The 72,089-nt window shown below is 43.1% G+C and overlaps 1 protein-coding gene across 2 annotated transcripts; it reads right to left on the reverse strand.

Moving 5' to 3' along the window:
- Window positions 1-669: 669 nt before the first annotated feature.
- On the reverse strand, window positions 670-37,349 carry GPNMB (glycoprotein nmb). Of its 2 annotated transcripts, none has more exons than XM_003270397.4 (11): window positions 37,069-37,349; window positions 29,979-30,131; window positions 29,125-29,268; window positions 24,725-24,898; window positions 14,841-14,999; window positions 14,206-14,523; window positions 8,357-8,455; window positions 6,983-7,085; window positions 4,791-4,999; window positions 1,375-1,468; window positions 670-930 (listed from the first exon to the last, which is right to left on the reverse strand). In XM_003270397.4, the coding sequence occupies exons 1-11, from the start codon at window positions 37,136-37,138 to the stop codon at window positions 771-773; spliced, it is 1,683 nt and encodes a 560-aa protein (XP_003270445.1). In that variant the 5' UTR covers window positions 37,139-37,349; the 3' UTR covers window positions 670-770. The 2 variants fall into 2 exon arrangements, with proteins under 2 accessions (XP_003270445.1, XP_003270446.1); XM_003270398.4 differs by having other exon boundaries at window positions 8,357-8,491.
- Between the last annotated feature and the right edge of the window lie 34,740 nt (window positions 37,350-72,089).

The raw sequence follows: 72,089 nt of genomic DNA on the forward strand, positions 1-72,089 counted from the left end.
GAGGCTGAGACAGGAGAATGGCATGAACTCGGGAGGCGGAGCTTGCAGTGAGCCGAGATTGCGCCACTGCACTCCAGCCTGGGCAACAGAGCGAGACTCTGTCTCAAAAAAAAAAAAAAAAAAAAAAGCACTAACTAAATGTCCGTGGAATAAATGAATATATGAATATCATTCATTCACTCAGCCAAGCAAAGCAGGTTGTCACCAAAATACTCCCACCCATTTATGAGAGCAGTATTTTTTCTGAGTCTAACAAGTGTGCACATCATACCGAAGGCTTGGGCCTGTTATTGTTCCATCAGGAGCTCATGAGTGTGTATTGAAGTGGGATTCAGTTAGCTTGGAACATGATCTTAGAAACTGGACTACTTTGGTTTTATGCATATAGTTACATGGAAAGCTGAAAGTATCCCGCCTCTCTTTGCAGTTAACCTGGGTTAGGTTCTAATCAATAGTAGCTTCTCTCCTTACTCTTGGGACACAGTGTTTCTATCCTACTAGCTACCTAAGACTTTATAAGTGAAACATAAAAAGTAATCAAAGGAAGCCTTGCTAAGTTGCTTTTATCGGTTTCACAACATGGCTGAAGCTGCCTGCAGTATAATCCCTCTCCACATCTCTAAAATGACATTTAACCTATAAAAAATTCAACTTCCCCAAACCATGATATCTATTTTACAATAATCTTTAGGAAAAAAAGGTTAATAGCCACTCCAGCACATCTCACATCAATGGCACTGAAAAGTGAGCTTCAGAAACAAGGTCGAAATTTAAGAAACTCCTTTAAATTCTTGGTTTTTGAGTAGCGGATCCTTTTCCTGTTTCCCCGGGAAGAACACGGCTTTTGCACGGTTGAGAAAGACACTCAGGCCTTTGCTTCTGACCACATTCCCAGGGCTATTTTCTATTGGTTTGTATTCCTTGTGTTTTCTGAAAACAATCTGTTGGTTAGTTATTTTTAAAAGATCTTCAGTTGAAATACACTACTTTCTACAATCTTCATGCCAGGTATAAAAGGATTCATTCCATTTAACATGATCAACAGTTTGCAAGACACTGGTGTCTTATGAAAGTACATTTATTTACTCTTGTTCATGCAAGAAATGTGCCTGCTTACTATAATTTGAGAATCATGTTAAAATTAAGTTGACATAATTTTGTAAAGTTACTGAGACCTGGTAGCATTTTTTAGGATTATAAACAAACCACAGCAAGATTAACAGGCCAGTTTGGTATTCATCATTCAATAGAATATTTTCCTCCCCCACACAAAATGTTTAAAAGCAAAAAAGGGGAAAATGACTATTTACACAGAGATATATTCACTTTTGACAATAAACTATAGTGATAAAAGCATAGGAACCAAAAACTTACTTGTACATCAAGAGGGAGATCACAGTGACAAATATGGCCAAGCAGCCAACGGAGATCAGGGCACTATTTGCCATCCTTAAAGGGGAGGCTGGGTCTTAAAACAGAAGCAAGAGCATATTAGTTATGTCTTTCACCTAGAGGACATGCCACTTATAATGCCATTAAATAAATGAGGAAGGGAGCCGTCACAGAAGATATATGGCTCCCTCTGGGCTTTCAGTAATCTTTTCTATTAAATAATACATAGTCTTTGGGTCAGCTTATCTTCTATTTAGAGAATGAGTCAGCATGTCTGGAACACTGTGGTTAAGGGCTCGGGGGAGAGATGTCACGTCCTGGAGACAGCTGCTCAGGTCTTGGGTGACCCAGCAGCGCCACCGTGGGGAAGGGCTCCTGTGATCAGGCGGCCGTGCCTCCAGCTTCCTCTCTCACCACTTACCTTCTAGCTGTGATAAACATCCTGAAAGTTGGCCATACTCCCTGTGCTCTTTCAGACCTCCGTGCCCCCTTACAGGAGTGCCCTTCCCCGGCTCATGCCTGTAATACCAGCACTTTGGGAGGCTGAGGCAACACAGTGAGATCCCATCTCTACAAAAATTTAAAAAATTAGTCTGGCATGGTGGCGCATGCCTGGGCTGCCAGCTACTCAGGAGGCAGAAGTGGGAGGATTGCTGGAGCCTGGGAGGTCGAGGCTGCAGTGAGCCATGATTGCCCTATTGCACTCCAGCCTGGGTGACAGAACAAGGCCCTGCCTCAAAAAAAAAAAAAAAAATCACCACCTTTAGTTTTCCATGTAACATCTGTCACTGCTCACAGAAGTAGGGACTTCTTTGTCTTGGTTTCTACTCTATCTAGAACTGTATCTTCTGCCTAGAACTGTGCTGAGCATGGAGTAGATGCTCAGGGATATTTGTTGAAAGAATTGCAGGTGCTTCAAGAATATCCATTGAATCAATACATAAAAGTCACTTCAGCTAAAAGTCTATAGGTTTGCCTTTAAAGGAAGGATCTATTTCTGAAATTCTGCCTTTGAAACCCAAGCTATTAAGCTACAATCCCCACTAAATTAAAAACTTTCCTTCTGAGCTCTCATTTTCTCTCTCTCTCTCTCTCTCTCTCTCTCTCTCTCTCTCTCTCTCTCTTTCAGACAGGGTTTTGCTGTGCTGCCCAGGCTGCACTTCTGGGCTCAAGGGATCCTCCCACCCCAGCCTCCTGAGTAGCTGGGACTACAGGTATGTTCCACTGTGCCTGGCATTCTGAGCTTTCTTTATTTGGCTTTTGAAAATGACTCAGGTCCCACCTAAAGTTATCACTCACTACAAGAATAATTAAAGGAAAGCAAATGTCTAAACATCTAATTCACATAAGAGATCAGTGGTTTGCCAGTGCAGAGGAAGCTTAATAGAATGAATTAAGACTCTAAAGGTAATTCTAAACAAACTTTGAGCTGTGGCAGCACTGGAGGAATAACATTAGCAGCTTCTGATGGTGACTTTAAAGTCCATGGCCACTCGGATGCAGAGGTTTTGGCTCCCTTCTCCAGTCCCCACCCTCCCCGGCTCTCCACCCAGGCCCTGATCCACCTTCCTGGGCCGGAAGCAGGGCACCCTTGCATCGTTGGTTTTGCTTTTAAATCTGCACCTTGGATATCACCAACAATAAGCCCTCACACAAATAATTAGATGTATGATTATTTTCCTTTAATGCGATTAAATCTCTTCTTTTAATGGGATTAAAACAGCCGTTTATATTATTAATGATAAAAATTTTTTTTAGTTTTTTTATTGTGTTTGTTTGTTTGAGATGGAGTCTCACTCTGTTGGCCAGGCTGGAGTGCAGCATCTTCATCTCAGCTCACTGCAACTTCTGCCTCCCGGGTTCAAATGATTCTCCTACCTCAGCCTCCCAAGTAGCTGGGACTACAGGCACCCGCCACCATGGCTGGCTAATTTTTGTATTTTTAGTAGAGATGGGGTTTCGCTATGTTGGCCAGGCTGGTCTGGAACTCCTGACCTCAAGTGATCTGCCTGCCTTGGCCTCCCAAAGTGCTGGGATTACAGGCGTGAGCCACTGCGCCCGGCAGGAAATATATGTTTTTATTTGTTTGTTTGTTTTTGTGGCTGGAAATACATGTTTAAAAACATATTACCTAATGAGATAGGCTTCAAGTTCAAAGGAGTTATAAGTGAATGAGCTACTAGATTGTACCTGACAATTCTCAAATTAAGGAGTGAAGTAAGTGCTTTAATGCAGGGATCCCCCACCCCCAGACCGACGGCCAGTACCGGTCGGGGTCCTCAGCCTGTTAGAAACTGGGCCGCACAGCAGGAGGTGAGCAGCCAACGACTGAGCATTATCGCCCAAGCTCTGCCTCCTGTCAGCTCAGTGGCAGCATTACATTTTCATAGGAGTGCAAACCCTACTGTGAACTGCACATGCGAGGGAGCTAGGTTGCAAGCTCCTTATGAGACTCTAACTAATGCCTGATGATCTGAGGTAGAACAGTTTCATCCCGAAACCATCCCCCACCATCCCCGCTACATGGAAAAACTGTCTTCCACAAAACAGGTCCCTGAGATCAGAAAGGTTGGGGACTGCTGCTGTAATATGTACACAGCTTAATCTTTCCCTTTCATCCTACCACGTAGCACTTCTTCTAAGCCACAAGTAATATCTTACAACAAAGTTGATTATCAGTGACAGTCAGCTAGGGCCATTAGGGTAGAGCCCTAATTTGGAGGTTGGGGGAAGTTGGATGCCACCAGTAAATGCAAATTTCTAAATGAAATTCCTTTGTCTTCTTTGTTAACATTGTACCTTTCCAAGCAATCAGAGGGAAGAGAGTAGTTTTTCTGGTGAAGATGTGAGGAATAATAAGTTGGTTTGTTACTGTGTTCTGTAATGCTCGGTGGAGTTTGGGAAGGGAAAGAGAGGATGCATGGTAAGTTAGGAGGGACCGAGGAGAACAGCTTGTGTCTCATTTCTCTTCCAGGCTTCATATCTTTGTTCAGGTGGATTTTCATGAAAATGTGGTATCAGCCTCTCCTTTGCTGTTGTTTCATTGGAGAACATTGCTATTTTTTGATATTGGCCTTTACACTTTCTCCTTGAAATACAAATCTATTCAAGCATGCAGTGATCATATCCCATTGTTACTGGTCCATGATCACAGCTGATTTTTTTTCATCAAAAGGCTTTTCTTTGGCCATTATTTCACCGGATGTCTCATCACTTCGCTAAGTAGATTTGCTGTTGGATTGTAATGCCAGTCCTCAGATCCTTATTAATAAGAGTTCAATGAATTTTGTACTGAAATAAAATTAAACATTGAAAACAAAGGCCTAAATAGCTTTAGTATGGGATACACACTTTACCTGCAGTATGAAATGCTCATATGGCCATAAAACAAACCTCACCTCTGTCAGGAACAGAAATTAGGGTGCTCGTGAGAGCCAGGCTTGTGTCATCCCCCAGGGTGAGGTTCACACAGTATGTCCCAGACCCATTGAAGGTTCGTCTTACAGTCAGCAGACACATCTCATCCACATCCACAGGGCTGCAGACTGTGTCCTGGGTGATCTCGCAGGTGGGGTCGGAAATGATGGTACAGACCTCTGTGGGAATGCTGTGACAGGGGAGGTGGGTGAGGGCGCACAGGGCACAGAGAGGGGGAGAGAGGAAGGTCAGATCCATTTTACAAAGGGAAAGTGATTACATTTCTATGAAATTGAATTCCACCTCATTGTTACTCAAACTATAAGATGCTGAACTGTTAATCTTATAATTTGCTCTTAAGCAAGCCTGTGTGCTGAGCTATGCGTTTCTCTGCATCCTCAGGAAAGTGAGGCCCTGGGGTGGAGGAGAAAAAAAAGATCTCCCCCAGGGGAAGGGGCTGATGGAAACCACATGAAGCCCAGCTCACTCCCTCTACATTCTTTCTACATCCTTAGAATGTTCGAAGGTGCAGATAGCTTGGGTGTTAGGCAGACATATTATTAAATGCCATAGTTGGCCCTGCCTAGGTTCCTGTAGAAGTGTAACAGCAACAGCAGCAGCTGTTTTTGCAGGACTTATGATGTGCTGGACACTGAGTTTTATTTATTTATTTATCTTTCCTCAGAGACCTTTGTTCTGAGTGAGTTTTAGATATATGACATGATATTGCTTATTCCTCTCAATACAATAGCTTTCTTTCTTTCTTTTTTTTTTTTTTTTTTTTTTTTTGAGACAGAGTTTTGCTCTTGTTGCCCAGGCTGGAGTGCAATGGCGTGATCTCGGCTCACTGCAACTTCCGCCTCCTGGGTTCAAGAGATTCTCCTGCTTCAGCCTCCCGAGTAGCTGGGGTTACAGGCACCTGTCACCACTCCTGGCTAATTTTTGTATTTTTAGTAGAGACGGGGTTTCACCATGTTGGCCAGGCTGGTCTTGAACTCCTGACCTCAGGTGATCAACCGCCTCGGCCTCCCAAAGTGCTGAAATTACAGGCGTGAGCCACAGCACCCAGCCTCTCTCAATAGCTTTTTGAAGAAAGTAACATTACCCCAGTTTAAAAGATGACAAAGCAGCTCAGGGAGAGAGATTAATGAGTCCAGGTCATACAAGCAGCCAGGGGTGGAGCTGGGACTTGAACAGAAGAGGTTTGACTCATCTGTCCTTGATGCTGGGCTACCTGCCATTGCTGTCCTGACCACTATCTCATGGCAGCCTTCTTGGATGGAGAGACCAGGCTCTGATGCTGGGCTCATGGGGCGGGGCCTGGGATGGGGACTGTCCCTCTTCTCACCAGCCAGGCCTCTTGCAGCAGCTTCACTCCCTGGGTCAGCTTTCACTCCATTTTCTGCCACCCTCACCCTCATTCTGGTCCTCTCCCCAAGGTGGAGAGCTTCTTAGCTCTTCTCTTCTACCAAATAAGGCCACATCTTCATATCACCTCATTCTCCTGATTAATTTATGTATTTACATACATATACATTTTAATCACGTAATTTATATATTATATGCAAATGATTTGCTAATGTATATTTAGTTAATCGATATAGTATTTATATATTCATTCATTTATATTTAGTTTATTACATATGGTCATGACCAAATCATAGGAAACCAAATTATATAATGCATTGGAAAGAGCTTTGTAAATTCTAAAGAGAGAGGATTATCAGGCGTTGCTATTAATGTTAGCATAGACAACTTCCTGGGAGCTTAAGAGCGCTCCTGTGAGCTGCACTCTGCTGGCTACCAGCATCCCATTGGTAGGCAAGTTTTGTGATCACTGGTGGCCTCAGTTGCCTCATCTGTAAAATGGGGAGGCTCATAGGATTGTTGTGAGGATTCAATATGAGAACAGGTATAAGGTGTTAAAAAATTCAGTTAAGTGTTCAAACAGTTATCATAATTATTATTCAACTTAATTGTTAAAGGTTTCTCAATTGCTCAACTGTAGCAAAACATGTGTGTGCTTGATAGCACCTCCTAGGGCCCTTCCTGTCTAGGGTTACCAGTAAATAGGAATTCAAATCAACTTAAAAAGAGTAACTGGTGGTCAATGCCTTTGTTCAGACTTGAGGTCCTCACTTGACCATGACTCTGTTGGAGATAATATACTCACCTCCCTTGGCAGGTCACAACAAAGTCTATTAGGGAGCTGTCAGGCCATGGCACCGGCATCAGGACATCTGTCATCTGGATGATGTTAACCTCCAAGATTCCCTCTAACAAAATAACCCCCAGAGAAAAACACATCAAAATACAACAGAAATCAAACAAAGCCAAACAATCACTCTGGTATAGATTGAATGTTTGTGTCCCTCCGAAATTCATATGTTGAAACCCCCAAGGTGATAGCATTAGGAGCCGGGGCCTTTGGGAGGTGGTTAGGTTATGAGGGTGAAGCCTTCATGTGTGGGATTAATGCCCTTATGAAAGTGACCCCAGAGAGCCCTTTTGCCTCTTCCACCACATGAGGACACAGCAAGAAGACTGCCACCTGCCATCTATGAACCAGGAAGCGAGCCCTCACCAGCCACCGAATGTGCTGGTACCTTGAACTTGGACTTCCCAGCCTCTAGAACTACGAGAAATAAATTCCTGCTGTTGGTTTATAAGCCACCCAGTCTATGGAATTCTGTTATAGAAGCCTGAATGGACTAAGGTACAGCTCTTAATACATCAGAAAGTGAAAAAAATTAAAAAAGGAAGACAGCCCTCTTGCCATACAGAAACACATCAGATCTGGCAATCTACCCCCATAGCTTAGGATACATATCCATGCAGCATTTCCAAAGTCAAAATGAACTGTTTTTCAGTCCAACCTAGATTTTTGTTTCTAGAGCCTTTGTGTGCATCAGAAAGTAGCACTCCATCTTGGAAGGTGTTTCAGGAAAAGGTAATCCTGGGTAGACGCAGCCCCAGGCTCAGGCCTTGGCCAGCTTCTCAAGTGGCTTGGACTCAGGGGACACTGCTTGGGCTTCCACCTCCATCCTCACTCCCAGAAGCGGTGAGCACAGGTTGGGCTTCAGTTCCCCTCTGTCTTCTCTTTTGTATGCCTTAGGGCTGTGCCCAAATGCACAGCCATGTGTGGTGGCCTGCTCTTTCCCCTTTTCACATACAAGTCTGACTTTGTGAAAATTAACTAGGGGAAGACAGTGGAAGTTGTAGGAACTCGATGCTAGCCTTCCTTTACCCTACATACCCCATTCAGATGGCTGGGCTGCAGAGGCGGGATACAGGCCCAGGGCAGGCTCATTAGCATGTGGCCTTCACAGAAGGCTTGTTTCCACCAGGATGTGGAAGGAAGGCCGGGGAGGCAGGTGGGAATCTAGAAATGAGTAGGGTCTTTGCTCTTGCATGTGTGGTGTCATCTTAGATAAGCAGAGGGGTGCCCTTACCACCTACCTCCACCCCTTCAGAGTTAGCAAAGAGAGTGGGTGACCCTAGGTGGAGTCTAGCATCCTTCCTCACCGGTCTTCATCTTCAGCCTTACCTACAATTGTGATGGTGGCTTGAAAGTGGCCATATCTGTTAATCTGGCAGTTTTCATCAGGAATCTTACTCAGCTCCAGAGGGTTGTCACCAGCAGGTCCTGGGGTGTTTGAATCATAAGATTTTAGAGTAGTTGCTATGAACATAAAAGATACACGTGATATAATAAAAAATCTAAACATTTGCCATTTGCTTTTTAGAAAAATATCAGGAACGCTATACTATGAAATTACTATAGAAATTTGAACTAAATGTGTCATAATTTACACAGATGTGAGAGCTATAAGGTATTATAATTGCTAAATTATGTAAGGAAGCATAATCCCACATTTTGTGTGAACACAAGAAGCAAATAAGAGGTTGAAACTGGCCGAGTGCCGTGGCTCACGCCTGTAATCCCAGCACTTTGGGAGGCCAAGGTGGGTAGATCATGAGGTCAGGAGATCGAGACCATCCTGACTAACACGGTGAAACCCCGCCTCTACTAAAAAATACAAAAAATTAGCCAGGCATGGTGGCGGGCGCCTGTAGTCCCAGCTACTCAGGAGGCTGAAGCAGGAGAATGGCATGAACCTGGGAGGCAGAGCTTGCAGTGAGCCAAGATGGCACCACTGTACTCCAGCCTGGGCGACAGAGTGAGACTCCACCTCAAAAAAAAAAAAAAGGTTGAAACTGTATTAAAATGTGTGATACAATGGTCATGAAGAAATAAACCTGGCCATACTAGATGAAGTTATATTTTAATTTTGGAAACAGGTATTCTGGGCTCAAATTCCAGCTTCCTTTGTTTTTAGCTGTTTGAGACCATAGGCGCATCATTTAATCTGTTTTTGCCTCTATTTGCTCATCTGTAAAATAAGAACAATATTTGCTATCCTCTGGGGTCTGAACTACGAAACTTAAATGAGATAAAGTATATAAAACCTGCTGCTCATCACTGCTGCAGAGGGAGTACTTAATAAATCACAGTTTCTTTCTTCCAATAATATGGGAAAAGATCATTCTTTCCCTGTTTGGATGTCTCACAGCTCCAAAGCTTAAATTCTAAAAGTCTTACTGTGATGATCAGAGATGTGAGGAAGGAAAGGAGGGAATACAAGACATTTTTGAAAAATAAGCCTCGAATATAATTAGAGCAAAGAATCTAATGCCCTATTAGTTACAATTTAACAGGCTCTAATTAAGACATCGCTGCTCCTTTAGCAAGATAAAAAGTCTAGAAAGAAAATAATGATACTGAAAATACAATCTTCTTTTTAATTTCAAAAGGCATGTCAAGTAGACTCAGTCTTGGGGAAGGACATCAAAGCCTCATAAGAGGTGCATCTCGAACTTAGTGACATGTGAGTGAAGCCAGCTGGGAGATTTCTCCAGGGCTTCTCAGAACTGTCAGCAGGTGAACATCCCTGTGATTTTCCTGTGCCCAGAGCAGGCTTCTCAGAGCAGTTCTCAGAACAGGTCCAGAAATGACTGCTCCATGGCACACACTTTGGGAAATGCTGCTCAGGTAAAGCCCAGAAAGGCCTGGACACTGTGTTAGATCGAATGCAGTGGTTTACCAGCAGGAAGGGCTGTGGCAGCCTCTTGGGAATGTCCCTTGAGTTTCATATTAGTCCTCTGGAAATGACAAGACAGTTGTACTCTCTGTCCTGAGATTCAGATGATCTACTCTATAGCAATAGGATTGTTTGTGCAGGGCATTCGAGTTCAGTAGCTCTTCTTCAGAAAACCATAAAATTTCTTCTTTTGAAAGTTCTTGACAGGCAGAATTTAGTTGTCAAGTTAGAGCACGGAATCACGACCCTGCATATTTTAAAATAAAACTTCTCTTGTTCTGCATATACTTTAGTGCTAAAAATGAAATAAAGCTTATTTTCTTAAAAAATGACCAAATAATAAAAGTCAGTGATTCTACCTTAGATAGAATGCTTTTAAAATGCATATGGAGGTCGGGCATGGTGGCTCACACCTGTAATCCCAGCACTTTGGGAGGCTGAGGTAGGCGGATCACTTGAGGTCAGGAGTTCGAGACCAACCTGGGCAACATGGTGGAATCTAGTCTCCATTAAAAATAAAGAAAAATTATCTGGGCATGGTGGTTCGCATGCCTGTAGTCCTGGCTACTAGGGAGGCTGAAGCAGGAGAATTACTTGAACCCGGAAGGCAGAGGTTGCAGTGAGCTGAGATTGCACCACTGCACTCCAGCCTGGGCAACAGAGCAAGACTCTGTCTCAAAAAAATAAAAAATAAAAAAGCATATGGAGCTTCGCAAACATTGTGTCTATAAAGTCAAGGTATGATTCAAGGGCTAATGGAGAGAAGTGCACACCTTAAAAGACAGATGAGAAAGAAGGTCAACTTCATCCTTAATTCAGTATTTATGTCCCTGTTGCCCAGAGAATGGTGTGAGAGCTCTTGATTCTCTGGGAAAGATCTCTATGATATGATGTTATTTTATATACAGAGAGAGTATTACAGTAATTAGCATTGGTCTTACAAAAGGTTTTTTTTTTTTTTTTCAGATTTGTTCACAAGTCTGAAAAACAAATAATAGCACTGTTAGCTAAGGGAAGAGAATTCTGTGACTTAAAAATAGCACACATGCATCTGCCCTCGGATTTAAACCCATCTACCTGGGCCACCTCTTCAACTGGCTTCTGCCTCACTCCTGCATTTGCATTTGATTTCTATTTTCGGCTGTGTATTATTAAGAAGCCACTTACCAAAGCAGAGAGAACATATCTTTTAGGCCAAACAATAATATAATACTCGGTCATCCAAGCCCTTTAATATGGCCTGTACAGCTGGAAATGCTCCCTAGAAGAGACCCCTTTTAGAAACGTCCCTCCTCGCTCTCCCTAAGAGATATGCTGGTTTAAGGCATTTTGGGGTTGATTATGATGATCTAACATCTTTAGATAAAGCCAGGCAGCTTTCCTTCACAATAAAACTTAACTAACTTGTAGGGGTTGCTAGTTTATATCTTTTTTTTTTTTTTTTTTTGAGACAAAGTTTCTCTCTTGTCGCCCAGGCTGGAGTGCAATGGCGCGATCTCGGCTCACTGCAATCTCCACCTCCCAGGTTCAAGCGATTCTTCTGCCTCAGCCTCCCGAGTAGCTGGGATTACAGACACTCTCCACCATACCCGGCTAATTTTTATATTTTCAGTAGAGACAGGATTTCACCATGTTGACCAGGCTGGTCTCGAACTCCTGACCTCAGGTGATCCACTTGCCTCGGCCTCCCGAAGTGCTGAAATTACAGGCGTGAGCCACCACGCCCGGCCCACTAGTTTATATCTTATGGTCTCACCTAGGGAGAAATTACAACAGAAATTTTAAATAGCTTTTCATTGGCTTCAAATATATTTTTAAAACATACTATGATATAAATAGTTTATAACCAAAACAAGCTACCTTAATAAAAATGCAATTCAAAGTAGACTAACATTAAACAACCTAACATTAAGTCTTTTACCATTCTGGAACTTAAATATTAAAGGCATCTGTAATTTACTTTGAATTTTATACCTGGTCCTCTTATTTGTAAGGAAGATCATTAATACTTGTAGATAAAAAAATTGCTTCTCCTAAAGGATTACTAGAATGAAGCTGTATATTTAAAGTTGTTCAGTACAGTTATAATTGTAGTTGCAATTAGGATTAATCTAATCATCCATCAATAAGAGAATGGTGGGCCGGGCATGGTGCCTCACGCCTATAATCCCAGCACTTTGGAAGGCTGGGGTGGGTAGATCACCTGTGCTCAGGAGTTGGAGACGAGCCTGGGCAACACGGCAAAACCCCATCTCTACTAAAAAATAAAAAAATTAGCTGGGTGTGGTTGTGCATGCCTGTAGTCCCAGCCACTTGGGAGGCTGAGGCAGGAGGATCACTTGAGTCCAGGAGGTGGAGGTTGCAGCGAGCCGAGACTGTGCTACTGCACTCCAGCCTGGGTGTTAGAGCAAGACCCTGTCTCAAAAAGAAAAAAAAAAAAAAAAAGAGAGAATGGTGAAATAAATGACAGTAGATACACTGTGAGGCAGCCACTGGATAAAGTGAGATAGATTTACATGTATTAACAATGGAAAGATGTCTATAATGTTTGTTAAATTAGAAAAAGAACAAATTGTAAAACAATATGAATAGCCCTCTTGTGTAAATGAACCCATTTACACAACCAAGACAACAAACCTTATGTGTATATATAGTATATGTTTATAAATGCATAGAAAAAGATCTGGAAAGAAATCATCCCAGTTATTAACAGGGTTTAACTCTTGGGAGGAGAGTCTGAGTGGGGACTTTTGCTTTTTATTCTAGAGATCTATATTGTTTTAATTTTTACTAAGGAACATGCATAAACTTTGCAATTTAAAACATTTTTGAGATAATCAAAATCAGTGATAACTTGTGTTGTCTTGATTTAGATATGCTTGATTTAACAAGCTCTCATTTTATTACTAATATCTTATTGTAAAATTTTATAATTTATAACAAACAGGATTTTGTAAAAACAAGAAAAGAAACCCCAGACGTCATGATGGACCGTCGTGGGCTTGGTCCATGGCGCCCTCTTGTGACCAGTGAGAGGATGTCAGCCTATTGCTATCCCCGGGATCCTGGGGTGCTGAGTGCAACTGGCCCAGTGGGGAAAGGGTGGTGATGGCATGGGGTAGCGTGGGGAATCAGAAGGAAGCCAGTGCTACCCAAAGTGAACTCTTAAGGACTCCTTGAATGTCCCCAGACTATTAATACAGGGTGGTATTGAATTAATCATGCCTTATATGCAGCACAGTTTTATTTTTATTTATTTTTGTCTTTTTTAAAAATTATACTTTAAGTTCTAGGGTACATGTGCACAACGTGCAGGTTTGTTACATATGTATACATGTGCCATACATATGTTACATATGTATACATGACTCATTAACTCGTCATTTACAATAGGTATTTCTCTTAATGCCATCCCACCTCTCTCCCGCTACCCCCCGAAAGGTCCTGGTGTGTGATGTTCCCTGCCCTGTGTCCAAGTGTTCTCATTGTTCAATTCCCACCTATGAATGAGAACATGCGGTGTTTGGTTTTCCGTCCTTGTGATAGTTTGCTCAGAATGATGGTTTCCAGCTTCATCCATGTCCCTACAAAGAACATGAACTCATCCTTTTTTGTGACTGCATAGTATTCTATGGTGTATATGTGCCACATTTTCTTAATCCATTCTATCATTGATGGACATTTGGGTTCATTCCAAGTCTTTGCTCTTGGGAATAGTGCCGCAATAAACATACGATGCAGCACAATTTTAATGTCAGGAGTCACTGCAGCTTGCTAACCCAGACATACTCTCAAGCTGCATTCTTTCTTGGACCATTTGGAAATTGCTTTCAAGTACAGCTGTGTTTTCATGGACACTGGGTGGGTGTGGGAAGGGTAGGGAAAGAAATTACTGGGGAAGAGGAAGGAACATAGAAATGGCCTGATCGTTTACAAGGAGCCAGTGTGCCTTCTCATAGCCATAAAAAATGGGAGATAAACAAAAATGTGACAGGTTAGAAGAGGGGAGAGTGTGTACACATAGCAGGGGCCAGTGCAAATGAGGAGGGTCAAAGAGCTTTCTACAAGTCACTGAATTCTATTTGCAAAGTGACTTTAAATACATTCTTCCTTCTTCTGTGTTCTATAGGTGTAAAATGGTGATAAATTTGCTTCAAAAAATCAACAGGTAGAAAATGGAATCACCGCAGAGTCCTTACAATATCCCCTTAAGGAGGGATTTAATAATATGACCTATGTGAATATTTTGTTAGCCATTAAGGAGCCCCCCTCAAAGATCATTGCGAAACCTTACCTAAAGAAGGGGTGGGTTTTGGAGGTCTGGGTGGTGGTGGCGGTGGCGGACAAGGTCCTGGTGCTGCCGCTTTCACAGTGAGGTTAAGGCTGAAGGTTCCATTGAGCACATACGTGTGATTCACAGTATGATTGGTGGAAACAAACAGGCCAGTATTATCCCCGAAGCTCCACTTGTAGTTAATCGTAGAATAATTGAGGAAGTGGCTAGGATCATGAATCAGGACATCAAACATAATGGGGAGATCTTTGAGGAAGGTTTCATCGGATGAATTTCGATCATTCTTCTGGGACATAGTCACAAATACAGGAATCTGATCTAAAAGATACATCCCCCAAAGAAAGAAAGAATGCATGACTGCTTGATTGTAAGTGGAGGGCTTCGACGATGGTTTTAGGTTAAAATATTAAAATGAGGGATAATCTAGCATTATTTTCCTTTTCACATGCAAGTTTTCTGGGGTTTCCCCAAGCTATTCTGGAAAACAGACGAACTACAACTAATTAAATATACAAGCTTAGGTGGGCCAGATGAATCGTAACCCAATGCCGAACACTTGGCCTTAACTCTTTTTTAACCCATTGATATCAACAGAATGAAGTGCCTCATCCTCAGTTAGAGTTCACACCACTCACCTGTTACCACGTACACATCTTTCACTTGTGCGATGGGAACATATGCCCGTCCATGTCTTCTGTAGACAGTCACTTCTATGAGTTGAGGCCCAAGTGTCACATTGGCTGTGTTCACAGAAACTCTCACTGAACATCGTCCCAATTTCTGGAAATATTGACCTTTGGGAGGATGGAAATTTTTAGGTATTGGCTGCATTACATCATCATTATAGGAAGCTGTTCCTTAAAGACTAGCTACCACCATTTATAGATTGCTCTGAGGAGGGAAAATAGGATGGGCCTATGGTGCTGCTTCAGAAAGGGAGATGGTGCTCATTTTAATGTAAAATCTTATAAAATAAACCCACAGTTATATACATGTAATTGTATATAGTTGTTTAAAATAAAAAAAGCTGTTTAGTGGCATAATACAGTTAGCCCTTAGTTTACAAATAAATGCTTTTTGTGTGAAGTAATTTGGCACTTGAAATACATGTTTTCCCCATAGAAAATACATTTAATATAATGATGAGGTGTCCAGAAGATTTAAAAAAAAATTTATCCAATAACCTACCTTATTTTCGTTACTATTTCCACTATATTACTAAGTGGACTTTTAAAAGGGGACTGGAATCCTCCATCCCCTAATAGTATTTGTATATAAAAATACAGGAAGTGGCCAGGCGCAGTGGCTCATGCCTGTAATCCCAGCACTTTGGGAGGCCGAGGCAGGTGGATCACGAGGTTAGGAGATGGAGACCATCCTGGCCAACATGGTGAAACCCCGTCTTTACTAAAATACAAAAAATTAGCCAGGTGTGGTGGTGCGAGCCTGTGATCCAAGCTACTCAGGAGGCTGAGGCAGATGAATTGCTTGAACCTGGAGCGGAGATTGCAGTGAGCTGACATTGTGCCACTGCACTCCAGCCTGGCGACAGAGCGAGACTGTCTCAAAAAAATAAAAATAAAAATCCAGTAAGTGATGAAATAGAGGACGGCAGACATAAGACAGAATGGAATGGTTCCACAGGCACTTTCCTAGGACACCCCTGAGTCATTCCTTTTCTTTCTCCAACCCTCCCTGCTGCTAGCTAACAGGTGGAAGTAATTCCACTCCTTCAGGGCTCAAGGACATTTAAACAAATTTTAAAACTCTGTAACTCCTCTTACTATCATTCCCAAATCAAGAAGTTTTCTTTTTTTTTTTTTTTTTTGAGACGGAGTCTCGCTCTGTCGCCCAGGCTGGAGTGCAGTGGCGCGATCTCGGCCCACTGCAAGCTCCGCCTCCCGGGTTCACGCAATTCTCCTGCCTCAGCCTCTCCGAGTAGCTGGGACTACAGGCGCCCGCCACCATGCCCGGCTAATTTTTTGTATTTTTAGTAGGGACGGGGTTTCACCATGGTCTCGATCTCCTGACCTCGTGATCCGCCCGCCTTGGCCTCCCAAAGTGCTGGGATTACAAGCGTGAGCCACCGCGCCCGGCCTAATCAAGAACTTTTCTAATCCTGCCAGGGGGCCTGGTTTAGACCTGTCACTGACTGGGCATCTTAGGTTGAATGCTTTCGAGACTGGGTTGTTTCAAGACCCCGTTTATCACACCGTCAAACATGTGAGAAAAACACACTGGTCTCTCGGGGGATGTGTGATTTAGAATCCTCCTTCACTTTGAGTTGCAGGGGTAGTTCCATCAGAAGTTATAAGGGGAAGGGATGTCTCTCAGGGGTTATTCGTGAGGAAAATGTTAGTTTCAGCTCTGAGAGGTGAGACCATACTTAGTTGAGGGAGAGTATCAGTTAACTCTGAGACCTCAGTGGAAGACAGAAAGAAATTCAAGGCAGTCTTGTTAGACAAACAGAGCAAGTTCTAGGCTGAAGGTTGATTTTAAATACAGACATTTGATCTGGTTAAGTTATTGGAATGTTTACTAGGCTAAAGAGTCTGGGAGTGTTAGTGAACATAAGTGACTCCATGCAAAATGTCAGAATTCTGTCATGAGAGTGACAAGTCAAAGAAATGTTTGGTGAGTTGGCTAATGGGGTCATAATGGCAGTGAAAAATAAGTTAGCTTTAAGGCAATTGATTTATATAGATGAGCATAATATTTGACATAGCTTATAGTCTGTTCAATGGATACGTATTGTTAATATTTTGTCCTGATTTATAAATAAGTTAATTGAAGGAAGAGGAGCTCTCTCTAATCTGTGATGAAAGATGAAACATTTGGCCGGGCGCGGTGGCTCACGCTTGTAATCCCAGCACTTTGGGAGGCCGAGGCGGACGGATCACGAGGTCAAGAGATCGAGACTACGGTGAAACCCCGTCTCTACTAAAAATACAAAAAATTAGCCGGGCGTGATGGCGGGCGCCTGTAGTCCCAGCTACTCGGAGAGGCTGAGGCAGGAGAATTGCGTGAACCCGGGAGGCGGAGCTTGCAGTGAGCTGAGATTGCGCCACTGCACTCCAGCCTGGGCGACAGAGCGAGACTCCTTCTCAAAAAAAAAAAAAAAAAAGATGAAACATTTAGTAATCTGGAGGCTGCTTGATTGGTAGCAGTTTTCAAATACTCAGTGCCAGGTGGCACCTAGTGACATTTTAAACTAAGAATTTAGCAGCCTAATTAATAATAAGCTAAATTTGCTCCTTCTAAAAGTAATCATTTCCCCAATAATAAAGCAAAATGAATACCATTTGTAATTTAAAAAAAGACAGAATGGGCTAGGTCAAAGCGGAACAGTAGTTATTTTATTTCTACACAATGAAATACTGTGCGGCCATTAAAACAATGTATAAAAATTTAAAAAATCATATCATCAAATGCTCATGATAGTAAGCAAAAATGTGTATGTGATCTTAATAATGATCTTAATAAATACTAGCAAAGAAAACACCATAATAATTAACAATGGTAATCTCTGGTGTTAATTATGGATAATTTTTATTTTTTATTTGTACCTTTTCTGAGGATTTCCTACAAATAAATAGCACATGCTTCTTTAAGTCTTAAAAATTCTTTAGAGAACATAAAAAAACTAAAGAATCAATCAATGAATGCTCATCCATGTGCCATTCTGTTTTTTTCATTTGTTTGTTTTTTTTTTTTTTTTTTTTTTTTAATTTATTTTTTTTTATTATTATACTTTAGGGTTTTAGGGTACATGTGCACAATGTGCAGGTTTGTTACATATGTATCCATGTGCCATGTTGATTTCCTGCACCCATTAACTCGTCATTTAGCAATAGGTGTATCTCCCAATGCTGTCCCTCCCCCCTCCCCCCACCCCACAACAGTCCCCGGATTGTGATGTTCCCCTTCCTGTGTCCATGAGTTCTCATTGTTCAATTCCCACCTATGAGAGAGAACATGCGGTGTTTGGTTTTTTGTCCTTGCGATAGTTTACTGAGAATGATGTTCTCCAGTTTCATCCATGTCCCTACAAAGGACACGAACTCATCATTTTTTATGGCTGCATAGTATTCCATGGTGTATATATGCCACATTTTCTTAATCCAGTCTATCGTTGTTGGACATTTGGGTTGGTTCCAACTCTTTGCTATTGTGAATAGTGCCGCAATAAACATACGTGTGCATGTGTCTTTATAGCAGCATGATTTATAGTCCTTTGGGTATATACCCAGTAATGGGATGGCTGGGTCAAATGGTATTTCTAGTTCGAGATCCCTGAGGAATCGCCACACTGACTTCCACAATGGTTGAACTAGTTTACAGTCCCACCAACAGTGTAAAAGTGTTCCTATTTCTCCACATCCTCTCCAGCACCTGTTGTTTCCCGATTTTTTAATGATGGCCATTCTAACTGGTGTGAGATGGTATCTCACTGTGGTTTTGATTTGCATTTCTCTGATGGCCAGTGATGATGAGCATTTCTTCATGTGTTTTCTGGCTGCATAAATGTCTTCTTTTGAGAAGTGTCTGTTCATGTCCTCTGCCCACTTTTTGATGGGGTTGTTTGTTTTTTTCTTGTAAATTTGTTTGAGTTCATTGTAGATTCTGGATATTAGCCCTTTGTCAGATGAGTAGGTTGCAAAAATTTTCTCCCATTCTGTAGGTTGCCTGTTAATTCTGATGATAGTTTCTTTTGCTGTGCAGAAGCTCTTTAGTTTAATGAGATCCCATTTGTCGATTTTGGCTTTTGTTGCCATTGCTTTTGGTGTTTTAGACATGAAGTCCTTGCCCACGCCTATGTCCTGAATGGTATCGCCTAGGTTTTCTTGTAGGATTTTAATGGTTTTAGGTCTAACATATAAGTCTTTAATCCATCTTGAATTAATTTTTGTATAAGGTGTAAGGAAGGGATCCAGTTGCAGCTTTCTACATATGGCTAGCCAGTTTTCCCAGCACCATTTATTAAATAGGGAATCCTTTCCCCATTTCTTGTTTTTGTCAGGTTTGTCAAAGATCAGATAGTTGTAGCTATGCGGCATCATTTCTGAGGGCTCTGTTCTGTTCCATTGATCTATGTTTCTGTTGTGGTACCAGTACCATGCTGTTTTGGTTACTGTAGCCTTGTAGTATAGTTTAAAGTCAGGTAGCGTGATGCCTCCAGCTTTGTTCTTTTGGCTTAGGATTGACTTGGCGATGCGGGCTCTTTTTTGGTTCCATATGAACTTTAAAGTAGTTTTTTCCAATTCTGTGAAGAAAGTCATTGGTAGCTTGATGGGGATGGCATTGAATCTATAAATTACCTTGGGCAATATGGCCATTTTCACGATATTGATTCTTCCAACCCATGAGCATGGAATGTTCTTCCATTTGTTTGTATCCTCTTTTATTTCATTGAGCAGTGGTTTGTAGTTCTCCTTGAAGAGGTCCTTCACATCCCTTGTAAGTTGGATTCCTAGGTATTTTATTCTCTTTGAAGCAATTGTGAATGGGAGTTCACTCATGATTTGGCTCTCTGTTTGTCTGTTATTGGTGTACAAGAATGCTTGTGATTTTTGTACATTAATTTTGTATCCTGAGACTTCGCTGAAGTTGCTAATCAGCTTAAGGAGATTTTGGGCTGAGACAATGGGGTTTTCTAGATATACAATCATGTCATCTGCAAACAGGGACAATTTGACTTCCTCTTTTCCTAATTGAATACCTTTTATTTCCTTCTCCTGCCTGATTGCTCTGGCCAGAACTTCCAGCACTATGTTGAATAGGAGCGGTGAGAGAGGGCATCCCTGTCTTGTGCCAGTTTTCAGAGGGAATGCTTCCAGTTTTTGCCCATTCAGTATGATATTGGCTGTGGGTTTGTCGTAGATAGCTCTTATTATTTTGAGATACGTCCCATCAATACCTAATTTATTGAGAGTTTTTAGCATGAAGGGTTGTTGAATTTTGTCAAAGGCCTTTTCTGCATCTATTGAGATAATCATGTGGTTTTTGTCTTTGGTTCTGTTTATATGCTGGATTACATTTATTGATTTGCGTATGTTGAACCAGCCTTGCATCCCAGGGATGAAGCCCACTTGATCATGGTGGATAAGCTTTTTGATGTGTTGCTGGATTCGGTTTGCCAGTATTTTATTGAGGATTTTTGCATCAATGTTCATCAAGGATATTGGTCTGAAATTCTCTTTTTTGGTTATGTCTCTGCCAGGTTTTGGTATCAGGACGATGCTGGCTTCATAAAATGTGTTAGGGAGGATTCCCTCTTTTTCTATCGATTGGAATAGTTTCAGAAGGAATGGTACCAGTTCCTCCTTGTACCTCTGGTAGAATTCAGCTGTGAATCCATCAGGTCCTGGACTCTTTTTGGTTGGTAAGCTATTGATTATTGCCTCAATTTCAGAACCTGTTATTGGTCTATTCAGAGATTCAACTTCTTCCTGGTTTAGTCTTGGGAGGGTGTATTTGTCGAGGAATTTATCCATTTCTTCTAGATTTTCTAGTTTATTTGCATAGAGGTGTTTGTAGTATTCTCTGATGGTAGATTGTATTTCTGTGGGATCGGTGGTGATATCCCCTTTTTCGTTTTTTATTGCATCTATTTGATTCTTCTCTCTTTTCTTCTTTATTAGTCTTGCTAGCAGTCCATCAATTTTGTTGATCTTTTCAAAAAACCAGCTCCTGGATTCATTAATTTTTTGAAGGGTTTTTTGTGTCTCTATTTCCTTCAGTTCTGCTCTGATTTTAGTTATTTCTAGCCTTCTGCTAGCTTTTGAATGTGTTTGCTCTTGCTTTTCTAGTTCTTTTAATTGTGATGTTAGGGAGTCAATTTTGGATCTTTCCTGCTTTCTCTTGTGGGCATTTAGTGCTATAAATTTCCCTCTACACACTGCTTTGAATGTGTCCCAGAGATTCTGGTATGTTGTGTCTTTGTTCTCGTTGGTTTCAAAGAACATCTTTATTTCTGCCTTCATTTCATTATGTACCCAATAGTCATTCAGGAGCAGGTTGTTCAGTTTCCATGTAGTAGAGCGGTTTTGAGTGAGTTTCTTAATCCTGAGTTCTAGTTTGATTGCACTGTGGTCTGAGAGACAGTTTGTTATAATTTCTGTTCTTTTACATTTGCTGAGGAGAGCTTTACTTCCAACTATGTGGTCAATTTTGGAATAGGTGTGGTGTGGTGCTGAAAAAAATGTATATTCTGTTGACTTGGGGTGGAGAGTTCTGTAGATGTCTATTAGGTCCACTTTATGTAGAGCTGAGTTCAATTCCTGGATATCCTTGTTAACTTTCTGTCTCGTTGATCTGTCTAATGCTGACAGTGGGGTGTTAAAATCTCCCATTATTATTGTGTGGGAGTTTAAGTCCCTTTGTAGGTCACTCAGGACTTGCTTTATGAATCTGGGTGCTCCTGTGTTGGGTGCATATATATTTAGGATAGTTAGCTCTTCTTGTTGAATTGATCCCTTTACCATTATGTAATGGCCTTCTTTGTCTCTTTTGATCTTTGTTGGTTTAAAGTCTATTTTATCAGAGACTAGGATTGCAACCCCTGCCTTTTTTTGTTTTCCAGTTGCTTGATAGATCTTCCTCCATCCCTTTATTTTGAGTCTATGTGTGTCTCTGCACGTGAGATGGGTTTCCTGAATACAGCACACTGATGGGTCCTGACTCCTTATCCAGTTTGCCAGTCTGTGTCTTTTGATTGGAGCATTTAGCCCATTTACATTTAACGTTAATATTGTTATGTGTGAATCTGATCCTGTCATTATGATGTTAGTTGGTTATTTTGCTCGTTAGTTGCTATAGTTTCTTCCTAGTCTCGATGGTCTTTACAATTTGGCATGTTTTTGCAGTGGCTGGTACCGGTTGTTCCTTTCCATGTTTAGTGCTTCCTTCAGGAGCTCTTTTAGGGCAGGCCTGGTGGTGACAAAATCACTCAGCGTTTGCTTGTCTGTAAAGTGTTTTATTTCTCCTTCACTTATGAAGCTTAGTTTGGCGGGATAGGAGATTCTGGGTTGAAAATTCTTTTCTTTAAGAATGTTGAATATCGGCCCCCACTCTCTTCTGGCTTGTAGAGTTTCTGCTGAGAGATCAGCTGTTAGTCTGATGGGCTTCCCTTTGTGGGTAACCCGACCTTTCTCTCTGGCTGCCCTTAACATTTTTTCCTTCATTTCAACTTTGGTGAATCTGACAATAATATGTCTTGGAGTTGCCCTTCTCGAGGAGTATCTTTGTGGCGTTCTCTGTATTTCCTGAATCTGAATGCTGGCCTGCCTTGCTAGATTGGGGAAGTTCTCCTGGATAATATCTTGCAGAGTGTTTTCCAACTTGGTTCCATTCTCCCCATCATTTTCAGGTACACCAATCAGACGTAGGTTTGGTCTTTTCACATAGTCCCAAATTTCTTGGAGGCTTTGTTCATTTCTTTTTATCCTTTTTTCTCTAAACTTCCCTTCTCTTTTCATTTCATTCATTTCATCTTCCATCAGCGATACCCTTTCTTCCAGTTGATCGCATCTGCTACTGAGGCTTCTGCAATCTTCACGTAGTTCTCGAAACTTAGCTTTCAGCTCCATCGGCTCCTTGAAGCCCTTCTCTCCATTGGTTATTCTAGTTATCCATTCTTCTAATTTTTTTTCAAAGTTTTTAACTTCTTTCCTGTTGTTTTGAATTTCCTCTCGTAGCTCAGAGTAGTTTGATCGTCTGAAGCCTTCTTCTCTCAGCTCATCAAAGTCATCCTCCATCCAGCTTTGTTCCGTTGCTGGTGAGGAACTGCGTTCCTTTGGAGGAGGAGAGGTGCTCTGTTTTTTAGAGTTTCCAGTTTTTTTGGTCTGTTTTTTCCCCATCTTTGTGGTTTTATCTACTTTTTGTCTTTGATGATGGTGATGTACAGATGGGTTTTTGGTGTGGATGTCCTTTCTGTTTGTTAGTTTTCCTTCTACCAGACAGGACCCTCAGCTGCAGGTCTGTTGGAGTTTACTAGAGGTGCACTCCAGACCCTGTTTGGCTGGGTGTCAGCAGCGGTGGCTGCAGAACAGCGGATTTTCGTGAGACCACAAATTCAGCTGTCTGATAGTTCCTCTGAAAGTTTTGTCTCAGAGAAGTACCGGGTTGAATGAGGTGTCAGTCTGTCCCTACTGGGGGGGTGCCTCCCAGTTAGGCTGCTCAGGGGTGAGGGACCCACTTTAGGAGGCAGTCTGACTGTTCTCAGATCTCCAGCTGCATGCTGGGAGAACCACTACTCTCTTCAAAGCTGTCAGTCAGACAGGGACATTTAAGTCTGTGGAAGTTCTTGCAGAGTTTTTGTTTGTCTGTGCCCTGCTCCCAGAGGTGGAGCCTACAGAGTCAGGCAGGCCTCCTTGAGCTGTGGTGGGCTCCACCCAGTTCGGGCTTCCTGGCTGCTTTGTTTACCTAAGCAAGCCTGGGCAATGGCGGGCGCCCCTCCCCCAGCCTCGCTGCCGCCTCGCAGCTTGATCTCAGACTGCTGTGCTAGCAATTAGCGAGACTCCGTGGGCATAGGACCCTCCGAGCCAGGTGCGGGACACAATCTCCTAGTGTGCCGTTTTCCAGGCCCGTTGGAAAAGCGCAGTATTAGGATGGGACTGACCCGATATTCCAGGTGCCGTCTGCTTCCCCTTTCTTTGACTAGGAAAGGGAACTCCCTGACCCCTTGCGCTTCCCGAGGGAGGCAATGCCTCGCCCTGCTTCGGCTCGCGCACAGTGCGCTTCACCGACTGTCCTGCACCCACTGTTAGGCACTCCCTAGTGAGATGAAACTGGTACCTCAAGCAGAAATGCAGAAATCATCCGTCTTCTGTGTCGCTGGGGCTGGGAGCTGGAGACCGGAGCTGTTCCTATTCGGCCATCTTGGCTCCACCTGCCTCATTTGTTTGTTTGTTTTTTGAGATGGAGTCTCACTCTGTTGCCCAGGCTGGAGTGCAATGGCTCAATCTCCTCTCACTGCAAACTCCACCTCCCAGGTTCAAGTGATTCTCCTGCCTCAGCCTCCTGAGTAGCTGGGATTACAGGTGCGCACCACCACACCTAGCTAATTTTTGTATTTTTAGTAGGGACAGGGCTTCACCATGTTGACCAGGCTGGTCTTGAACTCCTGACCTCAGGTGATCCACCCACCTCGGCCTTCCAAGGTGCTGGGATTACAAGTGTGAGTCACATGCCCGGCTTCCATGTGTCATTCAAATAAATAAGTGTTAGCATTTTTTCTTGTTATGGTTTTAGGTAGAAAAAATTAAGTGGTTTTGTTTTTTTGAAAAAGAGCTTAATCTTTTTGTTTTTCTTTCTTTTTAACTCTTTGGTGTCCTGGAGATTTGGCAAGGTTAACCAAGATTTCATTTTCATCTCTCACTGTTCACTCGTGCTAAGGAAAGTTAGCAGGGTGACTGTTATTAACTCTCTGTGTTATCATTCTCAATTATAGAGTAAGAAAAGAGAAGGTTGAAATTTTAAGGAAAGGTAAAGCAGAAGCTTAGGGTTTGTAAAAGCCAACCAAGTGTGTGGAAGACGTAGACGAAATTCCATCTTCTCCATCCGGGGTGGTGAGGAAAAGGTTTCCCATCAGGGAAGACGTTATGATGGCTTTGGCCTGTGCCATTTTCCCCGTCACTGTCCTCTGACCACGCTGTCCAGTTGTAAACATATGGATCAGCAGATAAATCAGCCTCTAAACAGAGATAGAAACCAGCCATGAGTGTTATCTGGGCTCAGAAAACCCAATGTGCATGCATCACTGAATTAAACACTTTTTCGTATTTTTTTCATAACTAGTTTAAAAGTAGTTAGACAACTAAACACTTAATATGTAGAATTCATCCAATAGTATGCTTACGACTTGTGCACTTTTCTGAATTTGCTGCATTTCAATGAAGGTTTTATACAAAGCAATTATTCAGAAAAGTCCAATGTAGAGATATCATTTAATGTATTTTTCTTCCTATCAGGTTTTCAAATCACAATCCTATTCAAATCAAACAGAGATACTTTATCTTTTTATTTTGGCACACTCTATCTGAAGGTTTTTTTCCTGACACACTTGACATCATGACTGTTTATTCATAAAGACTCTGGCACACATGTCTAAGAATAAGAACATTTTCCTACATAGCCCTGACACCATTATCACCCCAATCAAGGTTTGTATATTATATTTGGCTGTTTTTGATGCTTTAAATGATTTTTAAAATCCCTCTTTCTCTCTCTAGATGTAGATAGATATATATAGCTATCCTTATATCTACATATGGCTATACATATATGGAAAGAAGCAGTTATGACAAAGTGCTAAAATTGTTGAATCTAGGTGACTATAGTTAACAATAATTTGTTGTATATTTCAAAACAGCTAGAAGAAAGATTTGGGCTGGGTGCAGTGGCTCACACCTGTAATCCCAGCACTTTGGGAGGCCGAGGTGGGTGGATCGCTTGAGGTCAGGAGTTCGAGACCAGCCTGGCTAACACAGTGAAACCACGTTTCTACTAAAAATACAAAAATTAGCCAGGTGTGTTGTGTGTGCCTATAATCCCAGCTACTCGGGACACTGAGGCAGGAGAATTGTTTGAACCTGGGAGGCAGAGTTTGCAGTGAGCCGAGATTGCACCACTGCACTCCAGCCTGGGTGACAGAGTGAAACTCTATCTCAAGAAAAAAAAAAAAGAAAAAAGAAAAAAGAGAAAGATTTGGAATGTTCTCAATACAAATAAATGATAAATGTTTGAGGTGATGGATATCCCAATCACCCTGATTTGATCACCATAAATTGTATGCATGTATCAAAATAACACGCATACCCCAGAAATGTGTATGATTATCATGTATCAATAAAAAATTAATCAAAAAATGGGTGAAAGATCTGAATAGACATTTCTCAAAAAAGTCATACAAATCGCCAACAGTATATCATTGTTGGTGGGAATGTAAATTAGTACAACCACTATGGAAAACAGTATGGAGGTTCCTCAAAAAACTAAAAATAGAGCTACCATATGAGCCAGCAATCTCACTGCTGGGAATATATCCAAAAGAAAGGAAATCAATTTATCAAAGACATGTATCTATTCCTGTGTTGCAGCACTATTCACAATAGTCAAGATACGGAACCAAATGAAGTATCCATCAATAGATAAATGGATAAAGAAAATGTGGTATATATACACAATGGAATATTACTCAGTCATAAAAAGAATCAATCCCATCATTTGCAGCAACATGGATGGAACTGGAGGTAATGATGTTAAGTGCAATAAGCCAGGCATAGAAAGACAAATGCAGGCTGGGCGCGGTGGCTCACACCTGTAACCCCAGCACTTTGGGAGACCAAGGTGGGCAGATCACGAGGTCAAATGTTCGAGACCAGCCTGGCCAACATGGTGAAACCCCGTCTCTACTAAAAATACAAAAATTAGCTGAGCATGGTGGTGGGTGCCTGTAATCTCAGCTACTTGGGAGGCTGAGGCAGGAGAATCGTTTGAACCCGGGAGGCGAAGGTTGCAGTGAACCGAGGTCGTGCCATTGCACTCCAGCCTAGGTGACAGGGCAAGACTCTGCCTCAAAACAAACAAACAAACAAAAATGACAAATGCCACATGTTCTCACTTATATGTGGAAACTAAAAAGTGGCTCTCATGGAGGTAGAGGGTAGGTTGGTGGTACTAGAGGCTGGGAAGGAGAGGCAGGGAGGGAAGATGAGAGAGGTTAATGGATACAAACATATAGTTAAATAGAAGGAATAAGGTCCGGTGTTCGATAGCACAGTAGGGTGACTATAGTTAACAATAATATATAGTTTAAAATAGCCAGAAGAGAGAAAGTGGAATATTCCCAACATAAAGACAAGACAAATGTTTGAGGTGATTCATATGCCAGTTATGCTGATTTGATCATTACGCATTTTATGCATGTATCAGAATACCACATGTACCCCAAAATGTATGCAACTATTATGTATCAATAAGAAGAAAGAAAAAAGAAAGAACAAAATTATTCGATCTAGTTAGAGAGTATTTGGGTGCTCACGGTACCCTGCTTTCAGCTTTCCTGTATGTATGAAATTTTTCATTTTAAAGAAGCCATGATGAATATCTTTTCATCTTGAACAGTCTCTCTCATATTTTCTTTTTTTCACGTCACTGACATTTTTGAAGAGCCTTTTTATTTATCAATCTATTATAGTCGTTATTCTTTTTTATTCTTCACCTGTCCCAAAGATAGCCAATAGAAGCCTCTTTAAGCTGGCTCCTGCGTCTTTTTGACACAATCCTACTAGGCTTTGAGCTCTTCCTCGTTTTAACAACAAAGTGCCTCAGACTCACTTGGTACTTTCTTGCCCTAGACCTGGAACCAGTCATTTCTTAAAAGATGGCTAGTTCCTTCTAGTGGTGATAGATATTTTATAAAAATTTTTATAAGAGGGACTCATACATCAAAATACTGAGAGGACCAGATTATCATTTGAGAACTTCCTAATAATCAGGTGTTTCAGGCTGGGTGCGGTGGGTCACACCTGTAATCTCAGCACTTTGGGAGGCCAAGGCAGGGGGATCACCTGAGGCCAGGAGTTCAAGACCAGCCTGGCCAACATGGTGAAACCCTGTCTCTACTAAAAACACAAAAATTAGCCAGGCATGGTGGTGCACGCCTATAATCCCAGCTACTTGGGAGGCTGAGGCAGGAGAATCGCTTGAACCTGAGAGGCAGAAGTTGCAGCCAGCCAAGATCGCACCACTGCCCTTCAGCCTGGGTGACAGAGTGAAACTCCGTCTCAAAAAAAAAAAAAAAAAATCAATTGTTTCAAAAAAAGAAGAGAAAAAAAGTCACAAAATATTAAATGCTTAATTCTTGTTAAATGTAAAATATTTTCCATATAGAATTGAATGTTTTCCTCACAGGAAGATAAAAAATTAATAGAAAATGAATATGTTGACAGCTTAATAAAAGTTCTAAATAATAAAATCAGATCATAAGTTCATTATTAAATAGCTTTGTTACTGACTGAAGGATCTCAATAATTAGCTCTGTTTTGTTTTGTTTTGTTTTTTGAGACGGAGTCTTGCTCTGTTGCTCAGGCTGGAGTGCAGTGGCGCAATCTTGGCTCACTGCAAACTTCGCCTCCTGGGGTTAAACAATTTTCCTGCCTCGGCCTCCCGAGTAGCTGTGATTACAGGCACCTGCCACCACGCCCGGCTAATTTTTGTATTTTTAGTAGAGACGGGGTTTCACCGTGTCGGCCAGGATGGTCTTGAACTCCTGGCCTCAGGTGATCTGCTTGCCTTGGCCTCTCAAAGTGCTGGGATTACAGGCGTGAGCCATGGCACCCGGCCATTAGCTCTGTTTTTTGAGCATGTACCATTCTGACAAGATAATTTCCCTTGATGTATTTGCGCCTTTGGTCCTCTTTAACATGGACAGAGAGCTTATTTCTTTCACTAAGAGCAAAGCAAAACCAAAATACGCATTTTAGCATTTGTGCCAGCTACACAGCATTTGCTTAAGAAATCCTTGTCGGCCGAAATTAGACTGATCAGCAAACATCTGTCAAATTGGCTATTTTTGAGTAGCCAAAAGAGTTCCAAGTAATAAAAGCAAAATCTGAGACTCAACAAGGTATTCTCTGTCCAATCAACTGTACACTAAGGAAAAGCAGGGGGTGGTGATGTGGCTTTTGAAGAGGGCTCCAAGCAGGGGAGAGCCACCTGTTTGCTGCAGTAGGTCTGGCTGCCGTTGATGTTGATGAAAGTGCTGCGTAGGACCACACACTCACCGTCTCTGTCATCCAGCTCATGGAGTGCAGTGGCAAGGGACGAGAGCAGCATCTGGCACTTACAGGAGCACCTGTGACCATTAAGGTTTAGAAACTCGGTCTCCAGTAGTTTAGGAGAATACTGTGTTCTTACCATTTCTGCAGTTCTTCTCGTAGACTATGTTGCCATTGGCATCTTCCTTTTGGCATCTAGGGAATACCAGGTTCACCACAAATGTTATATTTGAGCCCACGAGGGCTGGTGAGTCACTGGTTAGGACCGCCTGCACACGGCCTCCTAGGGTATAAAAAAGTTGGGCTTGATGATCCAGCATCTTTCTCCTTTCATTCATAAACATTTAGAGGTAACTTTATTAATAAGGACCAAAGGACCCATATGCCTCTTTATAATATATTATATTTATATTTTGTATTCCTTACTTTAGCTGTCAGAGTACAACACTCTAGAAGATAAATTAAAAAATAAATCAGACCAGTTAAGAATTCTCTAATCACAGCAAGAACATTTACCTACGATAATAAAACAAATCAGCTCAGTTGGGTTAAGGAGACAAGTTTTAGAAGTTTGTATTTTTAAATCTCAAAACCAATGGCTGAAGGATGTATTCTTTTATCTAAAAAGAAAGATTTTCCGTTTCTGATAAGCCACACCTTTGAGACAAGTAAAAATGGCTTTGGGATGACTGGGTTTCTGAAGATGTTCATTCCCAGGTTGGTTACATAGGTTTAAAGCTAAATCTGCTCACTCTTCAAAAGTATTCCAAGAGCTACCAATGTGGAAATTTCTAAGGAGATTACTTGTAGCTTAGGAAGTGATAGTGTTGGGCTAAAGAAAATATTGCGAAGTCCAGGTGCCTCCCCACTTGGTAATGAGAGCACTGTCATTCGTGGAAATGACGTGAGCCGTGTGATCTAAAAGGCTTTACCATCTATAAGACTTACTGAAGTAGGAAATTGCAGGTGTTTGGGTTGAATCTTTTGACTTACCCTTCCAGGAGTTTTTCCACCTCATGTCTCCCCTCTTCCACACTGGGTAGAGTTTTTCATTCCAGTCATTTTCATCAGAAGACCAGCCATTTAACTGGTTGTGCTCCCTCATGTAAGCAGAAGGTCTTTCATTGCTCAGCACGTCATGAAATCCTGTATCAATATTCGAAAAACAAATTCCATTCTTCATTTAGTAATCACCTCACAGTGGTTAAAGAAACTTTTTATGTCTTACTGTTGAAAAGCACATACACAATATATTCAGTGAATCAAGTAAACAGAGGGTGCTTTGTTTTTTAAAGCAAGTCTCCTGGAAATACCTTGATTACAAGCATTCAGACCCTATGTCTTTATGAACTTTAAATGAATCAAAGAAAAATTTTGAAAGTCAATATTTTTTAGCCATCACTTGGCTTCTCAATACATATCCTCTGAATATTTAAATTTGATACAATATTATTAGGAAAACACTGATGCCAATAATCTTCAGATTTTTGAATTTTTTCCCCATTCTGAACTACTCACTTGGCTAAAGGAATGCCAGGCTCAGGAATGCCTTCAAAATTCCAAGCGACCCGTACTAGTACCAGGAAGTTGACTGATAAACAGCTTTTTAATGGTCTGTCTTGGTGAATGTTCCATATACTTTGTGTAGTCTACATTTGTTGGGTAGAGTGTTTTCTTTTTAAATGTCATTTATGTCAAGCTAGTTGATAGTGTTTTTTGAGTTTTCTCTGTTCCTACTGATTTTCTACTTGTTATTTCAGTTACTGAGAGAGAAATCTTGAAATCTCCAACTATAATTGTGGTTTTTCCAATTGCCTGTTTCTTCTTCCAGTTTTTGCTGTATGTATTTTGAAGCTCTGTTGTCAGGTGCATACTATACATTTAGAATTGTTACAGCTTCTTGATGAACTGACCCTTTTCTCAATAAGAATTGATACTCTTTATCCCTGGTAATATCCCTTGTTCTAAAGAATACTTTGATATGAATGCTTAGTGTTTAACTGGTATATCTTTTTCCATTGTTTTACTTTAAAAATGTTTAGATTGATGTATGTTTCTACTCATCCTTACATTTTAAACCTGTGTGCATTTTTATATTTGAAGAGAGGTTCTCATAGAAAGCATATAATTGGATGTTTAAGAATCCAGTCTGACAACCTCTGCCTTTTAGTTGGAGTGTTTAGATAATTCACATTTAATGTAATGATCAATATGATGAAATTTAAGTGTATTACCCTGTTATTTGTTTTCTATTTGTTCCACTTGTTCTTTTTTCCTTCTTTTCCTATACTCTTTGGAGGTATATTTGGATTCCATTTTACCTCTACAACTAGCTTGTTAGTGATACCTCTTTCACTTATTTTGTTCTAAGTGGTTGCTCTAGGTTTATAATATTACAGTTCTTTTAAAATTCTTTCTAATCTTGAGTTAGTGTCTCCTTTTTGCCTTGCCTGACCAGTCTGGTGGTCACATGGTCTCTTTCTTTTGAGAATTGTAGCAGACTGGCTGGTTGCCTCCAATAAACTGTTTCATGCCTGCACCCCTCCTCCTTTTTTCCCCTTGCTGGCAGAGTTTCCACTCTAACAGTTCAAAATTCCAGAGTATCACTTCCTAGCTTTCCTTACAATTTGGGCAGGAGCAGATAGATGATTTGATCCTGGTCAATGAGAGCTGAGAAGCAGTCTTCTGGGAACTTCTGAGAAAGGTTTTCCTCCTTTATAACAAGAGATATGTGAGAACAAATTCAATTTTTTCCTCCTCAGAATTGATTTTGGAGATGGTAGTGTAATGATGTGATGCCCAGAGCTATGACAGCCATATTTAACCATGAGGACACAAATATGAGGAAACAGCCAACACATTAAGGGTGTCAGAGTGGAAAGATGAAAAGAAATGGAGCCTTCAATGAAACTGTTGAGCTGTTGCTCTAGTCCTGCTTACCTCGGGACTGACTAAGATAATAAATGTCTTAGCCTATTTTGTTACAGCCCAAAGCTCAATTGTCTGTATTCCTCAGCCAATGGTCTTAAATTGTTCTCCCATTAATTTCTATGGTTCTATGTCTTGGCCTGGCTATAGACTCTTGGAAGAGAGAAACTCTGTCTTGTTCTCTTAAATCCTGGGAGAGATCCTCCATGAGGTGTGATATTGAGTGGGTGCTCAGAGAAGCCATATTGGATGCATGTCTCTGACCTATTTCTTCTATTCCTCTTCTCTGGTAGGAGAAGGGAGCAATACGTTCCCTTCTTCTCCAGGAGGCAGAGAGAATGGGAAAGAGCAGCGAAGTCGGAGTCATGGAACCTGTTTTCTAGCCTTGGTTCCGTTATTAAACAGGCTGTGTGACCTCAGGCCATGTGTCTTCTCTGGGCCTTCAAATCTGACAAAAGCCAAATGTCCTGTGATTCTATGAGATTGCTCCTATTTGGAAATAGATATTAAGTGAAGGGAGGACATTTGTGTTTATCAATAAATATTTGTAATTGGAAATTCACTTGAGTCATATGAAAAGAACTAAGATTATTTAGTTCAAATCCCTTCATTTTATATATGAAGAAATTCAGGCCTAGAGAAATGATATGATTCACCTAGGGTCATCTTTAGTAGAAATCAAGATTCACATCTTTTGATTCCCAGGACAAGTTCTTTCCACTGTTCCAGAGAGTGTCGAATATACTACTAGGAAGGTCCATAAATCTTCAACATTCTGATGGTCTACAGCATTTGATGTGTTGCTTTGGAAATTTCCTCTTCCTCAGATCTTGAAAGAAAGTTATTGTTTCCAGGAACATAATCAGAACACAGATTTCTCTTCTGATTTTAAATGTTAGAAGTCAAGGAAAAGTACAAACTTAAAAGGATAGTTACAAGGGATAGGCACACAGGTCAATGAAATACAAGAGAGAATCCAGAAATAGATCCACACAAGCATGCTCTACTAATTTTTTTTTAAGAGATGGGGGTCTCACTATGTTGCTCAGGCTGGACTCAAACTCCTGGGCTCAAGTGATCTACCTGCCCCAGCCTTCCGATTAGCTAGGACCACGGGCAAGCACCACAGTGCCCGGCTTGATTTTGGACAAAGATGCAAAAACAATCCAATGGAGGGAAGATAGGCTTTTCAACATATGGTGCTGTAAAAAGCAAAAGGCATAGGTGAAATCTTCAGGATCTAGGACTAGGCAAGAATTCTAATACTTGACACGAACACAACCCATAACAGGAAATTGGAACTCATTAAAATAAAAAACCTTTGCTCTCTGAAACATGGTATAAAAGAGGATGAAAAGGCAAGCTACAGACTGGGAGAAATTATTTGTAAACTACACTTCCAATAAAGGACTAGTATTTAGAATATATAAAGAATTTTCAAAACTCACTATAAGAAAACCATGGGATTCAATTAGAAAAATTGGTAAAAATTAATGAAATGATATTTCACCATTTCATTCATCTCGTGGCAAATAAACACACAAGAAGATATTCAACATCATTAGCTAGTAGTGAAATATCACTATATCCCTATCAGTAAGACTTAACTAAAAAGCAGTGACAACATCAAATGCTTACAAAGATGTAGAGAAACTGGATTGCTCACACATTGCTAGTGGAAATGTAAAATGGTACAGCCACTCTGTTACTTTCTTGCAAAACTAAACATGCAACTATCATACAACCAAGAAATTGTACCCTTTGGCATGCGTCCCAGAGAAACAAAACTGATATTCTCACAGAGATCTGCACATGAATGTTTATAGCAGCCTTATTCATAATAGCGCAAACTGAAATAACCCAGATGTCTTTTAATGGGTGAATGGTTAACTGTGGTACATCCATACCATGGAATACTACTCTGTGACAAAGAGGAAAAAACTATTGATGCAGTTACTTCAATAAATCAATAAAGTTCCAGGAAATTATGTTGGGTTTAAAAAAAAGCAAATCTCAAAAGGTTACATACTGGATAATTCCATTTGTATAGAATTTTGGAAATGACAAAATGATAAATATGGAAACCAGATTAGCAGTTGCCAGGGACTGGGTGAGGGTTGGAAAGAGGGAAGTAGATTTGGTTATACATCTATAGCCATGAGAATACTTTGGTGATGGAGCTCTGCTGTGTTTTGACTGTATCAATGTCAATATCTGGGCTGTGATGTCGTGTTTTACATGATGGTACCACTGGGACAAACTGGGTAAAGGGTGCAAGGGGATCTGTCTGTATTTTTTTTTTTTTTTTTTTGAGACGGAGTCTCGCTCTGTTGCCCAGGCTGGAGTGCAGTGGCGCAATCTCGGCTCACTGCAAGCTCCGCCTCCCGGGTTCACACAATTCTCCTGCCTCAGCCTCTCCGAGTAGCTGGGACTACAGGCGCCCGCCATCACGCCCGGCTAGTTTTTTTGTATTTTTAGTAGAGACGGGGTTTCACCGTAGTCTCGATCTCCTGACCTCGTGATCTGCCCGCCTCAGCCTCCCAAAGTGCTGGGATTACAAGCGTGAGCCACCGTGCCCGGCCTCTCTGTATTATTTCTTACAACAGTATGTGAATCTATAAATACCTCACCATAAAAAGTTGAATTTAAAATAAAGGCCGGATGCAAAGGCTCATGCCTATAATCCCAACACTTTGGAAGGCTGAGGGTGGGTGATTGCCTGAGCCCAGGAGTTCCAGACCAGCCTGGGCAACATGGCAAAACCCTGTCTCTACAAAAATTAAAAAAATAAAATAAACCCATCCGGATGAGGTGGCTCACGCCTGTAGTCCTAGCATTCTGGGAGGCCAAGGCAGGATTGAGCCCAGGAGTTTGAGGCCAGCCTGGGCAACGTAGTAAGATACCCTTTCTACAAAAAATACAAAAATTAGCTGGGTGTGGTGGCACGTGCCTGTGGTCCCAGCTACTCAGGAGGCTGAGGTGGAAGATCACCTTTAGCCCAGGAGTTGGAGGCTGCAGTGAGCTGTGATCACACCACTGCACTCCAGCCTGGGTGAGAGTAAGACCCTGTCTCTAAAAAAATTGATTAAAAGAAACCCCAGTAGTAAGCAGATTTTAAAAGAAAAATAAAAGCCTGTGGGGGTGGGTTTTGGGGGCAATAAATGTGAAGGTAAATTTGAGGTCGTACCTCAAAGGAGAATCACCCATCAATGGTGGGTGAGCTCACACCCACCATGCATGTCTCCCACGCCAAGCAGCTGATCTCACAAGAACACAATTACCCAGTTTTGCAAATGTGGAAACGAAAATTCCTCGTTTTGAAGGAAATGAGGAAACGGAGCAAAGCCACTGGAGACCCAGCCCGTAGGCTGGCGGGGAGCCCGAGCCTGTCCAACCCCATATTTGCTGCAGCTGACTCTCCCTCCACACTTTGGCCTCCTTGCTGTGTCCACCAGCAGAGAGGTGGTGGCTGCGCTGCCGCCAGCTACCTTGTCCACACCTTCTCCTTCCTTCAGGGCTACGAATGGAAAATGGCAGGAAATCTTTAGTGCTTGATACACTGTTACATTCTGTCTGCCCTTATTTTTTTCTGGGCAGAATATTTAGTCCAAAGCAAGGTGAACCTGGTGAATGGCTGGGTTTTGTTACACTGCCCAAGAGGCTGAGGACTCCTCTCGAGCTGACAGCGCGGATTCAGCCTCCTGCTAATCTGTTTTATTGAGCAGAGCGAAATGGACTGGTGAAAGAGGCCGGAATAAGGGCAGGTGTCCCCCATCGGGTCTATTCTGTGTTCCTTCGTCTTTAAAGGAGCCTGTCCTGGGAGGTATCCTGAGGGTGGGTGCAGGTCTGCCTCCGTAGGAACAATCCCCACCATGCATGTCTCCCACGCCAAGCAGCTGATCTCACAAGAACACAATTACCCAGTTTTGCAAATGAGGAAACGAAAACTCCTCTTTTTGAAGGAAATGAGGAAACGGAGCAAAGCCACTGGAGACCCAGCCTGTAGGCTGGCGGGGAGCCCGAGCGTGTCCAACCCCAAACCCGGGCAGGAAGGACAGAGGTCGGGATGGAAGGCTGCCTCCTCAACTTACTCGCTGTGTGGCTTGGGGCGAGTTCCTTGCCCACTCTGTGGCCCGTGTCCTCGTGTGGGAAGCGGGACCATCACAGCGCGGGGCTCCGAGGGCTGCTAGGAGGACGCGCGGCGCACTGCGGGCCCGGCACGTGCTATGCGCTGACAGCGGGTCAGCTCCCTGTGATGGGACTTCCTTTCCAAAAACGCAGGCGTTTTCCCGGGTCGCAGTCGCAGTAGGGAGACCGAGGGTTAGGGCGCGGCCGCGGGGTCTCCTGGGCCGGGGCGCGGCCCACGTCTCAGGCCTCTGTGGCTCTAACCAGAAGCCGCTGCGCCTCTGGCAGTTTCCCACCCGTCCCGTCCCCGCAATCGCAGGCCCAGGGTTACAGCGGCTCAGCTCTCTTCCTTTCGCGAAATCTGCACACTGCATCAGTGGTCTGGACCCTGGCTGCATAGGCAGATCCCAAGAGGAACTTTTAAAACAAGGATCCTCTGACCCCACTCCCAAAGATTCCGGTTTCATTGTGTGGGTATCAGTATTGTTAAAAATGCCCTGGCCTCTCCTGCCTGACCAGGGTAGAGAGTCCGGGCTTCAGCTCCTCTCCCAGCAAGCTCCTGCAGGTCTGTGAGGAAGCCCCGCAGGAGGAGCAATAGCTTCTGGGCTGGGGAGATTCGTAAGTTTGTCTCCAGATTGGAGACTCCATTTCATGTGAGGTCTCCACCCTTTTGGATGGAAGCTGGACATAGTTTAGTTGGTGGAGTTGCTTTGTTCTGTGGCTGGAGGCTGTCCAACCCTCCCCCAACCACTGTCTGGCAAGAATGGGTTGCAATTGCAATGGAAAAAAAGCTTCACAAGAGAAGGGCTGCATGGTTTTTACTTTCCATGAGCCGAAAGCAAAGAATGGAGTTGGAGGCATTTTGCTGTAGTTTCAGCCTTCCCAACAGTTTGCAGAAGAGATGAGTGAGCCAGAGATGAATGCTTCCTGAAGAACTTCAGTCCAACCTCTAGTTCAGAGGATATTATTAGCCATCATTTCAGCCAATGGCCAGAGAAGGGGTTAAACATAGAAATTGAGGGTTACTCACGTTTGGCGGCATCAAGCGGCAATCTTGCAGCCAGGAGCAGAAATCCCAGGAAATAGTAGAGGCATTCCATGCTGAATTCTCACGGACGCAGGCACTCAAGGTTTAACTCTGAATTCCTCTGGGCCCATCCACCAAGAGCAACAATGTTCTTCTGGCATCTGTGGTGCCTCCCTCTCTATTTTAATTAAATACAGGGCCTCGGGGAGGATCATGTGATGGTATTAAGCAGCATTGCCTGATCTGGTCTCTCAAGTTCAACGTCTTACAACTCATGTGCTTATGACTCACTCCTTCTTGGCATCTATTTATTCACTTTTCAGATGCACATTATTTCAATTTTGTGACTCCACATTTACTAGACTCAAGGAGATTTTTTTCCTATAGATTCTATTTCAATATTCTTTTTTTTTTTTTTTTTTTTTTTTTGAGATGGAGTCTCACACTGTCGCCCGGGCTGGAGTGCAATGGCATGATCTCAGCTCACTGCAACTTCCACCTCCCAGGTTCAAGCCATTCTCCTGCCTCAGCCTCCCGAGTAGCTGGGATTACAGGTGCCCGCCACCATGCCCGGCTAATTTTTTGTATTTTTAGTAGAGGCAGGTTTCACTATGTTGGCCAGGCTGGTCTCGAACTCCTGACCTCGTGATCTGCCCGCCTTGGCCTCCCAAAGTGCTGGGATTACAGGCGTGAGCCACCACACCTGGCTCAATATTCTTTACCAAATAAAATTTCAATCCTCCAGCCTCACTGATTATCAACTTACTGTGGTTCCTATACTGCATCAGGCACCCAGCTCATGTTTAGAGTTCACAGTTACGCATTCTTTCCTATGATGTAGTATGTCCACCTCCTCCTGTGCTCGTGATTGCTTGTATATTTTTTTTCCTTCAAGAGGAAGCAAAGATGGGGGAGGTGTCTCATCAATCATTTGAAATTGTGGAATAAATAAGTGGATGATAACATGAATGTTGTGCCAGGATGTGCTGGAAACAGCTGCCCAGGCCTCTGGTAGCTGAGAAATTTACTCAAAAGCGCATTTAGAATATCTGTGCAGTTCCATATGACTTTTGTAATAATCTGCATAATTTTTGGTAACTGCTCTCAAAGCATTTATGTGTTGCATTACTCAGGGCCAATTGCATAAAACGTTCTGTGTAGTTTTTCATATTATACAAAGCGGACATTAAATGTACAAACAAGTGTGTTTGTAGCATAAATTTATACAGTCAAATCATTCCTGGTTACAGAATATGCAGAAAATGTGGCAACATGAAAACTTTACCATATGTGACCTTTCTCAAACTCACATTCACATGGCCATTTTCAGTGCAGTAGAAACCTTGGTTGCAGGTGAGGGTAAAACTTGGGGTATTGATTTATGGTTCAGTGTGTCAAGGAGGAATGGAAATAGCCTATGAAGCTAAAATCCATACAGCAGGAGTGGCTGACGTCCATCCCTAAGGCGGCACACAACTCTGTAGAGTGCCTTTTACAGCCTTCGCAGCAAGTGTGAAGGGGAAAACAATGAAGGGAACACATTATTCATGACTGAAACAAAACAATTTTCAAATATAGATGAATAAAGGAATAACGGAAATACATATTAGTTTCATGTAATGTAAAGTGAATAATGTAGATAGTTATTTGCTTTTTAAATTACTTAAAAACTTTTTTTTTTTTTTAGAGACAGGCTCTCACTCTGTTGCCCAGGCCGGAGTGCAGTGGCATGATTATAGCTCATTGCAGTCTTGAACTCCTAGGCTCAAGTGATCCTCCCACCTCAGCCTTCCAAGTAGGTAGGACTACAGGCACACACCACCATGCCCGGCTAATTTTTTATTTGCTTTTTATTTTTTGTAGAGACAAAATCTTACTATGCTGCCCAGGCTGGTCTTGAACTCCTGGCCTCAAGTGATCTTCCCACCTCAGCTGCCTACAGCACTATTTGCTTTTTATGACAAACACGTAACTTTTATAATTAAAAAAACATCTTTTCAATTTAAGGAAAAGCTACTATTAACATTTTTAAAGGTATTATTGTCCTTTGTTGCAGACGCAGTTCTGGCTCATATTTCTGGCCAGATAGCCACCCTGTCTCTAAATAAATTGGAAGTTTTAAACTCTTCTGTAACAAAACCTTTGTTTTGTTTAGGGAGACACAATGATCAAATCAACTTTTATGTCTTTTTTCCTTTCCTGCACCATCAAGGAGAAGGGACACCGATAGGACAAGAGTCAAAATGTAGGCAGCTGGACAGAGGTGCATAAGAGAATAAGAGAAAGATCTTGATTCCAAAGAACCACAAGTTGGATAATCTGTCTCTTGATAATCAATGGTTGACAATATATAAAGTAGTTGACTCTATGTAGGACTCAGAGACGGGGCCATTTTGGATAAAGAATATTCTCAAGCTTGTTTATTTTGGAAAGATAAAATTATACTGTAAAGAAAGTTTGAAATATTTTGTTGAAATAATATTTTGAGCTGGTATAGTGATGTGTACCTGAAGTCCCAGTGACTTGAGAAGCTGAAGCGGGAAGATTGCTTAAGCCCAGGAGTTTGAGTCCAGCCTGGGCAACATAGTGAGACCTCATCTCTTTAAAAAAAAAAAAGAAAGAAAGAAAGAAAAATTGTTCCCTTCAGATCCTAATGGCCAGGTCTGGTATATATATTATATAGCTTGGCGGGGCGGGGGATGAAGGTTGCTATCAACTCGCCTTAAGGCAGTTGAGAAATGAAAAGGGAAATATCTCAATTATCTGGAATTACAGATACAATTATTCTGTTAGGAAATGATGTGGAGGAAAGCAAAGAATAGTCAACTTTTGAGAAATGCCCCAATTGCCTTCTCTTGGCTTCTGACACTCTTCCTGGTGGCCATAGTCCCGACTTGAGGAGCGATACTTGGGCTGTGAGGACTAAGGCAGCCACCCCAAAGGAGACGTTCGAAACGGCAGGCAGCAGCCACACCCAGGAATCCCAGCAGGCTGCCAAGGAATTCACATCTTTAATTTTAGGAACTGCTCAGTTTAAACTGGTATTTGAACTGTCTCCAGGTTTACTAAGCTTTGAAATTACTCTCCTACCAAAATGTTTTCCTTAGTTTTTCAGGGAAAGAAAAAAAGGAATTAACATCTTTAATTTTAGGAATTGCTCAATTCAAACTGGTGTTTGTAAGCAAGATCATAAAAATTAGTTAAGATCCTTTTCTCCCAACAAATGGTCAGAAACTTGGAGTCTGAAAACAACACAAATTTATGATCTTACATTTCTGGAAGCCAAAGTGTGAAATGGCCTCACTGGACTAACATCACAGTGTTGGCAGGGCGGCTCTAGGGCATAATTGATTTCTTTGCCTTTCCAGCTTCTAGGGGCTGCCCACATTTCCTGGCTCGTTGGCCTCTCTGTCTCTGGCAGCCCTCTGGCACTGATTCCCACGTCTCCCTCTCCCACTCACAAGGACCCTCGTGATTATACTGGGCCCACCTAGATAATCTGAAATCATCTCCTTGCCTTAAGTCCAGCTGATTAGCAACCTTTCATCTGCTCCTTGCCGTATAACATATTTACAGGTCCTGGGGGTTAGGATGTGGAAGTCTTCGGGGGCCATTATTCTGTCTAGCACAGTTATACAGCAGACGACATGGTAAAAATATTTTTTTTTAATTTTTATTTTTAGAGATGAGGTCTCAGTATGTTGCCCGGGCTGGACTCGAACTCCTGGGCTCAAGCAATTCCCCCTCTTCAGCCTCTCAAGTCTCTGGGATTTCAGGTGCACACCATTGCATCAGCTCAACAAATTCTATTTTTGAAGAAAGCATGTGATGGAAGCAGTGATGGAAAGTACCTCTCACAGGTTATAGACTTGTTGAAACAAAGCTTCGATATTCGGCAGAACAGAAAGGCAAGAACAAACTACAGGTAGAAGAATCAGTTCAAAGAGAGAGACAGCTCATGTGACTGCCCTGTCCCAATGTGGGTGTTTTAACATGTCATAATCAGAGTCATGGTTTTCAGATTTAAGCATTAGCCAATGACTCAGAGACTTCTGCTTTGTGTATAGTTCTTCGGTCTCTCCTGTCTGGGTATTCTCTGCATGAATGGGTAATCAAAATCCCTTGTTCCCAGGTTTACTAAGCTTTGAAATTACTATCCCACCAAAATGTGTTTCCCTAGCTTTTTGGAAAAAGAAAAGAAAGTGAATCACAGGCCAGGTGCGGTGGCTCATCCCTGTAATTCCAGCACTTTGAGAGGTGGAGGTGGGAGGATCGCTTAAGTTCAGGAGTTCAAGACCAGGCTGGGTAACATAGTGAGACCCCATCTCTACAAAAAAAAAAAAAAAAAAAAATTAGCCAGGCATAGTAGTGGATGCCTATAGCCCCAGCTACTCGGGAGGCTGAGGTGGGAGAATCAATGGAGCCCAGAGGTCGGGGCTGCAGTGAGCTGTGATAGAGCCACTGCACTCCAGCCTGGGTGACAAAGTGAGACTCTGTCTCAAAAAAAAAAAAAAAAGAATCACAAAGGTTAGTGCATACTTTTCAGTCACCTTTGCAATGACAATGGCTACTGTGTTTTTAGCCTGTTTTTTTCACCTAGAGGAATTTGACACTGGATGCAGGCAAAGGGTTTTCTTCTTGGAGTGCTGGTTGCAAATGTTTTTTTAAAAAAGGACTCTTCTCATGGAATTACTGGCTCCATTTGAAATGACAAAGAGCAGTAGGTATAGAAAAATGTGGATGATGGCCGGGTGCAGTGGCTCACACTTGTAATCCCAGCACTTTGGAAGGCCGAGGCAAGCAGATCTGAGTTCAGGAGTTTGAGACCAGCCTGGCCAACATGGTGAAACCCCATCTCTATTAAAAATACAAAAATTAGCCGGGTGTGGTGGCAGGCACCTGTAATCCCAGATACTCGGGAGGCTGAGGCAGGAGTGCTTGAAGCTGGGAGGCAGAGGTTGCAGTGAGCCGAGATTGAGCCACTGAACTCCAGCCTGGGAAAGAAAGCGAGACTTCATCTCAAATAAATACATAAATAATAAAAATAAAAAAATAAAAATGTGGATGATCACAATATTTTGTCCTAGTATTGTTTTTAGACCACTTTCTCTGAATTACAGTATAGAAGGAGAGTAAGACATGAACACTTATTGTGCAGATGTCAAAGCAATGGCAAATGTGCTCTTTTCTTTTCTACCTTTAGTACCCGTAGAACAGGGAGACATAGTGAGAGAAGCAGAATGGGATCTATGGAGTAAGAAAAAAGGAGGGGCCGACATAGAAATCTGAATGCAAACTTGGCTTCCAGTTAATTAATTAACTTAGAGATGGGATGTCACTACCCTGCCCAGCCTGGCCTTGAACTCCTGGGAGGCCTGGGCTCAAGCGATCCTCTGCTACAGCCTCCCTTATAGCTGGCATTAGATGCTTGCGTCACTACACCCAGATGGTTCTTAGTTTTATGATAACTATGGGCTATCCAGAAATGCCTCACAACACTGGAGCAGGGGCACTGCAGGCATTCACTGAAGATTAATCATAAGCCCATGAGAGAAGAAGCTAGAGCAGAAATCAAAAAGGAGGTTGACTGTAGAATAAAGGCCAGGAAACAAAAGCTAGAGTAGCACCTTGTATCTTTATTCTCACACCTAAATCCAGCTTTTCTCTATGGAATTTTTGGCACCTAAAATATAGTTTAATTCAACAAGTACCGATGTAGGTCCTCTTTTCTACAGTAGCCATCATCTACAAGTCATGAACAACAGTCTTAGGAGCATAGGCGCTCATTGTGAAGATGAGACATTAACCCTCAAAGTAGGCATAATATGAGACATTATTTACATTTTTTGTTATAGGAATTTCCAAACATACACAAAAATAGACTAACATAATGAACTTCCAGGTACTCCTCACCTACTTCAGTGATCATCAATATATGGCCAACCTTTTGTCCACCTTCTGCAGTAACATTATCTACTGGAGTATTTAAAAATGAATCCTAAACATCATGTGGCAGTCAAACTAAGTCATAAAGACAGAACTACAGGAGTGCAGAGACATGGAGGATACAGAGAGGTCTTTATGGAAGAAGTATAACTTAGTTACTGTAAAACCATATATACATATATGGTTTATTTTGTTTTTGCTTTAGAGACAAGGTCTCGCTCTGTTGCCCAGGTTGGAATGCAGTGGCGTGATCATGGCTCACTGCAGCCTCCAGCTCCTGGGCTCAAGCCTCCCGAGCAGCTGGGACTAGAGGTGTGGGCCAACATGCCTTGCTAATTTTTTCTTTTTTTGTAGAGATGAGGCCTCACTCTCTGGCTCAAGCTGGTCTCAAACTCCTAGCCTCAAGCAATCTTCCTGCCTCAGCCTCCCAAAGCCCTGGGATTATAGCTGTGAGCCACCATGCCCGGCCTAGTTCTTAAATGAGGAGTTAAATTGGCTAAGCAACACCCTTGATCAGCTATGGCAGGCACAATGCTGGAAACTGAGGGACCAAGAACAAGGCTCCTGGCTTTGTGGAGCCTGTAGTGCTGTAGGAGGGAGCAGCCAGCTGGAGAAGCAGGGGGAGATTCTCTCAGAGCATGACAGGGTGCGCAGCCAGGGCGTGAGGAAGGGGCTGTGCAGTTTCATCCACATCTGGGTAGGGCTGCTTAATACACACATAATGTGAACCACGTATATGATTTTTTTTTTTTTTTACTATTTCATAGTGGAAGTGAAACGTGAATGATATTAAATTTCCTGGTAGCCACATCAAATAAAAAGTAAAAAGCAGCACTTGAAATTATTTAAATAATGTACTTTATTCAATTCAATATATTTAAAACATTGTAATTTTAGTAGGTAATCACTATATGAAATTATCGAGGTCTTTTATTTTTTTGTGTGTGCAAAGTCTTTGAAACCCAGTGTGGGTTTTGCACTGACAGCACATGTCAGTTCAGACCAGCTCCTCACAGGAGCTTGCAGCCACATGTGCCAGCGGCTACTGTATTGGACGGCACGGTTCTGGAGGGACACAAAAGGCTTCTGGAGGAGCCACAGCTTGGGCCTCTCTAAGTGGGGAAAGGCGTGGGAGCCCTGGCCCAGGAGAATGCTGAGACCTGCCAGCCCTGAGGGTGACATGCTCCAGTGGGCAAGGGTACAGGGTTGTGCCTGATTTTTATGGAAAGTGAGTATCACAGGGAAGACGTTTGCATGTGCATCTCGTATTTTTTTCTCTGACCGATTTCCCAGGAGTGGCAATAAAGAAGTGGAAATGTAGAGGCCGAGTTCCCATTACACATAATTGATTTAATGACTACTCCCCACACCCGACTGTCCGTCTCCAGCTTTCTTTTCAAAGTAGAAATAAATCTTGCAAAACTTGGTTGTAAAACTTTTTGATCTCAACCTAGTCATCAGTGCCTTGCTCAAGATAATGTTTAAGTGTTAGCCAAGAGTAAAATCTCGCAAGGCAACTAATTTCAGGACAAGTGTAGTGTATGTACCAACAATTTTATAAAATTTAATTTTATTTTGAAATAATTTCAAACATACAGAAGAGTTACAAAAATAGTCCAAGAGGGCCGGGAGTGGTGGCTCATGCCTGTAATCCCAGCACTTGGGAGGTTGAGGCGGGAGGATCACGAGGTCAGTAGTTTGAGACCAGCCTGACCAACATGGTAAAACTCTGTCTCTACTAAAAATACAAAATTTAGTTGGCATGGTGGTGGGCGCCTGTAATCTCAGCTACTCAAGAGGCTGAGGTAGGAGAATCGCTTGAGCCCGGGAGGCTGAGGTTCACTGCTGCACTCCAGCCTGGGCGACAGAGCGAAACTCCATCTCGAAAAAAGTTTAAGAATAGTACAAGAACTATCATGTATCCTTTACCCAGATTTACCAATTTTAAAATTTTGCCACATTTGCACGATATCTAATTTACATATATGTGTGTAGTAAGCATATATACTTACTAGTTTTATAATGAACTATAAGTTGCAGACATCATACTCCTTTACTCTTATTTTCTTCAGCTGCTATTTCCAGAGATCAATGGCATTCTCTTAATGTAAGTACAGTGCAGTTATCAAAATCATGAAATTTAACATCAATACAATGCTACTATCTAATCACCAAATTTTGCCAATTATCCCAATAACATCCTTTATAGCAATTCCCCCTCTAATTCGGGATCCAATTGAGGATCATGCTTTATATATTATTGTCATATCTCTTTTGTCTCCTTTAATCTGGAACATTCCTAACTTTGTCTTTCATGACATTAATATTTTTGAAGAACATAGGCTGGTTTTTAAGAGTGCTCCTCATTTTGGAGTTGTATGATGTAGATTCAGGTCATGTGTTTTGGATAAGAACACCATATACCTGATATTACTTCCTTTTCAGTGCATCACATCTTCCAATAACTTTCCATTCATTAAATTAAAGAAGATATGATTTAAAACAGAAATATCTACAGACTCACAACAGGGCCAGGCATAGAGTAGACTCTGAAACATTCTTATGAATTGATTGAGGCTTGGAGACCTTATGTCAGTAAGGGAGGCTGTTCCTATTCTCACAAGAAATTTATAAAACAAATTAAAATTTCATGTACATAAACAGCAGCAAGGTTCTCTGATTTTAGTCTATATGGGAAAATTCTGAAAAATGTTTAGAACATGCTCTCATAGAGAATATTTACATAAATGTAATGAGATATATACCTCAGCTCACCTATATAAAAACACTCTTAAAATATATATATATAAAATAACACACTCTTTCTTATTATAGCAGATGCTTTTTTAGAAGAGGCTACATTCCAGAAGTTTTCCATCTTGCCCTCTACCTTCAGAGTTTTCTTGGTTCACTGGGCCTGGACAATAACTTTCTTGCACACTTACTTACTTTCCTTTTATTAATCATGTGAATTCGAAAGCTCAAATATTTATAGCTAAATGGTATATTTTCACTAATTCTTTACAATGGAATGACTGCAAATGAAATGGAAGTTTTGCTCAGAACCTCTAACTAAAGGCTAAATATGGAAATAGAGGCAAAAGAAATACAATGCAGTAACGAGTGTGCACAGCTGTGTAAAATGAAACAGGATGACGTTCCAGAGCCAAACCTCTGAGCAGAGTTAGATTTAGGGCCCAGCATCAGAAATCTCACCGTCATTCTTTCCAGGAACCTGCAGATAGGGTGGAAAGGGCTATGGCTGGAAGCTGACACAGCTCTCTTGACTCCCTTCCTTTCCACCCATTCTCCACAAAATGGAAATTCTATTAAGATTTTTGAGTGAGTGAGTGTGTGGGTTGGGCAGCAGGTAACAAGAGGTCACAAAAGGTGCACTATTTGACTGACACAGAGAGCACCCTCTTGGTTATATTTAAATTTCCGGACGTATGGATAGACTCTGGTTCATAGCAGTAGTTGATGTTTTAAAGTTTAGATGTTTTTTGTTGCTCTTTTGAGCAATTCTTCGCAGTCTTCTGACATTAGGAAACATCTACCAAGTCAGGACTTCGCACTCGATTGGCCAAAGCAATTGCCTTTGTGCAAATAGTATTTTATTTGCCCCACAGACGACTGTAATTTCTTACCATGGCCCCTAGTTCCTCTAAGCTCCTCTTGGGGAGGACTGTGTGGATGGACTCTGTGTTCATACCTGGGTCAGATGGGATGGTCAGAGCAGGACAGGCAAAGAGTGGGGAGACAGATCCCACTGAAGTCACAGACTGAAAAAAAGTTGAAAAATGCTGATAAGGAACAAGAAAAGCAAGAAAATTTTAAAAAGGTGTAAAAAACCATCATCTCAGAGCTCTCTGTAAAGTTGGCACTTTTTATTTCTTTCTCTCTCTTTCTTTCTTTCTCTCCACAGCTCTGTCGCCCAGGCTGGAGTGCGGTGCCATGATCTCGGCTCACCGTAACCTCTGCCTCCCAGGTTCAAGCGATTCTCCTGCCTCAGTCTCCTGAGTAGCTGGGATTACATGCGCCCACCACCACACCTAGCTAATTTTTGTATTTTTAGTAGAGATGGAGTTTCACCATGTTGGCCAGGCTGTCTCGAACTCCTGGTCTCAAGTGATCCACCTACCTCGGCCTCCCAAAGTGCTGGGATGCATTTCGCGATTTCTAATTTTAAAAGTTATATTGCGTTTCTTGTTAGTTCTTGTTTGATTGGACCTTCATTTGCTCATCTGCTAAGTCTTGTAGGCAGAGGGTCACAGGCAGAGCATGCAACCTGTGAGCCGGGAGAATCAAACGGGCCACCTGCCAGGGCATGCTCGTGGGCTCTGACTCACCAGGGCTGGGATCCCATGCTAAGTTCTGGCTCCGCGTCTCCTGGGAACCTGTGTGTTCACATCCCTGTCTTTCTTTTTGACACTGATTGTGTACTTTGGTTATAAGCCATTACTATAGCTCCGTTTGATTGTTTAACTATTGCAAGAGATCACTCTTATGGTCCTGATGAGCCAACCATTATGATGAAGAGCAGAGCTTTTACTGCACAAGGCCTATGGGACACTCTTCAACTTAGAGCCTTGCACCACGTGACTGTCCAACAGCAGAAGAGTCCTGACTGTGGAACATTGAATTTGATTCCAAAAGGCCACCCAGAACTTATAAAAGCTACTCAGCTAAATTTTGTGCTTCTATGGTTTGAAAACCATGTGAAACCACTTGAAGAAATTATCTTTTTCTGTTGCCCAGGCTGGAGTGCAGTGCTGCAATCTCACTGCAACCTCTACCTTATGGGTTCAAATGATTCTCCTGCCTCACCCCCCCGAGTAGCTGGGATTACAGGTGTGTGCCACCATGCCTGTAATCCCACACTAATTTTTGTATTTTTAGTGGAGACGGGGTTTTGCCATGTTTGCCAGGCTGGTATCCAACTCCTGACCTCAAGTGATCAGTCCACCTCGGCCTCCTAAAGTGCTGGGATGACAGACATGAGCCACTGCGCCCCCCCAAGAAATTATCTTATTTTAAAATGAGTTACCTATCTTAGGAAAGGTTGGAATTAAATTTGGTTCTGCACATAAAAAATAGTTCTAATTTCTGGATTGTCTTTCAAAAGTCAGAAATCAGCCTCCCTATTAATCAGCCTTGGGGCAGATACTTTTCTTTGGCGACCCCAAAGACATTTTTTGATTCCTCATTCCCTGATGCTGCTGGAGTTTTGGGTGGAAATCTCTAGTTCTCAAGGGAAGGGGTCCAGACCCTAGCGTGAGGGAGCATGTGGTCCACTCCTGGCTAATGCCATGAGGGGAAGTCTGCTTTGGGGCTCCAAGGATTATTTTCCTCCTTCACTTGTTTACTAGGTCAAGTTATTTGCATATGTTGCTGTGCATGTTCTGTCTTTCAACAAAGGTTGTACGAGAAAATGATCCAAGGAGGCGGGTGCTGTGGCCATCTTGAAACCATGAGGGCAGGGGGAGGAGGCGTTGACCCAAGTCCCTGATGCAACGTCACTGAGCTTGAAGCAGTGCCAGTTTTCTCTCTAGAGTTCTTGTTATGTGAGAACTAAAACCCTTTCGGTAGGGTATTCTGTTACTTGAAACTAAAAGTAGTCCAAAGTGGTAGAAATAGCACTGATTACCTGCCAGGCCCTGTGCTGAGCAGTCAGGAAAACAAAACAAATATTGGATGTGATTTCCATCCTCAAGGGGCACACAAAAGTTCAGGGGTTGGCATTTTTTTTTTTTCTGCAAAGGGCCAGGTAGAAAATATTTTTGGCTTTGTGGGCCATATGGTCTTTGTCATAACTACTTAACTCTGCAGTTGTGAGAAAGCAGCCATCCACAATCCGTGTTCCAATGAAACACATGAATAGTGAGAGTTGTATTTCACATAATGTTAATGTGTCACAAAATATTATTCTTATTTTGTTTTCTCTGACTTAACCAATTAAGATGTAAAAGCCTTTCTTAGCAGGCTGTATGAAAATATGCGGTAGGCTGAATTTGCCTCACAGCCATAGTTTGCTGACCTCTGTTCTGGGCAAAGAAGAAATCTAGAAAAAAACAAACAAACAAACAAACAAAAACAGACACAAAACTGAAGGTAGAGAAAATGCAGCCTTCAAGGTTTTGGTTTTCTTCCACTTTTATCCTTAAACAAAAGATAATCTCTCAGCAGTTGAGAAGGGCTGACCAAGAGGTGAGAGAGAACTGGAAAACCAATCTGAATGGAAGAAATGTTCAAGGAATTGTATGTATCTCAAGTTTTGCCTGAGAGCTTCTTTCCCTAGGTCACTGAGACAGTCATTCACCTACATTTCCTTCTAGTAATCTCATTGTTTTATATTTTGGTCTTTTTTTTTTTTTTTAAGATGGAGTCTTGCTCTGTCACCCAGGTGGGAGTGCAGCGGCATGATCTCGGCTCACTGCAAACTCTGCCTCCCAGGTTCAAGTGATTCTAGTGCCTCAGCCTCCCAAGAAGCTGGGACTACAGGTGTATGCCACCTCGCCCAGTTAATTTTTGTATTTTTAGTAGAGACGGGGTTTCACTATATTGGCCAGGCTGGTCTCGAACTCCTGAGCTCAGGTGATCCACCTGCCTCGGCCTCCTAAAGTGCTGGGATTACAGGTGTGAGCCACCATGCCCTATATTTTGATCTTTAATGGATCTGACCTAGAGGTCACTTCATATGGAGTGTTAAGTGGGGATCCAGCTGTATTTTTATCCACATAGTAGCAAGATTTCCTGGTACCATCTTCCGAGAAATCCTTCTTTTCCCTGGTTCGTTGCAGAGGATGACTGGAGTCAACCTGGGTGTCTGTCACCTGGGGAAGTGGAGGATGAAATGTAAGGATGCACACCAGGGGGTCGCAGGCAGATGTCAGAAGAGAAGATGAGAGGTCCTCATGGCAACACAGATCTTAAGACTGTGTGGGGAACACTCCATTCATCAGCTGTGTAACTTGAAGTCAGGCATTCACCACCACGACACTCCCTTTACACAAATACTTGGAAACAGAATGGTGGGGTAGGGGGATGTGGGAGTAAGAAAAGTGGATAAAAGAGAATAAATAAAATATAAAGCAAGGGGAGGGACTTAGGCCGACTAATGACAAGCATGTGCCTTGAACTGAGGAATGAAATGAACTCAACTCTCCTCACCTAGGTTAATAACCAAAACAAAAAAAAAAATTGAAGAACGTCTTGAAAAAGCAGCTCAGTTTCCTGTTGTGACCTGGGGTCTTCCTGCTCATTCCTGCCTTCTGAGTGAAGGTAATTTATCACCTGGTGACTTCCTCCTAGGGGGAGAGGCAGATCCTGTGTTACGGAGCAGGAATGTGAGAGAGGACAGGAGCAGACTTCCAGGAAGACCATTCTGGCAACGTTGTGAAGGCTGCACCGGAAAGTCACTGTCATCCACCCAGGACATAATGATGACTGTGACGATTGCTTTTCATATGCTGGACAGTAATCGAAACATTCTACACACTCACAACAACCCCCTGGGGTAGGTACTCTAATTGTTCCGATTTTATAGATGAGCAGACTAGGGCACAGAGAGAAGTAATTTGCCCAAGATCACACAGCTAGTAAGTACTGGATTTGGCATTTGAATCCTTGCTGTCTGGTTCCAGAATCTGCCATTGAATCTTCTCACTGTGCAGAGGGCCTCACTAGATGTTAGCAGTATCTGGTGAAACCACCTGCCTGCACCACTTAATTCATGTCTTGATATTTCAAATGGAAATAAAAGTTCAGTGGGGTTTTTTTTGTCTTTTTTTTTTTTCTTAAATATGAGGCAGCCCACCACGTGGCTCACACCTATAATCCCAGCACTTTGGGAGGCCGAGGTGGGTGGATCACCTGAGTTCAGGAGTTCGAGACCAGCATGGCCAACATGGTGAAACCCCGTATCTACTAAAAATACAAAAATAAGCCGGGTATGGGGGCTCACGTCTGTAGTCCCAGCTACTCAGGAGGCTGAGGCACGAGAATAGCTTGAACCCGGGAGGTGGAGGTTGCAGTGAGCCGAGATCACGCCACTGCACCCTAGCCTGGGCAACAGAATGAGACTCTGTCTCAAAAATAAATAAATAAATAAACAATAAATAAATAAAATAAGGCACTCCGTACTACAGAGGACAATATACAGATTTTGTTTTGAGTGTGTTTTTTAGGATTTTTTTTTCTTGTGGTTTTATTTCTCAAGTAATTGGTATAGACTGGGCACAGTGGCTCGTGCCTGTAATCCCAACACTTTGGGAGGCCGAGGTGGGAGAACTGCCTGAACCCAGGAGTTCAAGACCAGCCTGAGTAACATGAGGAAACCTCATCTTTACAGAAAATTTAAAAATTAGTCAGACATGGTGGTGTGCGCCTATAGTCCCAGCTACTTGGGAGGCTGACGTGGGAGTATTACATGAGCCCAGGAGGTGGAGGCAACAGTGAGCCATGATTGCGCCACTGCAGTCCAGCCTAGGCAATAGAGCAAGACCCTGTCCCTTAAAAAAAAAAAAAAAAAAAATATATATATATATATATATATGCATTTTTTTAAAAAAAGAACATGCCCCTCCACATTTCTGACTAAAAATGGTCAGTGGCATATTAATCAGAGCTCACTTTTTGTAGAGACAGGGTCTCACTATTTTAAATTTTTTTGTCCAGGCTGGCCTCGAACTCCTGGGCTTAAGAGATCCTCTCACTTTAGACTCTCAAACTTCTGGGATCAACGGTGTGATCACTGGGTGATCACCACACCCAGCCAGTCTACGTTCTTTGCTAGTGACACTAAACATGCTGTGAACTGTCCCTTCTGGGCCTGGATATTGAGAATGACCAAAAAAGGTGAAAAGGGGCCACTCTGATGGAAGTACAACTATGACAAGTCAACAGGTTAACTGTACCTTTTAGTCTCTAATTACATAATTTGTAACTTAATCAGTGGGAAAGATTTGGGCATATCTTCCTAAGTCTCGAAAATAAATGACTGCATTTTGCACTACCACACAGATCAAAATACTGCCAGTGAGTACAATAAAACGCAGAGGAAAGAAAATGATTAGAATAATGTCAATGAACTGTTTAAGAGGGAAAGTTAAAGATTTTACATTCAGGGCTTTCCAATGTTAAACTGATCTTTCAGGCCAATGATTTGGAGTGTGTTCAAACCCAGAAAAAAGAGCGACATTCTTCATTAGCTGGCAATAACAAGAGGCATTTTCAGTGGGATTTAATGCTGGGCATAGACTGCAGTAAGCACGAAAATAACCGAGGGGGCTGAACTCATTGAATTGATTTGTGCTGTTTACTGATGTTCAAAAATAAAAAGACCCCATTGATTCAAGTTCTCTGCCCCTGAATCCTTTCATCAAGTGTGCAAGGAATTGGCATGATGCACAAGGCCAAAAAAAGTGACACCATGAAAAAGAGAATCGTAAAGGAAGTGGACTTTTCTGGCAGGAACACACCAGGGCCTGTCAAAGGGAACACTGAACGTCTATGGGGCTGGGCCAGGGGCCACAGCTGTCAGATGGGGCCTGAGCGGAACACGTGGCTTCTGCCGAAGGAATTGGGTTTCTGAGAAAGAATTAAGGCCTGGGCCAAGGTGGCAAAGGAGAGCTTAGAATGGTGAGAAAGACAGCTGGGGTTGGCACCAGGAGAGCACACCAGGCCCCCTGAAAGGCAGCCCTGCTGTGAATAAGGGCCATTGTACAATAACACTTCAGCCCCCAGGGGCTCACCCAGACCTACTGAGAGGAGGTGGCTGTCCTTCTGGGTCAGCTCACACCAGATTCCATGACACACAGGGCTGGATATTAAAGGCTCAATACAGCTTCTATGAGGAGGGGATTATGAAAATACGCTCTCGAAGGTACAATCTTCAGAAAGACAGCAGGCCAAAAGGGGACAGCCCTGTAAGGGAGGTAGATTAAAAGGGCAATCAGGAAACAACATAAAGAAGGAGGAGGAGGAGGAGAAAGGGGCCTTAAGACTAGGCCCTCATTTTTTCTCTCTCCAACACACACACCCACACACACACACATCATTATGTATATATTTACATTTTATTATGAAAATTTCAGACATAAAACAGTACAATGATTCCTGTATATCCATCACCTGGATTAATAATTATTAACATTTTACCACATTTCTTCAGATTTTCTTTATTTCTCTCTCTCTCTCACTCTCTCTCTCTTTTTTTTTTTTTTTTTTTTGATAGAGTCTCGCTCTATTGCCCAGGCTGGAGTGCAATGGCGTGATCTTGCCTCACTGCAACCTCCGCCTCCTGGGTTCAAGCAATTCTCCTGCCTCAGCTTCCTGAGTAGGTGGGATTACAAGTGTGCACCACCATACCTGGCTAATTTTTGTATTTTTAATAGAGACGGGGTTTCACCATGTTGGCCAGGCTGGCCTTGAACTCCTGACCTCAGGTAATCCACCCACCTCAGCCTCCCAAAGTGCTGAGATTACAGGCGTAAGCCACCACACTTGACCCTACTTATTTCTTTATCTTTATTTATTTATTTTGAGATGGAGTCTCGCTCTGTCATCCAGGTTAGAGTGCAGTGGTGCAATCTTGGCTCACTGCAGCCTCTGTCTCCCAGGTTCAAGTGATTCTCGTGCCTCAGCCTCCTGAGCTACAGGCCTGCGCCACCACATCCAGCTAATTTTTTTTGTATTTTTAGTAGAGATGGGGTTTCACCATGTTGGGTGAAACCCAACATGGTCTCAAACTGTTGACCTCAGGTGATCTGCCCACCTCCCAAAGTGCTGGGATTACAGATGTGAGCCACCATGCCCGGCCTTCATCTTTATTTTTAAACAAATCACAGATACTTCCTTAGCACTTTCATATGGATCACTAAAAAAAGAGCATTTTTCATAACCCCAAATTACAACAGTTACATGTTAACAATAATTCCTTAATGTTGCATTATACTTAGTCATTGTATTAGTTACCCGGGGCTACATAACAGATTACCATAAATTTAGTGGCTTGGAAATGCACAAATTCATTATCTCACAATCTCCATGGGTTAGAAGTCTGAGCACAGCTCAACTGGGTCCTTTGCTCAGCATCACACAGGTTGTGATTAAGGTGTCAGCTGGGCTGTGTTCATTCTAGATCCCAGGGTCTTGTTCCAAGCGCATATCATGGTTAGCAGAATTCAGTTCCTCGTGGTTGTAGGACTGAGGTTTCCATTTTCTTGCTGGTCAGCTACTCTCCCAGCTCTCTGCTCCTCTTTGCAGTGCAGCTCCTCAAAAGAATGGCCACACTTGCTGCCTTCACTCCTTCTTCCTGATTCCCTTTTGAAACCATTGCAATCAGGGTTTCTTTTCCACCTTCCCATTGGACAGCTCTTGTCACCATGACCTTCTTATTGTGTCAAATCTGATGGTCCATTCTTGGGCTTCATCTTGTTTCGACTAAGAGCACCATCAGGCACTGCTGGTCACCCTTTTCCTTGCAATCCTTTTTCCTGGATTCTTGGACCCACTTCTCCTTGTCCCTCCTGCTCAGTCTCCTTGTTAGTTCCTTCTCATCTCCTTGACCTCTGGATGTCACAGTGCTCCAATCTCTTCTCTGCTATAGCTACATGTACTCCTTAGGTGAGCTCATCCAGTATCATGGCTTTAAAAGCCTGCTGCGTGCTGGTGACCCCAAAAATGTGTATCTCCAGCCTAGTCTTTCTTCCTAAACTTCAGATATATAGATAATAGTAACAACAATAAAATAAGCAGTGCATTTGTGTATTGTGTATATGTATTTGCTAGGTTATTAATTAAAATAATAATAATTAAACAAACCATTATTAATTAAAATTATTATTATTATTATCATAGCAAACACATATACATTGGTTATTTTGTGCCAGGCAGTGTTTTAAATGCTTTACAAATATTAACTCATTTAATTTCTCATAACAACACTACTCGGGAAGATACTGAAATAAATGGTTATTAAATAACATTATTATTGTCATTTTACAGCTGGTAAAACTGAGGCACAGGGAGGTTAAGATACTTGCTCAATGTCACATAGCTAATAAAGGAGGTAGCTATGATATGAAACCAAGCAGACTGGTTCCAGAATCTGTGCTCTTACCACTACATTACACTGCATTTTATTTCCCTGCCTACTACTCAGCTCTAGTCATATATCAAAATGACACCTTAAATTTATAGTGTTCAAAACTGAACTCCTGATTTTCTCTCCCAAATCGATTCCATCCACAGCGTGATGGATATTGTGGATTGACTCGCTCAACATCTGTCCCAACCACCCTCTAAGAGTGCCTTCCACGGCTAAGCGTGGTGGCTCATGCCTGTAATCCCAGCACTTTTGGAGGCTAAGGTGGGCAGATCACCTGAGGTCAGGAGTTCAAGACCAGCCTGGCCAACACAGTGAAATCCTGTCTCTACTAAAAACACAAAAATTATCCAGGCGTGGTGGTGCACACCTGCAATCCCAACTATTCGGGAGGCTGAAGCAGGAGAATCGCTTGAACTCAGGAGGTGGAGGTTGCAGTGAGCCAAGATCGTGCCACTACCCTCCAGCCTGGGCAACAGAGTTAGACTCTGTCTCAAAAAACAAACAAACAGACAGACAAAAAGAATGCCTTTCAATATTGCAGAGGCCAGAAAAAAAACACATTTTCCAGACTTCCTTGATGCCAGGGTTCCAGATGTCATTTAGCTTTTTTTTCTTTTTTCTTTTTTTTTTTTTTTTTTTGAGACAGAGTTTCACTCTTTTGGCCCAGGCTGGAGTGCAATGGCACGATCTCGGCTCACTGCAATCTCTGCCTCCCGGGTTCAAGCGGTTCTCCCGCCTCAGCCTCCCGAGTAGCTGGGATTACAGGCGCCCGCCACCATGCCCGGCTAATTTTTGTATTTCTAGTAGAGACGGGGGTTTCACCATGTTGGCCAGGCTGGTCTCGAACTCCTGACCCCTGGTGATCCACCCGCCTTGGACTCCCAAAGTGCTGGGATTACAGGTGTGAGTCACCACGCCTCGCCTGTCATTTAGCTTTTGACAATCAGATGTGAGACTTCAATTTGGAACTGATTTAATGAGGAAGAGAGGCAAGACATATGCGTCTGTTTTGTTAGTGAAAACCCCACCAGAAGTGGTACAGCTCTGAGGCTGGCGGAGGGAGTGGTGGCTTCCCACTTTAGCAGAGGCAGCTTGCTGATTGTGGCAGGAACAGCAGTTCCCTTGGCGACAAGCTTTATGATGTGTCTTCAAGAGTTGTTCCTGGATACTGAGTCTAGCAGCTATATTGTTGGCCCTCTTAATGATCTTGTAATTCATTTTATATTCAAAAATGTCTCCTACTGCTTAGTGTAGCTCAACTGGATTCTGTTCTCTGCAACTGCAGTCTTCCTTATCTGAGTGACAATGCCATTCTTCATAGGTGTGGATATAACCGTACACTTTAAATGTGTGTGGCTTATTATCTCTTATACCTCAACAGAGCTATTTAAAATATAATTGATTTTGAGTTCATTTTATATATAATGTGAGGTGTAGCTCGAAATTCAGTTTATACATATAAATATCCAGTTGTTCTAGCACAATTTGTTGGAAAGACCATCCTTTCTTCACTAAACTGTCTTCACACCTTAGTAAAAAAATCAGTTGTCAGGCCAGGCATGGTGGCTCACGCCTGTAATCCCAGCACTTTGTGAGGCCAAGGCGGGCGGATCATCTGAGGTCAGGAGTTTGAGACCAGCCTGGCCAATGTGGCAAAACCCTGTCTTTACCAAAAATACAAAAATTGGCTGGGCATGGTGGTGCATGCCTGTAATCCCAGCTACTCGGGAGGCTGAGGTAGGAGAATTGCTTGAACCTGGGAGGCAGAGGTTGCAGTGAGCCAAGATTGTGCCACTGCACTCCAGAATGGGTGACAGAACGAGATTCTGTCTCAAAAAAAAGAAAAAAAGAAGTGAAACATAAAATTACCACATGCCCCAGCAGTTCCACTCCTATACCCCCATAAATTGAAAACAGGAGTTTAAACAAAATCTTGTACATGAATGTTCATAGCAGCACTACACACAATAGCCAAAAGGTAGAAACAACCCAAATGTCTATCAACGGATGAATAGATAAACAAAATGTGGCATATCCACACCATGGACTATTTTCCAGTCATAGAAAGGAATGAAGAGCTTCAAGGGTGGACCTTGAAAACATTACCCTGAGTGAGGCCAGGCATGGTGGCTCACGCCTGTAACCCAACACTTTGGGAGGCCAAGGTGGGTGGATCACCTGAGGTCAGGAGTTCAAGACTAGCCTGGCCAACATGGGTTTTTAGTAGAAACTCCGTCTCTACTATACAAAAATTAGCCGAGTGTTGTGGCAGGCACCCGTAGCCCCCGCTACTTGGGAGGCTGAGGCAGAAGAATCACTTGAATCTTGGAGGTGGAGGTTGCAGTGAGCCAAGATCGTGCCACTGCACTTTAACCTGAGTGACAGAGCGAGATTCCGTCTCAAAAAAAAAAAAAAAAAAACCCCAAAAAACAAAAAACAGAACACATTACTCTGGATGAAAGAAGCTAGGCACTGTGACCCACGCTGTATGACTCCATTTATATGAACTGTCCAGAAGAGGCAAAGCCATAGAGAGAGAGTCTGTGTCCATCAAATGCTTGTAATCCCTTTCCTTCGGTTCTCCTCTAACCCCCATCTTCTGTCTCATCCAGTGCTGGCTTCATGCTGTGCCCTTGTGTCCAAGGCTGGTGATCACACAGATATTCCCATTCTTCAGACTGGAGTAGCTTCAACATCAACAAACCTCTTTCTAATAGTGGTTACCTCCTATAGATTATTATCCTGAAAGATATGCTCATCCCACCAGCAGACAGAGGAGGAGGTGGAGGGACAAAATGGGCAGAGACAGACAGTTCCTTTTAGCCCCAAGCTCGCCACTCTTTAAGGGTGGGGCTGCCCCTGCCCCCATGTTTAGTGATAGAGAAGAGCTGGTGGTCCTGCTGGGCTATGTGAGAGGTGGTCTCCTGGAATGCACTGAGCCAGTCATAGGTCAGTTGCAATGAGATGGTTTCCTGATACACATTGTGAGGAGCTGTCCCTGGCTCCTATACTTTGCATAGTGGGGTCCTCTCTGCTCAGAAAACTTCCCTCTCCTTCCATGACAACATTAGCCTCATCACTGACCCGGCCCTGCTGCCTTCTTCCTGAAGTCAGCCCTCTGAGGATTCTAGGGGATGAGGCTGGTTGCCCCTGATACTCTATGGGAAGGGGATCCACCCCTAGCCAAAACTGGGTGTCACTGGGCTCTCCACCCACTAATTGTCCCAAACCTTCTCTTTGCAGAGGTTAGGGGTGAGTGGGTGGGGGTAAACTTGGAACATTGTCAGCTCTCTGATAGAGGCTGCTCCTGTCTGGGGGCTAGGTGGATTCCACCAATTCTCCAGTACCCCCGCTGATAAGAGGCTGTGGGGATATGTTCTCAGAGTAACTCAAGCTCTGGCTCCTGCTCCCCTCACCAAGTAACAGTACTTTGACTTGGTTCCTGCCTGGCTATAACATCTAAGTGCAGCAGCCCGTTGGCCAGTGCTGACCTGGGACTCGAATTTCACAGCCAGACACAATTGCCCAGCTGTTGCTCTGGGCACACTACTTGGGTCATGGTCTCCTTTTTTGGCATGTGGGGTTTGGCTGAGGGGCCTTGGCCACTGGCCAATAAGCATCTTGGAATGTGTCATCAATTTAGCTGCACACTGAGCAAGGCTTCCTAGCTGCATCCATTTTCTCTGGACCAAAAACAGAGGTCAAAGGGCAGCCTGGCCTTCTTCTCAAATATCAATCAATAGGAAGTGCCATAGGTGGCACTGCTCCTGAGCTCCACGAGTGTGGAATAATATGCCCCCTGGCTGTCCCTTGCCTCTTCTCTCCTGGGTTCTATTCTGTTAAATCCCTCCGGGAGAGAGTCCTTGGGAGCCCTAAGAAGTGATCCTAGATGTTTTCATTTCCAATAATAGACCTGAGCAGGGAAACTGAAAACTAAAAATCATTTACTCCCAAGCCCTAAGCCTCTGTGCCACTTCTGATCCTGAGGCATGTCTGATGCTCCCAACGAAGTGATCTCTTGCCACCAGGAAGCTTCCTGTACTAGTTTGCTAGGGCTGCCATAACAAAGTAGCACAGACTGGGAACCCTGAATCACAGAAATTTACTTCTCACAGTTCTGGAGGCTGATGTCTGAGATCAAGGTGTTGGCGGGTTTGTTTGTTCTGAGACCTCTTTCATTAGCTTTCAGATGGCCGCCTTCTTGCTATGTACACACATGCCTGTGTCCTAGTCTCTTCTTATAAGGACACCAATCACCCTGGGTTACGGCCTGCCCATATGCCCTCATTTCACCTCAATCACTTCTTTAAAGATCTTATCTTCAAACCCAGTCACATTCTGCGGTACTGCAGGGCAGGACTTCAATATGTGAATTCTGGGGAGACACAATTCAGCCATAACACTGCCCTAGGCTGGATGGCTCATTCCAGAAGACAAAATAATTAATGGAATCTAAATCAGAGGGAATGCCTGTCTGAGTAATTTCTGAATAGGTAGTTTTAGTGAGCAATATTTTTGGTTAAATGTATCAGCAGAAATATCTCTTTCACTTGGGGCCATCGTGGACCAGAAAAAACTGAGCTACGCTTAGCACTGCCGTTTCTTCCCTTTCCAGTGAGCACTCAATGCCCACAGCCCCACAGGGCATGGTTCCTGAGCCAGTATCACCTCCTATCACTGCCCAGTGAGGGTCCCTGTAGGACCCTGTGCACAGGACCATTGTCCATCAGTTAGATCGATTGGCTACTCTTCCTGGGAAGAACCTGGGCCTCTGGAGATGTCCACCCCCACCCCCAGGTAGGGCTCCTTCCATCCCACCTACCACTCACCTCAAATGGAAGGAAATTTTTGTAAATACTAAATGTAACAGTGATGAAGTTGGAATATATTCACCAAACATTTATTAATTGCCTCTATCCAGTTGTCTTTTTGTATTTGGAGACTATATTTTTTTCAGGGTTCTAAATATGAATATTTTTGAAGACCCTTGACAAAGCCATGGGCTCTAAGCTCGGAGCCTGTAATGCACTGCAGTTAGGGGCTCTCCAGGTCCTCCCTGTCCATGGCTGTTCCCAGCTGCCCTCTGCAGGATGGGGGGTGGTGGCGGGGGGGGGGGGGGGCAGTGTTCCAGTGCTGGCTGATGCTTTTGACAAGTTGCAGAGAGGTTTAGAGTTTCTGGTTTACTTATTGACAAAATCTTTGTAGTATTACCGAGCTCTGAAAATAGCTTGTTCTCAGACGTGCGCAGGATGGGGCCAGTGGGCAAGTGTGGGAATCTTTTCTAGCTTTGCACTCACTGTTCACAGGAAGAAAATATTCCCCACATATTTGCCTGACGTGAGCAGAATTTATGCTTCCCACTTCAAGGGAAAGCACCCTTTAAGAAGTCCACTTCCTGAGGACATCCAAGGTTTCCCTGAACACTGTTTTTTTTTTTTTTTTTGAGACAGAGTTTCGTTCGTTACCCAGGTTGGAGTGCAGCGGCAAGATCTTGGCTCACTGCAACCTCTGCCTCCCAGATTCAAGCGATTCTTCTGCCTCAGCCTCCTGAGTAGCTGGGACTACAGGGTTGCACCACCATGCCCAGTTAATTTTTGTATTTTTAGTAGAGATGGGGTTTCACCATGCTGGCCAGGCTGGTCTCGAACTCCTGTCCTCATGTGATCCACCTGCCTTGGCCTCCCAAAGTGCTAGGATTACAGGTGTGTACCACTGCACCCGGCCTGAACACTTCTATTATCCAAATTACTCTTGAATAATCTTCACCTCAGGCCATCTTCTCTGTCCACTCCTGAAGAAGCCTCTTGGCCTGGCAAAGCTCTCAGGGTAGGAGTGGGGTGGGCTGTTTGCTCCCTCTCCCTCTCTGCTAAGCCACCTGGTGGTGTGCACTCACTCTGAGGCTCTGAGCTTGTACATTCCTGGCCCTACTGGGTGTCCACATTCTCTGGCCAGGGTGCAATGCTCGATCTTAGTCATTTGCTCAGGGTCCTGTAATCCACACATCCCAACGTTCCCTGATTTCTTACAGAGTGCATCCTCTGAGCTGCAGGTTTCTGGTAAGGTATTTAGGTGTTCCTGAGTCAAGGAGTCCCCTTGAGTCTTTTACTTTGGACAGGGGCCCTCCTGGCATCCAGGGTTCTGTCTCTCCACTGTCTCTCCTTTGCTCTTCTCTCAAGCCCAGATCCAGAACCCTTAGGAAGGGAGAACATCTCTACCCAGCTCTACTTTGCCTTAGACCTCTTTCCTCGGGTAACAAGAATCCCCAAAGTAAAGATGATCCATCTTTAGTTTTTTACACCTCCTCCTAGAGTCTGCAGACTGAAGCCTGTGGGATGTCCTCTGGCTTTTGTCCGATGATGTAAGCCACCACACTGGGGATGCAACACTAGTGGTAGTGGTAGATGTGTTGTTTTTCTAGGGCTGCTATAACACACCACAAATTGGTGAATTAAAACAAGAGGAATTTATTCTCTCCTAGTTCAAGGAGACTTCAAGGAGGCTTGAAGTCTGAAATCAAGGCACTGGCGGGGCCACACTCCTTCTGAAGGCCCTAGCGAAGAATTCTTCCTTGCCTCTTCCAGCTTCTGGTGGCTCCTGGAAATCTGTAGTGTTCCTTGGCTTGTATATGTACCCCTCCAATCTCTGCCTCCGGCTTCGCATGGCCCTCTCCCCTGGGTGTCTCTGTCTCTCTGTCCAAATTTCTCTCCGCCTCCCGGGTTCAAGTGATTCTTGTGCCTCAGCCTCTCAAGGAGCTGGGACTACAGGTGTATACCACCTTGTCCAGCTAATTTTTATACTTTTAGTAGAGAGGGGGTTTCACTATGTTGGCTAGCCTGGTCTCGAACTCCTGAGCTCAGATGATCCACCCACCTCAGCCTCCCAAAGTGCTGGATTACAGATGTGAGCCACCGTGCCTGGCCAAAATTTCTCTCTTCTTGTAACACTACCAGTCATTGGATTTAGGGGCCACCCTAATCCAGTTTGACCTCATCTTGACTTGATTACTTCTGCAAAGGGCGTTATTTCCAAATAAGGTCCCATTCACAGGCTTCTGGGTGAAGATGAATTTTGGGGGGCCCATATTCAACCCAGTAGAATTAGTAAGACTCAAAAGAAGGTAAGGTTGTTTCCAATTAGTGCACCTACTCTTGTTAGTCTCGCTGGGTCTGGAAACACCCCCACAGCAGTGTCCCTCTGGTTCCATCACCCTTTTTGGAAGCTCCACACTTAAACCAGATACAGGGAGCTTTCTGTGCACAGACTGCAGGCACCCAACTCTACCAGACCAGCCTGGCATCCTTCCAGACCTGCTGACCCTAGTGACCTTCCCTCCTAGTCTGAGTGGTCTCAGTGAAAGCTCCCATTCCTCCCACAGTGGCAAAGCCCTGGCCACAGACTCGGCCACCACAGACCAAGGAGTGCCTATATGCACAGCCCACTGACAGAGGCTTCGGCTTCCACAACGTGGAGCAGTACTGGGAAGCTGACGCCCTATGGGGATTTTGAGAGAAGATGGGAAGAAGCCAGCAGATAAGTGACTCGCCTTTCCTCCCCAACAACAGACTGTTTCAAATGCAGTAGGTTTCTCTGGCCTCTCTTGAGATGTCCTGTGAGAATGAGCAATCTGCCGTTTGTTGCAAGCTGTGACAAGCTCAGCAGTCCCTCCCCTGCTCTTTGTTCTCCCTCCTTCACTGACCCATCTCCCCTTTTTTTTCTTTTGAGACGGAGTCTCGCTGTCGCCCAGGTTGGAGTTCAGTGGCGCGATCTCGGCTCACTGCAGGCTCTGCCCCCCAGGGTTCACGCCATTCTCCTGCCTCAGCCTCCCAAGTAGCTGGGACTACAGGTGCTACTAATTTTAATCGCCCGGCTAATTTTTTGTATTTTTAGTAGAGACGGGGTTTCACCGTGTTAGCCAGGATGGTCTCGATCTCCTGGCCTCATGATCCGCCCGCCTCGGCCTCCCAAAGTGCTGGGATTACAGGCGTGAGCCACCGCACCCGGCCCCCATCTCTCCTTTTCTATCACTCCTGCCTCTCTTGGATTGTATATTTCAGTAAGACATTAGCGTGCAAGCTTTTGCCTCTGGCTGTGTTCTAGGCTAGGATACAACCTTCTCAGATCTCGTAGTAGAATGTTCCTAGATGTACTCAAAACAAAACAAAAAAACTCCAGCCACTTGACAGCCACTGTCTAGCTTATTATACTCCCTTTTGGATCCAAAGGGAGACCTTTGTCTATGGTCCCATTAGCCTATTAGCAAAAGGTCTGGAGTGAAAAGGGTAAAAGCATGTCTGGGAGAGGTCATGAAGGGGCCTATAGAATTGGCTATTTTTCTCATTGACTCCATTGTGGATTATTTTACATACAGTAAACATACATTCAATCCATTTTGATAATTGTGCACACCTATGAAATCACAACCACAATCAAAATAGAAAACATCTCTATTACCTCCAAAAGATTCTTTGTGTCACTTTGCACAGGGTCTCCCAGCCCCAGGGACCAATGATCTTTTTGTCACTGTAGATTGGTTTTCATTTACACAAATGAAGTAGTGCCATATGTATGCTTGTGTGCCTGGCTTCTTCCACTCAGCATCATTTTGAGATTGATCCATGTTGTTGTGTATATTAGAAGTTTGCTCTTTCATATTGCTGAATAGTATTGCATTGTGTGGGTATATCTAATTATTAATCTATTCACCTGTTGATGGGTCCACACCCTTGCCCCGATTTTGGCTATTACAAATAAATCTGCTATAAACATTTGTGTACAAGTCTTTGTGTGAACATGTATTTTCATTTCTCTTGGATAAATACCTAGTGGAATGGCTGGGTCTTACTGGAGGTAGGTGCATGGTTAACTTTTTACAAAACCACCAAACTTTTACAAAGCAGCCATATCATTTCCACAAGCAATGGTTAGATGTCTAGTTATTCCACGTCCTCATCAACACTTGGTACTGGTAAATTTTAAAATTTTAGCCATTTTTATCAACGGGTGATGGTATCACATTGTGGTTTTAAGTACAGACACCTGATGACAAATAATATTGGCATCTTTTCATGTGTTTATTGGCCATTTTTATACATCCTTGTGTGAGTGTCTGTTCAAATAGATGGCCCATTTAAAAACAATGGGTTGTCTTATTATGAAGATCTAACAGTTTTCTATGTTGTGAATATTTTCTCCCATTTTCTGGTTTGTCTGTTTTCTTGTTTGTTTTTGTTTTTGTTTTTTGTTTTGAGACAGTCTCGCTCTGTTGCCCAGGCTGGAGTGCAGTGGTGCGATCTCGGCTCACTGCAACCTCTGTCTCCCGGGTTCAAGCAATTCTCCCACCTCAGTCTCCCAAGTAGCTGGGATTACAGGTGCGCACCACCATGCCCAGCTACTTTTGTATTTTTAGTTTCACTATCTTGGCCAGGCTGGTCTTGAACTCCCGACCTCAGGCGATCCACCCACCTCAGCCTCCCAAAGTGTAAAGATTACAGGCATGAGCCACCGCATCTGGCCCGTCTCTTTGTTTTCGTAATGGTATCTTTCAATGAGCAAGAGTTTTAAATGTTAATAAAGTCCAATTTATCAAATTAGTACAAAAATTCCATGCTTTTATTTGTTCTATATAAGAGATCCTTGCCTTCTACCAAGTCACAGAGACTTTCATCTTTCTTCCAATAGTTTTAATAGTGATTTTAGCTTTTGTATTTAGTTTCATGCAGGTCTATGATTCAATTAGAGTTAACTTCTGATTGATGTCCATTTTTTCCATATGGGTAACCTAACCTTAAATTATATGGATATATAATAACATCTCAACTATCAAGTGTCCAAAATTAAACTCCAATTTTCATTCCTCTCTATCTCTAATAAGCCACTTAATCCTTCCACAAGTCCTGCTGTAGCCACTGCTCCCTCCCTGACCTCACCCCCTAGCACCAACCCCACTCTGCTCAAGGTCCCCACGGTCTCCTGCTATGCTTCCAGCCCACCAGGCTCTCTGACCTCAGTGCCTGTGCACTAGCCGCCATTCCCCCAGGAATTTGCCTGGCTCGCTTCCTGACTTCTTCGTATTCTGCCCAAATGCTCCTTTTCAGTGAGATCGTCATTGACACCCTTATTGGTAATAGCAACATCCACACCTAGTATAACCTATTTCCTTTCACGTTTATTTTTAAACATAGCACTTATTATTTTCCTAGATACAATATGGTTGACTCATTTAAAAACAGATTGTCTTCCATAAGTAGTATATGAGCTCCACAAGAGCAGGGATTTGGGTCTCTTTTATTCTTGACTGTCTCCCTAGCCCCAAGAGCAGTGCCTGACCTAGCTGGTATTCAATAAACATGCATTGAATGAACGAACAGTTCTGATTCTTTGGTGGTTCCTGCTCTAGACCTCCTGTAAACGTCCTGAGCTTTGGGGCCTGGCTACATCTAGCTTGGGAGCTGGAGCTGGGCCCACCTGGGTCTGAGGTGGCAGAGAAGCATCTAATGGGGCAGGATCCTCCCACCAGTGGCTGCCTGTCACCCAGAGACTGACCTTCCTCCTCCAGCTCTTATTAAAACACTCTGTTAGATCAAGTGGGGCTACATGCCACTGTCCCTGTTCTCCCCAATATTTCTTGCAGGAGATCGTTATGGGGAAACACCCTGAATAACTCAAATAATAAAGCTTTCTATGCAAAAACTGCAGGGGGTACTGGGCTTTAGGATGTGATTGGTGGTGGGGGTTTGTTTACTCATTTACTTTTCTGTCAGCCTTGTAATGTGAGGTGTGGAGCCAAAAATTAACTTGTTATGAGAAATAAAGTAGTATTTTTTCCACACCCGAGTTTGGGATTTGAGAGACATAGTCTTCATGAAACTGTTTGCAGTCTGGGGCTCAGCAGAATGCAGGTTGGCTTGACCTTCTCTTCAGGCTGTGTCCTCACCAGGTTCTTCGACTTTTCCTGAGGACATCTCTCCTGCCTAGGGCCAGCTTCATAGAGGTGTGACTTGTGCAGTCCCACAGGGCCCCACTCTTAGAAAGGAGCTTCGGTTGGTTTAATGCTCTGTTGTCACCATCTTGATATTCCTAATTTTTGAACAAGGAACGCTGTATTTTCATTTTGCCCTGGATCTCACAATTCATGCAGCCAGTCCTGACCCTGCCTCTCGCTCAGCACCTTTAAGCACACAGCACTGAAGCCCGGAACAGTTATTAATATGCTTTCCTGAACTCACTGATGCTGAAGAGTTTGCAGGGCTTGCTCAGTGATAATAGGTCTGACCACCCATCGGGCCCTCCAAAACCCACTCAGCTAACAAGCTGAGATGTGTACCTAAAGGGCATCATCTTGGCTCCCTGTAGAACTGATTTCCCATGTTCACTTTGGCCTGAAGCACCCTATTCTGCAAGAGGACATCATATGAAACAGCCCTGAAAAGTCACTGTGGTCCATCCAAAGGAATTCACTGAGGATCCTTTTGAAGGCATTACATGTACATGAGAAATTTCTCTCTGATCTCAGCACACAGAATCCTTAGCCTTCTCCTGAGCAGTTGTATTCTCTTTTCAGAAAAATAGTACTAGCGGCTGGGCACGGTGGCTCACGGCTGTAATCCCAGCACTTTGGGAGGCCAAGGTGGGTGGATAACTTGAAGCCAGGAGTTCGAGACCAGACTGGGCAAGATGGTGAAACCCCCGTCTCCACTAAAAATACAAAAATTAGCCAGGCACAGTGGCGCATGCCTGTAGTCCCAGATACTGGGTGGCTGAGGCACAAGAATCACTTGAATCCGGGAGGCCAAGGCTGCAGTGAGCCGAGATCATGATTATGTCACTGCACTCCAGACTGGGGGACAGCGCAGAACTCTGTCTCAAAAAAAAAAAAAAAAAAAAAAAAAGAAATTAGGGACACTGTGAGCCACACAGCTCACTGTTGCCTTCATTATCTTGCTATTAGGAAGCTAAGAACCAACTCTGCCAGCACTGCCAGTAAGCATAGAGCCCACAGAGCACACATTTTGTGGCTCCATTTTCTCTTTCCTGTCCTCATTTCCCTTTTGCCTCTGTTTTCTCATCCACTTGTCTAAAGTTTTATCTTATTGTGTATATTTTCTTTTCTTTTTTTTTTGCATAGAGTCTTGCTCTGTCGCCCAGGCTGGAGGGCAGTGGTATGATATTGGCTCACTGCAACCTCCACCTCCTGGGCTCAAGTGATCCTCCCACCTCAGCCTCCTGAGTAGCTGGGACTACAGGCGAACACTGCCATGCCCAGCTATTATGTTGCCCAGGCTGGTCTCAAAATCTTGAGCTCAAGTGATCCGCCTACCTTGACCTCCCAAAGTGCTGGGATTATGGGCGTGAACCACCACCCCCAGCCTGTATATATTTTCATAAGTCATCTCACACCCTTTCTAGAAAAAATAATCAAAAATTATTAATACTAAAATAAATCAAATCCTGCAGAATTAAGCCTCTCTTCCCATAAAATCCCTATAACATAAAAAGATGTTTCAAGACTTGCTCACTTAAACTGAATTGCCCACAACAGAATTCTGGCACAACAGTGACTGGAGTCATGGGATTTGCTCTGCAGGGACCTGAGCCTGGTGTTGAAATGCTTCCAGGCCGGCAAGACCCCGTGACACCCTGAAGTCAGCTGCTCAGGGCTCTTGGAGAGGAGATCACTACCACCCTCTTCCTCTTTTTTTAAAAGCAAAACAAACCCAAATCAACTCACTGGCCACTGGACAGATAAATGCTCCATGGCCTTTTCTGATACCCAAACACAGTGCAATTAGTCTAGCAGGTGGATTCTGCCTCACTGCTCCAGCTCTGCAGGAAAGAGCGGGGCACAGTGAGCCAGCCATAAAGTTAACTTGCTATACCTGTGGCTGACCATTTGACACAAAGCACGAGGGACCGGCTAGGCGCAGTGGCTCATGCCTGTAATCTCAGCACTTTTGGAGGCCAAGGTGGGTGGATCATCTGAGGTCAGGAGTTCCAGACTGGCCTGGCCAACATGGAAACCCTGTCTCTACTAAAAATACAAAAATTGGCCAGGCATGGTGGTGTACCCCTGTAGTCCCAGCTCCTCGGGAGGCTAAGGCAGGAGAATCGCTTGAATTCAGGAGGCGGAGGTTGCAGTGAGCCAAGATTGAGCCACTGCACTCCGGCCTGGGGAACAGAGGGAGACTCTGTCTCAAAAAAAAAAAAAAAAAAAAAAAAAAAATACAAAACAAACACGCAGGAAGGATGCACGAGGATGAGGCATCACATTATTTAATCATGATGTGTTAGGCAACATGAAAGGGAGGGCAGGGCCTTCTCAATTTCAGACATTCTTGTACCATCCTTATGGTTTTTGTCATACCTGTTTACCCCTTATATTTTCCACTTAATATTTATCTTTGAATCTACTAGCTACACTTTAATCTCACTCTAGGCAACAGTACCCATGAAATCAGGAATTCTATATGCTAGCTATGTTTTTTCCTAATCTATCATAAATATTTACCTATTAAAAATTTTAAAATGTGTTCACGTACCTCCTAATGTCATCTTACATACTACTAGATGGGCCACACTCTAAGACACATCAAACGAGAAACTTGATCCTGGGTCTCATAGACCCAGGAAGCTGTTGGCTGTACTGGGATTTGGGGAATTATAGAACCTGTTCTTTAAAAGGGTCTGCATATATATATATATATACATACACATACACACACACACACACACACACATTATTGTAAACAGACATCACTGAATATCATAAATGTAATTGACCAAAAAATGAGTAAAATTAGCAAACACTTGTATATTGATTCCACCTTCTTAATTAAGTAATGGAAGTAGGTCAGCTGGTTTTTCATCTGCTTCAAGCATCATTTACTTAGAGATTTTGTTTTAAGTTGAATAACTTTTCCTTCTGAGCTTCTCTCTTCTAAATCTCATGAGTAAATGGGGATTAGGTAGTTACACTAAGTTAAAGTGCTATTTTCAAAGAATAAAGAATACCTAACGTATGTAGATCTAGAAAAAAAAATTAGGTTTGGGAAAACCAAATAATCATAGGGTAGAGCCTTTTACACCATTCCAGTTTCTGTTTCTAGGTTTCTTCTGATAAAATTGAGCCTTTAAAACAAATATGTTTACTAATGCCAATAGGGCAATGTTTGTAATGCCCTTTAGAAACAATGCTGGCAGTGGGCCGGGCGCAGTGGCTCATGCCTGTAATCCCGGCACTTTGGGAGGCCGAGGCGGGTGGTCACCTGAGGTCGGCAGTTCGAGACCAGCCTGACCAACGTGGAGAAACCCTGTCTCTACCAAAAATACAAAAAATTAGCTGGGCATGGTGGCACATGCCTGTAATCCCAGCTACTTGGGAGGCTGAGGCAGGAGAATCGCTTGAATCCAAGAGGTGGAGGTTGCAGACAGCCGAGATCACGCCATTGCACTCCAGCCTGGGCAACAAGAGTGAAACTCCATCTCAATAAAAAAAAAAAAAAAGAAAAAGAAAAAAAGAAACAATGCTGGCTGTTGTATTATGTTCTGTATTTATTTTATAAATAGTACTTGTTCGTTCAGTTTACCAACCGCCAGTAAAATAAAGTTTTATTCATAAAATAACAGCAAATGTTGTGGCCTGAGGGAAACTGTACTCCAAAGTGGGCTGTAAGGAATCCCTGCGGCGTTAAGAATGCTGATGGAGAAGGGTGGGGAACCTGACAGAAAGAAGCTGGAGAGAATATTTTCAGGCTGTGTTTTCACACCACGCCGGGCACACAGGGAGAAGGGGGAAGAGGACCTCTATGTAAGGGTTGGAAAATGGAGTTGGTGGTGTTTTGTCATGGCACAACTCAAGATACGAAGGCAAAAGAGAAAAAAAATTAGAAAAATAATTTTTCTGCAAGATCAATAAAAAGCTTATTTATCAGCAAAAAACAAGGATAGGAGGTATAGCCAGGCTTTACCTGGAGACCTGCGTGGTGTTAGAGCTGGGCTCTAGAGCTAGCCCAGAGAAGTTTGTAAAGTGATGCCAATTATTTAATTGGGCATGAGAGGCAGAAAGGACACATGACGGATTTCTGAGAGATACTGCAGTTAGTCAGCTAGAAGTTCTAATTCATGGCTTCAGGGTGAAGATTTGGTGAGATAAGGGCATTGTGGGAAGGCAGGACCATTCAGCACAAAGCCAGGAGCCAAGGTGAGGGCTGAAGAAGCCAGGCAGGTATCTGGGGACTCACCCCCGTGGCGATGGAGGTGGGGGCTAAGGCAGCAGCTTTCTCTGGCTTGAATCATAGCAGCCTACAGAAAATGGCAAAAGAAGGGAAATTGGAAATTTCAAGGGATTTGCCAGTTCTCTGTGAACTGTTATTGTGGAAGCAGGGGCTACGGGGTAGAGCTAAGAAAGAGGTGCGCCTGCCCCAGGTGACCAAGGGAGATTAGAAGGCAATGAGGCGTCCATAGAAATTTTGTTACGGTAGTTAGTCAGGCATATATGAGCAGGGCAGGAGAGGCCCCCTGCCCTCACCAGGAATGTCAGGGGACCATCAGGTGACGGTCAAGCGGTTGTTAAGCTGTCTCTCTAAAATAATAATTGGTCGCAGCGCCAGGGAAAGGTTGTCTCCCAATAGATAGAAACATCTGAAATTGGTGATTAGCAACTTACCAGTAAGATATGAGGAGCTGGGTGAGTGGACTCAAGCATGCCCACTAAGAGGCAAAATGACGTAGTTTAACTGGTTTAGCTTCCTCTAGGAGCACCGCGCTGGTAAGGGAAGAACGCCTCAAGTGAGCATGCGTACAACCTCAGTAAACATACTGCGCATGTGCTCCCCTCCCAGGTGCTGGCCGACCACCACGCATGCGGACAGCCCAACCCAAGGGAAGGATCAGGGAGAAGAGATGCAACCCCCAGAAGCACACCAACGTATAAAATCCCAAGTCAAAGGTCAAACAGCACACTTGACTCTCTCAAGTTGTCCGCTTGGCCCTCTTCCAAGTGTACTTTACTTTCTTTCATTCCCGCCGTAAAACTTTTTAATAAACTTTCACTCCTGCTGTAAGACTTGCCTTGGTCTCTCACTCTACCTTATGCCTCCTTGGTCGAAATTTTTCTTCTGAGGAGGCAAGAACTGAGGTTGTTGCAGACCCGTATGGATTCACTGCTGGTAACAATTTAACAATTAAAAAATAAATTTAGGGGCAGGGCATGGTGGCTCACACCGGTAATCTCTCACGCCGGTAATCCCTCACGCCGGTAATCTCAGCACTTCAAGAGGCCAAGGCAGGAGGATCACTTGAGGTCAGGAGTTCAGGACCAGCCTGGCCAACATGGCAAAACCCCGTCTCTACTAAAAGTACAAAAATTAGCCGGGCGTGGTGGCATACCCCTATAGTCCCAGCTACTCGGGAGGTTGAGGCAGGAGAATGGCTTGAACCTGGGAGATGGAGGTTCCAGTGAGCTGAGATCATACCACTGTACTCCAGCTTGGGTGACAGACTGAGACTCTATTTCAAAAAACTAATAAATAAATATAGGCCTGGTGTGGTGGCTCATGCCTGTAATCCCAGCACTTCGGGAGGATGAAATGGGAGGATTGCTTGATGCTAGGAGTTCAAGACCAGCTTGGGCAACAAAACAAGATCCTATCTCTAAAAACAAAATTTAAAAAATTTAGAGGATGCTTCAAAGAGCCCCTTTGTCCACTTGAACTACATTTGGTGAACTGAAGACAGGGAAGAAAGAGTCTAGACATTACAGCCTCTGTGGTCCCCTCCCACTCCTCTTCCTCACAGTGATCACAGGATCCTAACAATGTGACATGTTTGTTGTGTGATGGCAAGTTCCTTAAAGCACAATTCAGCAGTCATGTGCTTGAGGGTGGCAAATAAAGAACTTGTATGTGTGTATGTGCGTGCAAGAAAGAAAGTTCATCCTGACATTAATTGTGTTAGTAAATTGCCAGAAAAACCC

The sequence above is a fragment of the Nomascus leucogenys genome, chromosome 17 (genome assembly GCF_006542625.1).
Source record: "Nomascus leucogenys isolate Asia chromosome 17, Asia_NLE_v1, whole genome shotgun sequence".
Lineage (NCBI taxonomy): Eukaryota > Metazoa > Chordata > Mammalia > Primates > Hylobatidae > Nomascus > Nomascus leucogenys.

What these genes read in the sequence shown, in the direction of transcription:
- GPNMB (XM_003270398.4), bottom strand. Translation starts at nt 37,138, where the DNA reads ATGGAATGCCTCTACTATTTCCTGGGATTTCTGCTCCTGGCTGCAAGA. An exon ending in AAAACCCACCCCTTCTTTAG is followed by an intron (nt 8,492 to 14,205) that starts GTAAGGTTTCGC and finishes TTATGTTCATAG; the next exon opens with CAACTACTCTAAAATCTTAT. An exon ending in AATTTCTGTTCCTGACAGAG is followed by an intron (nt 1,469 to 4,790) that starts GTGAGGTTTGTT and finishes TTCTGTTTTAAG; the next exon opens with ACCCAGCCTCCCCTTTAAGG.